The sequence below is a fragment of the Rhodnius prolixus genome, unplaced genomic scaffold (assembly GCF_049639745.1).
Source record: "Rhodnius prolixus isolate KJV_2025 unplaced genomic scaffold, Rpr scaffold_3, whole genome shotgun sequence".
Lineage (NCBI taxonomy): Eukaryota > Metazoa > Arthropoda > Insecta > Hemiptera > Reduviidae > Rhodnius > Rhodnius prolixus.
The window spans coordinates 22,433,348-22,505,436 of NW_027411603.1; the positions used below are offsets into that span (position 1 = coordinate 22,433,348).

Consider the following 72,089-nt stretch of genomic DNA (forward strand, 5'->3'; position numbering starts at 1 on the left):
AAAAAAAGGGCTGTTTTATTAAATGATCGTTCTTGAGGCTACAGTTACGCTGGTTTAACGTAAAATATAACCAAACAGGGGAAACACTCCTTAAATGTCTGTGAAAGAAAAATTATGAAGATTCTTCGGCCCAGTAAGAGTGAGGGATATTTGGAAGCCTAACCTAAATTATGAGCTTCGGGATTTATTCGAGGATCAATTGTGGGTTGTATAAAGCATAGTAGATTACAATGGTCGGGCACCTTTGAAGTGTAGAGGGTACTAGATCCTAAAGAAGATAGTTATTGGTAGCTGTGAGAGGACGACCACGTTCGCGGTGATTCCACAAGTTAGACAACGATTTAAGGATGCTTAAGTTGGAAATCGGCTTTTAGATTAGGTAACTTGGTGGAGGGAATTAGGTAAAAGTCCTGAAGATTGATTAAGGAGTCCAAAATCATTCAAAAACCGAAGAGCTAATAAAAAAAAAGGTGTAAAGGGAAGAAATTTGCTAAATTATTTAGCGCAGTTGACCGGAGATATCGAGTTCGAAACCAAGACTTAAAGTGGTTTAAACCAAAAGGCATATAAAGGCGTACGAAGCACAAAACCAGGCATATTAAGGCGTATGAAGTGCCTGGAAGACCTCTTCAGCTCACTCAGCCTGGAGACGCCAATGATCTCACGTGTTCATGCGCCTTGAAGTTCATTTGTAACTTCAATTTGAGCTGCTTGTACCAATAATTAATTATAAGGGAGAGTAAATATCCAAATTATAAGCATGGAAGCGCCGGTTATATGTTTAAAATAAAATCTTCTTTATAAGCATTTTCTTGAATGCTTATAAATAACTTCTTCTAATTCTTTTCCTATTCTCGCATAAATAGTGACTATTATATGTACTAAAGAAGATTATTATACAAATGTTGGATATTTCTTTCTCTGTCACCGGAACATCCTGGTGCCGGCCTGGAGAGAGATAGAATGAAAGAACCTGCGAGGGAGAAGAGACAGGAAGGCTTATAGGGTGCGAACAGACACCATCGCCACCCGTCCCAGGGCGTAAAGCTGCCATGGCTTCTGCTACCTTTATTCAACCTGTCCAGCCACAATGAAAAGGCTAGCTCACATTTATCATTTCCATCTCTTCTAATCGACTCGCCCTCCGGGACACCAATGCTGCTTAGATTGGACAATTCCTGACGGGGAAATTACCCGCAAAGCAGACTCCCCGGAGAATAATATATTCTTATAATAACGTCCGTCGATAAATTAACTTAACTATCTTTATGTCCCCGTACGCTTCATCTCATCCTTTAACTCATTTTCACAGCTAACTTGTTATTTTCCTAATAGCTTTTTTTATCATATTCATGAGTACTTGATTAAGTAGGATCAGAATATATTTATATTTTATTATAATTACTTTTTTTCTTATCGCGAAATTTTTTTGATATTTATTCCCTAAAATTTGTGAGTTGCCAAAGTGCTGTGAGTCAGCTGAAAACTGAGCTTACTGGGATGAACAAGATGCTGTATCAAAAGGTTGTGAGCGAAATGGCTTAAGAACGTTCGTATCATTAGAATTACCCGGTTCAAATTTGAGCTTCACTTGGTTACCGCTAGAATAATTGCACGAACTCTTGAAATTTTAACTTTTTGATTCTGGATATAGGAGTGTACGGGGATAATGGATGCAGTCTCGTGAAGTGAGTCAATTTTAGTGCGTCGAAGAGAGTCTGTCGCAAGTCTGAGAAATTTGTTCTGTACTGTCTGGAGTTTCTTGATGTTACCTACTAGAAGTCAGGTTCTTGACGGAGCAGGTGTATGAAGTAGTAATGTAGCGAAGGTTTAGATAAGGCGTGATAGAGACTGTCCTCCGAATGTAAAGGGAAAGAAATCATGGGCAGCTAAAACTCCATTTTTCCTCCTGATACTTCCTCAAGAACGGAATGAGCGAAACAAAATAATTCAATAGAAATTGCCCAAATATATCAAGAAGGAAAAACCAAGAGGGATAAGAAGAGAGATTTCACCCTCTCACGTGTTAAAGAAGAAGCTATTGGTACAAGAATGAGTCAAGAACACTAGAGGTAACGTGGGCTGGACTTTTTGGACCACTTCTCGAATTACTTCACACAGAGCTGAAGAAATGCTGGATCTAGCACATGACCCTTGCAGATTCTCAGAGGGAAATGGAGGAAATAACCAATACAACTCCTAACAGCATCATTTTCAAGATTTAGACACCTGGGGAATTACCAGGTACTGAAGAAGGATATACTCTCTCTGAAAAACCTCTCAAATCCTGGAATAAATTCGATATCTAGGGATGAACTTTTGTGCACATTAGTCGCCTAGCACCCAGTACGTCATAAAAGTTGCAGTTCTCTATTATAACCCGAGAAAAAAAAAAGACTATGAGGGATTCTAGCAGTAGAAGTCGTGCTTAAACGTTTTACTGCTTTCTAGAATGTGAGGGAATCCAGAAAATAAAGTCACTGATAAAAACTAGCCACAAGAATGAAAAAACGGGACAAATACAATAAATTCTGTATCTTTCTTTAACCTACGTACGTCACTCTTAGATTTGTTTGTTTTTAATGATTTAAGGCGCCTCAACTTCTGAAGTTATTGGCCCCCGGAGCTTTGTTCATTGCTCTGCTGGCCTCCGGTGTTCTCTCGTTGCAGACAACACTGTCCATCACCGGGCAGGGAGCTGTAAAAAGCTCATAGGAAGAGAAGATCTAAGGGTCAGCAGCTGGATTCGAACCTGGGATCTCCGCGTGGGAATCCAATACGCTAACCGCATAGCTAATCCCTTCCCTCCGTAATGTTCTCCTTGGATGATCGCTTTCAATATGGAAGATACTGTTTACATTTAATCCTTTTTATTAATTAAATAATGCAATGATATTGTTCTTGGATAAGACATTCTTAAAACTTTATTATTTCATGAAAACGATTTTAAATTTATAATTTTAGAAAAATATTGAAACTATTTGAACATTTAGTGAAAGATCATATATACAAATTTACTGGACTTTTTTGCCAAATATTGTTTTAAAAATAGAACCGTTTTTATAACATCTCCAGTCAAAGATCCAAATCTTTGTCAAGCTGAACTTGTAAATACGTTTCTAATTATCCCAGAATTCGTCATTGCAAAGCGATAAGTTACCAGTTTGATAAAGCAGCTCTACGATCACTTTAATTTAAAAATTTATGGACATTTGTTTGCTGTAAATAAATTAGGAGAGACTTGAATGCTTTTGTGCTACGTAGCCATAATCTTTTGTGTAAATTTCCTCTGTGGCGTTATTACCAGTCACCAAGTGTGGAAACTATTGGTTTATACGTATAAGTTTCACAGAAAATACATTCCTTACCATCAAATATTTTGTTCAAAAATGATTAATTTTTCCTCAACTAATGTTTAGTTCGTTTTGCTTTTAGTAATTTGGAAAACAATATCTCAAAATAGTCGTAAGAACAAAATGTAATTCTTCCTTAGAGTGTAAACTCAAGTTCCTTTAGTTTAGTTTCAAAACTCTTCAACGTCGAGCAGCTTTACTTGGTCACTTACTCTTGTAACCGCAAAACAATTGCAGGTGTTAGAATTTACTATTATTTTTAGACCTCCTGAGGAGGAAAACTGTTTAAATACTGGTGCATTTGTACACAAAGAACATGCAAATATGGAAAATCACAGGTATTTCTAATTTACCATTTCTTTTAAACCAAATTTACCACTTAACTGTGCTGATTTTTTGTTTTATTTTTGTACTTTTCTCCAAAAAATGGTTCCAACAGCTATAAAATTTGTACCAAACTAAATACGGTCTACAGAAAAGGTTACAATTCCGATTGTTGTGTTCGCATAAAAGTTACATGATAAAAACTACTCGTAATTTTCGGACATAAAGGAATGATGAAGGCATATGCGAACAATTCTAAAACTTATACGACTACCTTTCACAACCGTTTCCAAAATGAACATTTCTTGAACTCAAAATTTTCACAGTGAAATCGTCAGAACCCCTAAAATTGTATGTATAACAAAGTGGGACATTCTTCATTTATGACATTAAATCAAAATATTAAATTCCTATTTAAAACTTTATAGAAAGACGTAGTGCTATGGTTGTCCAGTTTTATCATTTCCAAACTTTTTACATCTTGACTTATTTTTCTTAAAGGTAGGCCTATCATTTTTATTTAAAATATTTTACTATAGAAATGATTTCAGGGAGGTTCTGTCAGTTACTTGAGTGAGGTAATTGGTTTACTACATTGCTCTCAGTGTATTGTTCTATAACATTTTATTCCGAAGATTTTGCTTGTAAAATTGATCTTTTTTGGACAAGTAGCTGTTCGTTAACTCTGTTATCTTTTTCTGTTAACAACTCTATTTTACTTTATTTTTTAAGTTAAGGCGCGTCATCGGAGCTTTTTTCAAAGCACTGCCGTCCACTTCATAAAAAGTGAAAATCTAAAGAGCGGAATTTGTATTCGATCTCGAAATAACCTTGTTAGTATCCAGAACGCTAAAAACTGAGCTAACGACTCCGCAATATTCTTTTCATTTTTTTATACAATTTGAAGTGAATAGGTAGTTCTTTCTAAAACCAATTAAAACCACCTTCATGACATATTTACATTAACATTCACCTACGAATCACCTGCATAATTACCTCCAAATAACATTTCACTTTATTTCGAATAAATCTCTTTAATTAGGTCGATGTTGATCACTGAAAAGTGAAAAGTGAAAAAATACCTGTAATAAATAATTTTCTGCAGTTGAAGATGCAGTTGACATTTCTAAAGAAAATGAATATTATGGTCTTTAGATGACTTATTGCAAAGATTCATTTTTCAAATCGAATTTGCAATTAGAATATAAAAAAATGTCGACTTCATGCTACGGATCTTTCAAAATAAAAACATGAACCACGTTATTCTATACAAACTAGGTGTTATAAAATATAGATTTTTTTGCTATTGTTTAAAAACTAATTAGGTAGTAAATAGGAAATTAAATTATAAGTAGAAGGAAATGGGCTAAGTTTTTGAGTTGCAAAAAACTTTACCGGATATTAAGAAATGAAGGCAGATTAGATAACTGAATAATTGAATTTCCTCTCCATTCTCTAAAATAAATATAACTTTTTGTTTTTTTAATTAAGAGAAAGAAACCTAGAGTTGTAGTAAAGTTAAATAGATTATTTAAGAGTAGAGTAGACTAGAGTAGGATGTTGTAAACACAGGATTTCCTTCAAATGTGTCACTCAAATTGTAGTTCTTTCCTGTTAGGATGATTGGTTGTAGCCAGATTGTAGAAACCTACGTGTTAATCTAGTAAATTAACAATGGTAATCAATATTAGTAAGTTACTAATAGTAACCACAGATTGGGGATGTACATTTTCTATAATTTAATTGAGAATGTTTAGATTAATTCAAAAAAAAAAAAAAATCTTTAGAATTTCATTTAGATTTGGTGAAAGTTTGTTTGTAGCATACTTTAGGAACAAGATTTGCTGCATTGATTACACAAATTTATGCGTGTTTCTATTAAAACCAAATCTGGTGCAAACATCGTGCAGCCAGCCTGTAATAATTATCGAGGTTTTAACTTATAAATCCTTTCAAACAAAATCAAAATATTTGCTGTTTGCTAACGCTATATAGTTTTAAAATCATATGTTACCTTAAAGTGAGGGATAGATAATAGAGATAAAAGTTATGCATTTATGTTTAGATGATCTCAAAACTAAGAATAATAAAACGGTACCTAGTTTCTATAAAATCTCAAGAAATTGAAGAATCTATTTGCTTCTACCGATTAAATATTTTCTTTAGTCTTTAATTTTTTTTTTTTGCGTTTATTTTTGCTACAATCAGCGCGTTAGCGCTATAAGTAACAGTGATAACAGAACTACGAATTACAGAGGTATACGAGTGGAGAAGTTACCCAGTGGTAACACTCCAAAATATTAGGCTCTTCACTTGAGAGGAGATCAAGAGGCCACTGTCTCTTAAGGCGTCTTGTCGGGTTATCAGGAAGAGTTCTAGAAGAAAGATTTTGAGCTAGTGGATTTATATGAGATTGCAGGCTGAAGTGGAGTTTTCTGTATCGTGTGACAAAAGAAATGTTAAGGTCAGTGTGTATAGTTCAGGTTGGAGACATAAAATGGAGCGTGTACAATAGTTCGAAATATGTTAGATTGAAGAGATTGAATCCTTTGGAGATTGGAGCGTTTGGTTGAACCCCACAGCTCTATTCCATACGCCCAGATGGGTTTCAAAATAGAAGTATAAATTAGTCTTTTGTTGTCCAGAGAGAGTTTTGATCTATAGTCTAAGAGTCTTTTAAGTAGTCGATAGCGTCTGTTCAGTTCTGTTCTTTTAAGTCTAGTGTGGGGGTTCCAAGAAAGTCTTCGGTCTAAGTACAGCCCAAGGTAGCGACGAAGAGTGAATGTGATGTTTTGAGACTTGGTTTCATTAAGCTTTATAGCCCATTTGTGGAACCACTGTTCTAATGAGGAGAGATGTGACTGCAGATTTCTGTGTGCTAGGACAGGATCATGGTTGGTGGACAGTAAGGCGGTGTCATCTGCGTATGTGGGAAGGACCTTGAGTTTAAGCTAAAAATTCATCATTCCTTTATAATATTCATTAAATACTAGCAATTTAAAGTACTAGCTGTTTTAGGTATTGGTTTTTGGTTGTGCTACTTTTTATGTTTCATATTTGTACATAAAAAAATTTGCGGTTTGTGATAAGTGATCGGAATTTTGATTACTCAAATTAATTATTTTTTCGTTTCATGTAATTAATGATTTTTAGACCCAGAATGCCGGCTCCCGCTACTCTTTCTAGTACTTCCCAAGAGATCTTGGGTAAGTGGTTTCATCCCCTGGGGAACTACAGTCACATCAAGAGCAATGAGATCTATTTTGGTGTTCGCAGTGCAGTCAAACCTTTTTAACCCTCAAACCACAAGATGAATTTTCCCGACACGAACACCAAGGTAGGGTCGGATCCGACCCGATACTATATTTTCTTGCTTACAGTGAAAAACTCAAATATAACTCAAAATAACACATTTATTTCTATATAAAATATATAAATTTTTTAATAAATTGTATAATTTTATGGCATTAGTCTATTTAGAATAGACTAATAAGTGAAGAAATGAACTTGAAAAAGGAACTTTGTCTCAATAAAAACAAAACAGTTTACAAAAAGGTTGAATGAAAATTAAAGTAAAATAGTGGTGTGGTAACAAAATTATCACATTGTTAAGGGAAAAAATCATTTGATTGTTCGCCATTATCAGTGGGAACAAGTAGGACATATTTTCCAATCGTAAGGAGTAATTCCTTTGGAAAACGCTCGTTTTTCAGTCGTTTTTCTTCTAGAGGAAGCGTCAAGGCAAACGCAAGATTCTTGAGAAACGTCGAACGTGCATCTCCAGAGTAACTTTCTTCATTTTTATTCCACTTGTGCAGGACAAAACGTATAACTTTAATACCAAGGTCGGGTCGGATCCGACCCAGAATCTGACTTACTGAAAGAAATACAAACCTAGAGAGCGGAGAGTGTACCGAATCGGCGGAAACAGTGTGGCCACTTCCTAAGGACTCACAGAAAGGGTATACCGAGTCTAATCGCTAAGAGTTAATTGTGGGGGGAACAATGGAAATTTGTTTTCGCCTCGGGTCGGATCCGACCCGCATCTTGTGGTTTGAGGGTTAATTAAAAAAACAAAACCCAAATTCATTATAAAAGATCATATTTTTATTGCAGCCAAGTCTGAAATTCCCTTATTGTCTCCTCTAAATAAAGACCCCATCTAAATAGTCCTATAGAAATTATTTTGAAAAGTAATAAGTTTTAACGGTTTAAATTTGGTTTTAGATTCATTTGGCACTTAATTTTTTAATAAGTAACACAAGTGAACTGTCCTAGAATCAGCAGAATACGTATTGTGCATTTTTTATTTTACCAAACTCAAAATACCTTTCCAAGATTACGTTGCTGTTCGCCAAGTGTAGAACCAGAAGTATGTTGCTTTCAATGCATTAAATATCTGCAATTTCATGCAATTGCATAGTAACTTTGTGCTTCATTATAAAATAGATTTAAGAAGTCCAATAAGCCGCTTTCACCTGCAGCAATCTGCGTGCCAGACTTGTTCTGTATTTGATCTTCTCCTTGCTACGAAATAATAGAGGAGAAGGTGGTAATATGGGACGGGGTTTGAATTTGGGGCACCCCTGTTTTTGTGAAAACCAGTAGTGCTATCTGTTAGTTTTTGGTGCCTTACTACTCTTTGGGGTAGGCTTTGTCTGTTGCAGAAGGCAGCGCGTCAATCAAGTAGCAGCTTTGTCCAAAAGAGGTGTTGATTTTGTCAAAGCTAAAAAAGTTTTCTTAAGATTGATTTTCCTCTGCTTTTGGTTAGTACCGAGGATAGTTAGAATAATTTCCCTTAGACACTAAAAATTGTAGAAAGCAGAGAGTTTTAAATGCCAGTATTATGGGTTTCAAATATGAATGTATATTGGAAAAAAATGAGGTTATATTGTACGCGGTGTATGGTGGTATTATGGGACAGCATTATCCCATATAACAACCTCGTTAATCGTCTGCCGAACAAGTGTGAGAAGTGGCACTGAGGACGAAACTAGTGTCTTATAAATATTTTTTTTCTACAGGGTCCTATAAAGGACCTAAAAAGATCATTTCAAAGATTTCTTGACATTTCTCTAAGAAAACTGATTACACCCTAATTTTTATCCTTAATGTACGATAATTGTGTAAAATATAGTTTTTGAGGCATATTTAAGGCTTATTTTTACAAATCATGGAGAAACGAGAACATTAACTATATTATTTAATTATTATGTGTGTCCCATATTACCACCACACTTTCTGAAAACCCAATATGGCACCACGATAGACTTTTCCAGTGTAACTCCAGACTCCTTGCTGTGATCCACTCAGGACTCCAAATTTACAAAGACAAATAATGTATGTCTATGATTTTACTTCAGAGTAGATTTTAAATTAAGTAATGTTCAAAATATACAAGGTAAAAAAAGACTGCCCCATAATACCACCTTCTCATCTATATTGCTGTTTACCAAGTAGAACCCGTAGAACCAGAAGTATGTTGCTTTCAACGCAATAACTATCTGCAATTTCATGCAATTGCATAGCAACTTTGTGCTTCATTATAAAATAGATTTAAGAAGTCCAATAAGCAGCTTTCACCTGCAGCAGCCTGCGTGTCAGACTTGTTCTGTATTTGATCTCCTTGTTACGAAATTATAATAATAATAAAATAAAGATTTTCCTCAGACCAGAAAAGGGTAAACAGTAAGTAATTTGTACAATAATTTGCGTTGCACCAAGTTATTATTAAATTTTATTTGTGTACTTTTTAAAGTTTCACTCGATCTACGCTTACATTTAACGGAAATATACAATTTGTAAAATGTAATTATGGCACTATAATACAATTCTATTAAGTAAAGATGGTAATCAAAAAACTCAACTTTGATTTGTAATATTTGATTTTTGTTTTGTTTAAATCAACTAAACCAAGAAATTTTATTTAATGATTAATTAAATGATTTCTGTTTCCAATTAAATTTTTTGCTTCTGCATTGTTCCCAAATAATTCTAAAAATTATGGTATTCACTGTTTTGAACTTATATTAATAATTTTTATTGACTTATAAACTATAATTACGAGTTTCGATAATAATATTTAAACGAAAACAACATAGATTATCGCGCTATATTCATCTAGATATACAATATATTGGTTCACACGTTTAATATAAATATTTACAAAGATTCTTCAGAGTTCTTGCTTGTTTTTCTTTCGTACAAAAATAGTTGTCCCGGTATCCATAGTATTAACAAAAAATAATAATAATAATAACGTAAAAAATAAAAAGTTGAGGAGAAAAATAAAACAACTATAAGATGGACGATTGCTTGGCGACATTTATGTACATGAGGGAAGTTTGTGGAGAAGCGCAGACATCGGCGATGTTCGCATCACTTAGAGCGCTGTGTTATAAGGCGGTCAGTCCGTAGTCGGAGTTCTTTATCGAAATGGGTGGCTGGTGCAGTGGACCACAGGCTGCATGCAGTGTGGCCGGTTGGAGCGGTGTTAGGTGATGTCCCAGGGCCGCCAAACTTGGCGGAGGTGGATATTCAGCAGCTGCTGAAGACAGACTATGCTGTTGGCCAGGTGTATTACTTCCAAGTTCATTTCCACCTAGTACACTTGCCGTATGACCATCTTCACTAATGTTTCCAGTTGTTGTACCTAAGATATCCTGGCTACGCCGCCTTTCACTGCCGCCTCCATTGCCGCCTCTAGCTCTGGACGATTTTTTCACTGGAGGCGCTTGTCCATTCTTTCTCCTAACGTTCTTTGTATTTGGTAATTTATTATCTTTTTTAAATTTCATTCTTCTATTTTGAAACCATATTTTTATTTGTCGTTCCGAAAGACATAGGGTATGGGCTATTTCTATTCTTCTTCGCCTCGTTAAATATTTATTAAAATGGAATTCTTTCTCCAACTCTAATATCTGGTGCCTTGTATAGGCTGTTCTTTGCCTCTTCGGCTCCATTCCCGGTTGGTATGTGCCATTTACTGCAACATAAATATTGAAAATTAAATTACCAACTATTCCAAACATGAAAAATTATAAATATTACATCAAGAGCATGAACCCGTATTTCTATTGAAATCTAAACAGATAAGCGTATAATATCCAGTATCCATCGAACACTTTCTTTTTGCTTCAATATACAGGGTGTCCCAAGCTATATAGATAACGATTTTTACTCGGAAACTAAGATAGCTAGAAAAAAACTAAAAAATACGTGTTCCCTTAGTTTTTTGTTAGAAATCCAAATTTAATTTGTAAATTTTTTTCGGTGCAACACGCCCATCAAATTTCCTATCGAGATATCTCTTTACATGCCTGATGGTGTTATATCGACACGCGGGGCGATTCAGTGGCCACCTCTCTCACCGGATTAGACACCTATGGGCTATTTCCTTTGGGGATACCTGAAAAACAGGGTGATTATTCATAACTTTTTTCTTTCTTTTCTTGTTTCTGCTTATCTAAAAGCATTTCTAAATCTAGGTGTATCAGAATCAAGCCGGGATTGCATCTGTAGATGAACTAAAGCAGAGAATAATAGATGCCTGTAACTCGGTTAAAGCCGAATCTATTTCTTTGGCAGTAAGGGACAATTGGCAGGAAAGAGCATGTCTATGCATCTCTAATGGAGGAGGCCATTTCGAGCATGATCTGTAATATTAATGAGGAGTAAAATTTATAATAAAATAGTACTTTTCTTCTTATTCAATCAAAAAACCGTTATAATATTATCATTTTGACATTTCTTACAAGAATCATGTTTTCATTCATAACTTGTAAAATATCGCTCACAGAAAAAAACCGTTCGAGTAAATTTTTCTTAAAAAAAAATAGAGGAATCTATTTCTGAAATAAAAACCGCACCTTCCCATTTGAAAAAATGAAGTTGGTGCCTGTATCTCGCTTCTGGAAGCACCGAAAAAAATTTAAAAATTAAATTTGGATTTCTAACAAAAAACTAAGGGAACACGTATTTTTTAGTTTTTTTCTAGCTATCTTAGTTTCCGAGAAAAAGTCGTTATCCATATAGCTTGGGACACCCTGTATATGTAGCTTTATTTAATAATATAAAGTAGGGTTTGTCCTATACTTTAAAGAAAATTTGGGAATTTTATCTTTTATAGAAAAAGAGAAAAAAATTGTCAAAGTTGGGTTTTTCAGCGTTACGCTTTTTCGTGTATTTTTTGACGATCACCCTTATACAGTTTTATCCCCTGTAAAGTGCAAGCGCAACATCTTGAAGCATTTTGAAACAATATGGATAACGACTTTATATCAACAGCTGAATAATAGGAGAGGTATTTAATAGTTTCAATTAAAAGAATAAATAACCTAAACTATAATTATGACTAATCTATGTGCAGCTAGTTTAATTTTTAATCAATGCATAGTTCCTTTAATTAATACTTGTGCAGCATGTACTGTGCCTAAAAAGGTGCCTCCTCCGGCTCGCAAGCCAGGTTAGCCAGGAGGTTATCAACTGCTCTCTGTATCTGAGGAGTAGTTTACACAAGTTGCAGAAAGTGCATTATTTGATAAATTAAGGAATAAGTTTGATCCTTTACATGAAAGATATTGATCACTTAAATATGTGGCAGGAGGTTTCCATTTTTTTTGGTAATTAAACGCAAAATCTCCCAAAATTATCAAATAATTATTAAACCTTCTTGTTTGTAACAGATGTAAAATTAATTTTTAGCCATTTTGTGTATACTTAAGAACATCTAAAGCTCTTAATATTTGATTTTTTTTAGAAAAGTCACTCGGAAAACGACTTATTTCCCGATATTAAGAAAAATACTGGCTTTACAGCCTTGGCAATATTTTTAGTAGAAAGGGGATGAAAAAATACATAAAAATGACCTATCGCGTGCTCTTCTTTCTCTTTGATAACGAGTTAAAAAATTGAAATATGATTAATAACAACCAGAATTTGAAAAGGCCTAGCACCTTTGATTTTGAAGATATCGAATTGCGGTTTCCGGTTTCTTTCATAACTTATTATACTCTTTAAAACAGTGTATATGAAAATTGGGGTCAACTGTGAAACCTCACTTTTGGTCGCGCATCAGCCGCGTATGCGGGCAGGAAACTAAAATCAAGTCACATATTCTGAAACTAGAGGTGACGGGCAACAAATTTTTCCTACTACTATTTTTTGCTCAGATCAACCGTTTAAGTATGAAATGCATTTAAGTCGTCTTAAAATGAACACCCTGAATAGAAAAAAAGAAGATTATGTTTTGTTTTGTGTTCCCTTTTTTTATAATGAAAATATTGTACACTATTTTAGTAATAAAGACTACTAAGATTACTTTAATTGTACGGATTTTTAGCACAGGTTTCATATTTATAATTAAGTAATGTTGGCGTCCCTTTTACATGTAACTGGTAGAAGCAAATTACTCAAATGATCTATCTTTCTTCGGCTAATTTTATGGAAAATTGAGAATTGTTAGGCCAAGTTTTACAAGAACTGCACCACTAACTGAAACACCTAATAAACAATTATTCATTAAACAAAGTAACGAAAAAATAGCCAATAAGTCTAGCTTTTGATTAATATTATTTTCATTTTTCGTTAAATAATTTAAGTTAATTATAAAAATACTTTTGAAGAAAACTTAATGAATAAATGTTTTTTTTAAGGTTAATTTAGAGACGTAAAGTCGAAATATCTGTAATTCAACACTGAGTACAGTATACTCTGGGCAACCAATTAGAGTTTTCTTAACTGTAGGCAGCAAAGTACTTGAACCAAAGTTTACATTGGCGACGTTTCAACGTAAACTCATAAAATAATTCCCAGTTGCAAAAATAAAAATAAAAAAATACGAGTTTGTTTGGATAAAACTGAGAGATGACAGCCGAAGGAAGTTTCTGTCTTTTGTCCCAAGGGACCGCTTTAATGTGTCACGTTCTCAAACTTGTTTGGTCTAGTTAACATCTCGACAAAACAAATCTTTACCTCTCTCTTAATTAAATTCAACTTCTTAGTTAACCTTTCACAAATAATTTTGAATACTTTAGTTTATTTATTCTCATTTTTTTTTGTACACAATTAAATCTTGCAGAGAACGAGAGATAGCGATTGATGTGTAAATCTTTTTTGAATGAAAAAGTTATTTAAGTTGTTGAATTAGTGAAGAGCATCTAGGTTTTTCACATTGAATATGTTCGTCTTGACAAAAGCCTAGAAGAAACTTGAGGATGGACAGTACTGCCCGGGAGTTTATCTCGATGTTGCTTAGGCTTTCTGGGACCGGGAATTGTTTCCACGTGGGCCTCATCCTCCAATCTTTCTTACTGGACTCTTTTTTTAGTGTCGTCTGTGGTAATTCCAACTCATCTTTTTTCTCAGTTTGTGCAGGAGTTCCCCAGGGAAGAGTCCTTGGGCCTTTAATCTACACCATATACACCGCTGATGTCCCCAGAAATCTTGGTACTTTTTTTTTTACTTATGACGATATTACGGCAATCCTCTCTCCTCCCGGTCCTTGCCTATCGCTCCCTCCAATCTCATATAGACTCTCTTGAGCCTTGACTAAAGAAATGGAGAATTAAAATTAATGAAAACAGATGTAACTACATTACATTCTCCCCAAGGCGAACCTTTCTTCCACCCAATTACTTAAACCTCACTCCTCTTTAGGATTGTGTGAAGTATCTAGGACTCTTCTTGGACAAACGCCTAACTGGCTTAGACGGAAAGAACTAAACAGACGATTCAAACTTCTCTCTAGACTTCTCGACAAACGATCCAAACTCTCACTATAGAATAAACAATTTATCTACACTATGATACTGCAACCTGTCTGGACTTACGGAATGGAACTTTGGGACTCAGCCAAAGCTTCCAATATCTATAGAATCCAATCCTTCCCGTCAAAAACTATTGCTCCTTACTATGTCTCTAACTCAACCTTGCACCGAGATTTCCTTGTCACTTATGTTTCAGAAGCTGTAAGATCCCGTTACATTAAATTCCACACATCAATCACCTCGCATCCCAATCCTCTAGTAGCTCAACTTATTGCATTGCTACGAAATTCTCCAAAAAGGTTAAAACACCGGCAGTCAAATGAACTTCTTATTGAAGTAAGTGCCAGTCGACAATAGTCCTTGGGAGTTTCACAAATGGGTGAATTCTTCTCTCATGCTATTCATGTACTTATCTATTACTATCATGTTGTATGTATCAGCTTCACTTACGTATTGCAGAAATTGACTGCAGTTATGAAAGTAAATAAAGTGAAAAATAAATAAATACTACAACGAAATTATGTATTGAATATATTATAGAATGTTTAGATATTTATGGTTTGTAGACTGGTCGCGAAAACTCAACTTTGTTTAAATGTCCTAACCTAGTGGTTAGCAAAGATTAATTTTCACAAATTAAAAGACTAAAGGATTAAGTTTAATACAATAGATGATTTCAAGTGATTTTAATTATCTACATCTTAGAATCCACTTTCAAGAGATTACCGTTGATTTTGACTTAAAAGCGGAAATTGCTCATTTAGTCGCATCTTCATTGGATGAATTCTCTTCTCATGCTATTGACGAATTTATACACATGCATCATGTTGTATTTGCTTCAATTGTTGATGAAATGTACTTTAGCTTTGAAAATAAATAAAGTTTAAAACAAAAAGTAGTTCGAAGTAGTTCAATTTTAATACTTTTCTAAAATATTAAACAAAGAATATTTATTTCAGATATTAATCATTAGAATTCAGAAAGCCCATTGATCATTTGGACGTTCAATAAGGTTTTACGATTTAAACAATGCCTACACTGCAGCAAATGAAACACTGCCTTATGCAAAATTGTTTGCCACGCTGTCCGCTAAAATAAAACTGCTTAAAGACTGAACTGGACGCTGTAGCAGGAAAATCTAATGATTACTTCCATAAATGCAGTTTTTGAATTGCAGCCCAACTAAACAAGACTAAAAAGAGTTACTATTTTTTACATACTTGATTCCTTTCGTAGACTAAATTAGTGATGTTTGAAATGAAAATAAATTAGAACAATAAGGTGACTCACCAGTTAAAATACCCCAACACAACAGAATGTGATGTACTATGGACAAAATTAAACCATAACTTCCTGTAAATCTTTGGTATCCAGAAAAATAAATATACTAAAAGATGTACCCATATTAATTACGAATAATTTATTAATAAGTTGGTATAAATTGACACCGAATATTGCCGTGGATTTAGACTGCATTAGGTGTTTGTTACATTGCGCAGCAACAATAGCAATGACGCAGTCAGTATTACTATAAATATATGTAATATTATAATTAGTAATTAGCATTAACTTGCATGGGCTTTCCATTATGTAAATAACCTCAGGCAGTACAAACTAACGAGAAATGGAAGCAGTCAAGGTAAAGCTACGTAACATGGTTCTATGATGAAAGTGGCATTGTCTAGCAGTGAGTTACCATGACAACCAGGTATGCAGTGGAGTCTGACAAGAGCCCTGCATTGTTAAAAGCATCTTCCCCTCTCAACCCTCCTAGCTTCCTTGAGCTGACAGGTTTAGCGTGGGGCCAAAGTTAGAAGGTAGGCCTAGTGTTGCTATGAGCATGTTGTATTTCGGGAGAACATGGTATGACAGCTTGCCTAGGTTGCGTTTCATGCCAACATTTTAACGACGAAGGTAATAGCATCGTTTGCCGAAGTAAAATGTATTGTTGTGTTTTGGTATGCAGAAAATGTTTAAACAGCATCTGAATATCACGTGGCCGACAAGTAATCTATTAATAACTCTAGCCACACCTCGCTTTTACGGCGTTACAAATACTTCATTACGCATTTAAGTTTTACAGCATTTTTCAAGTTAATAAGATTTCTTTCAAATCAAACTTCAAAAGCTCCTATCGGAAAGCACAGTATTTATCTAATATTAACATTATCTAGATCGTAAAAACTATAAATTACATTCAGAGTTTCACTTCAGAGTGAACATATAAGAATTTCGCTAGAAAACTTGATTTAATGGTCTGTAAACTGAAAAGTAAATGTAGTTTTAAAAATGTGGAATTCTTTATTTAGGTATTTATTCGTTTATTTTATTCGTGTATTTATCTTGCAAATATAATAAATAATTTACAATAAGCAAAAGAGATGAGGGTACAAATACAAATACTTGCGTATGTATGCATAAACATACATATATACACGCGCACATACATTAAGTAATGAGAATAAGTCCACAAAAAATAATTTATTAGAGATATCGCTACAAAACTTTAGTAGTCTTCAAAATATGCTCCTTGAGCATGAACACACTTCTGCAGGCGACGTTTCCACGCTTCGTACGCTCCCTGGAAGTCACCAACCGAAACATCCTTCAGAGCATGCGTGCAAGCCCTTTTGACATCATCCAGGGTCACGTGGTAGCGCCCTTTGAGGGCGGTTTTCACTTTGGGGAAGAGGAAAAAGTCTGCTGGGGCTGTAGGGAGGCTGTGGAATTGTTACGATGCCATTTTTTGTCAAGTGATCGGTAACCACGAAGCAGGTGTGAGATGGCGCATTGTCGTGGTGGAGCTTCCAATTGGCGGAAATTTCTGGTCTCACTCGGTTGACCCGTCGCTTCAATGTACATGTGCAGCCAGAGATATAAATGAAGTAAACGATGACCATCTAATGATGAAATCCGTTAGTTCGCCAGATTGGCCATTTTTCATAGCAACCATCCTAGGAGATCGGCGTTATGTGTTGAGATAGTCGCGAGGCCACCGCCGCTTTAGTCTGCGCTGTGGAAGGAAGTGTTGTAATGGACATGTTGTGGATCAGAGGATTGTAATGACTGTGTAGATTTGAGTGGAGTTTTATGTACCGAGATTGGGCTATTTCAGAGGCGAGAGGAATATTTAGATCAGAGTGTATTGTGTGATTGGAGACGTAGAAGGGAGCGTTAACTAATTTTTCTGAGAATTTTAGACTGTAAGGTTTGAAGTCGGTTGATGTTCGATTTTTTGGCACTTCCGTGGAGTTGGGGCAAGTAGGACATATATATAATTTTCTTTTGTTCTTCAGGGTCAGTTTTTCGAGTAGTCTTTTCAAAATTTTGTACCGCAGATTGAGATCAATTCGATTGAGTCTCGAGTGGAGGTAATTTATTTTTTTAAATTTACTTTTGCAAAACATATACACAAAAAATAGACTAAAATAAAAACTACGCTATTTAGAGAAACAATTGCAGCTGAAGCTCAATTACAGTTGGAATAGACACAAATTTCCCCATCAGTTGCTCACTGCAATTACTTCCACCATCAGAGAGAATTCTTCTCTTAAAAAATTATTCAACTAGAAAGTACAATGAAGTGAAATTAACTTGTTAAATCAAAATTACAAGGAGAGAACGCTGTCAGTTAGAATAGAAGACTAATCTCTCAGTTATGTAGTAACAACCTACTCGAGCCAATCTGACAGATCTCTGTTCCCATAGTAACGACTGAAAGATTGGCACCTTTTTGAGCAACTAGAAAAGTTTTATGATGGCAGTGATGGTTTTGCTAGGGCGGCTACAACACACAAGTGATATAACACATACGAGGGTCGTTTGAAAAGACCGTGCAAAAATAAAAACTACTTAATTTTTTGGGGTAAACCTTTTTTCTTTTTCAACATAGTCTCCTTTTAGGCTTATACACTTCGTCCAACGCTGCTCTAGTTTGTTGATCCCTTCCGAATAATAGGATTTGTCCAAGTCTGAAAAATAGCCATTCGTTTCTGCAATCACCTCCTCGTTTGAATAAAATCTTTTTCCCGCCAGCCATTTCTTCATATTGGGGAACAAATAGTAGTCCGAGGGAGCCAAGTCTGGTGAATAGGGGGGATGTGAAACGAGTTGGAACCCTATTTCCATTAATTTGGCGACCACAACTGCTGAGGTGTGAGCTGGTGCGTTGTCGTGATGGAAAAGGACTTTTTTTGTGGGCCAATCGTGGGCGTTTTTCTTGCAGCTCGGTTTTCAAACGGTCCAATAACGATGAATAATATGCACCTGTAATATTTTTACCCTTTTCCAGATAGTCGCTGAGGATTATTCCTTGCGAATCCCAAAAGACAGTCGCCATAATCTTTCCGGCCGAAGGAACGGTCTTCGCCTTTTTTTGGCGCAGATTCCCCCTTGGTAACCCATTGTTTAGATTGTTCTTTGGTCTCAGGAGTGTAGTGATGTATCCATGTTTCATCCACAGTGACGAAACGACGCTTAAAGTCCTGCGGATTCTTCTGGAACAGCTGCAAACCGTCCTTGCAACACTTCAAACGATTTTGTTTTTGGTAGATGTGATCTCCACAACTGCGGAATATGTACAAGACATCACGGGGGCATGATGGTTCCTTATGTCCTGTTGTTATTATGACTTCAAGATTGTAAAGAACGTTGTCAAGAAAATAGAAATGATAAATAATTTCTATCTAATATCATCTCTGGACTATTGAGAATATTCTTCTTCTTTTAATACAATGGAGTTTGGTCAAAAATGAACATTTTGTTTTAAGAACCTTGTTTTTGACATCAACGTTTCGACAAATTTGTTAAAGTAATTATCGAAGTTTTTTTAATCATTAAATAGGATCTAGGGAAATATATTTGCCACCAATAATTGTGGAAATCTATTGAAATCTCCAATTTGCCAATATTTTCGTTAGGATAACACATATTTTTTATTCTTTTGTAGGCATCTAGGTTTGTAACTTTTTCATTTTTTTTTTTAATTTAAAGCACGTCAACTTCCCAGGTTATTGGCGCCCAATTTTTTTTTCTCTGTCCACTACCGGCCTCAGGAGAGTGTTCTCTCGTTACAGACAACAAAGTCCATCACTGGACAGTGAGCTGCAAGAAGAGAAAAATCTAAGCGCCAGTAGTTGCATTCGAATCCAGCCTCTCTGCGTTGGAATCCATTTTACGATAATTACTGTGCTGAACCCCTGGCCCTGGTTTTAACTAAAGAGAAAAAAATTGCCAAAGTTGGGTGTTTTTCAACGTTATGCTTTTTCGTGCAGTTTTTGACGATCACTCCTTATACAACTATCCTACCAGACAGTTTTAATTAAAGGCAAGTTTATTGCAATTGTTTCATTACAAACATTAAATTAATATATTTCACATGAATTAAATTCAGCTGCACTGCACATAGTAAATAGTTCTACGTCATAGACAAATTATTGTTTATTTCTTTAAAATATTTTATGGAAACATTAAACTTCAAACAAAAAGAAGTAAATTCGCTAGATTTGAATAGAAATTTTAAAAAACTATTATTTTAGTAATGTTTTCGTTATTTTATAGACTTGAATTACATTCTCTACTGCTCTGTAAGGTCCATCCTATTATCACACAGTATACTCATTGAGAGATCTCTTGGGAGATACGCCACAGTCTTCCAGGCCGAGGTTCTTGCTATTAAAATATGTGCTGAGGAAAACCTGCTGGTGGAACCTAGAAATAGGGAGATTCGTATCTTTTCGGACAGCCAGGCTGCACTGAAGGCTCTTGCATCCTTCAGAATGACCTCTTCCCTGGTTTGGGAATGCAGGAAGGCCCTGGAACTACTGGCGCGGCACAACAAAGTTCTGTTGGAATGGGTGCCGGGTCATGTGGGTATTGAAGGAAATGAGAAAGCTGATCATCTGGCCAGGATCTAACACTCCTTTCATCGGATCACCAGGGGTTCGGTTCGTACGGGTCTCCGAGATTGGATCTGGAGGGAGCACGAAAAGAACTGGGTGATGTGTCCTGGGGTTAAACACAGCAAGACTATGATGCCTTGGCTGTGTAAGCAATGAACCGAAGAGACCCTGTGTTTGGACAGAAATCAGATTTCTCTGGGGGTTGATTTCTGTAGGTTCAAGAAGCATCTGCTCAAGGTGGGGCTTATCAGCTCGGAGCCGTTGTGCAGATTATGTCAGGAAGAAGAGGAAACGGCCTCTCACCTGTTGTTCGATGGCGTTGCAATCGAGCGTTTGCGTTATGAAAACTTTGGAACGCTGAGGCCGAAGGAGATAGTAGCGCAAAAAGAACTAGTAGGGAAAGTCCTCAACCTCTTTAGGAGGGGAGGGTTCGCTTACTAGATCTAAGAAGGGGCTGGCACAATAAGTCTTCTGTGGCTGCGGTGCTGAGTGGCGTAGGTTTCGTCCCATCTATTATCTATCTATCTATCACACAGCACACTCTTTACTACATATTTCCAAAATATTATCACTCGAAAAGTTTTGAGTCCTGAAGAGTTGATATCCTCGGTAAATAGATATTTTGAAAACCTTCCGGAAAGAAAAAGGAAGTGAACATTTTATTGTAGCCAGTACAAAAACTTCCGCTTCAATTTCCTTGTTCGCGGCAAACTTCTTCCTTCTCCGTGTAATGTTGCTACCGAAATTTGTGTAAATAAATTATGTTACATATTCAAATTTCTCCCCGTCTTGTGAATTCAAATTTAGAATAAAGCTAAAGGTAGTAAAAGTGTTTCAATGAATTGTTTTCATTGATAACATGGAGAAAGTAAATAATGATCTGTTTTAGAGAGAAACTGGCTGGTTAGCCCTGAATCATATTAATGAATTTGAGGTACCCGTCGTTAGCGAGTACGTAGAACATATTTTACACATATCAATGATCAAAATCAATTAATGCAACGCTGTTCTATTTATGCTGAATATCTATCATACTTAATGACATTTAGTAAACATACTATTTGTGAGTCACATCTCTTGGTGATGCTGTAAACTAAACACATTCCCCCACCACGATTTATGTTCAACTAGCTGCATCTACTGTCCTAATGTTTTATCTCCTCTACATTATATTTCCTGATGTAAATGCTCAAGGTCGCACCAGTCTACAGGGCTGTTGAACTCATTTTTAACCATATTTATTTCAACTTCATTCTTAAAATATACTAAATTGTCACCTTCCAAAGTAATGTTACCTAGATTTTTCGGACCTGTTTTTATTTTTTACCTCACCTTCTTTGTTAATCAGAAAATAAATCTAGTAATATCTAATCGTCTAGAAAACCAGTTTGCCGATTAGAATGGCGGTGCGTTTTGCTCAATAAACTACAATTAATTTTTTAGTTTTTGTGTCACCATTTGTGACTATATTACTGACTCTATCCAAAACAGCGACAAACGTGCCAAGGTCTAGCCAAGGGGAATTTACATTAAATTATCTATTAATCACATTATCTAGTATTATCCCACACTGGGGAAAACCTTCTGGACTTCTTGGTATACCACTCTTCACCACCCTGAGGTCATGTCCTGCTAGCCGTTGTCATGAATTCGTGAAGACCGTCACGTCTAGTTTGCTTGTATAGCAGATTTTCATTTATGACACCTTCTCTTTGCAAATTGGTCCTTAGATCGTTCTAAGGATCCTTTTCTTAAAACACTTTGGCCTCCTACTTAACTGGCTTTAGTTAGAGTCCATGTTTCAGTCTTGTTGTCTGACTCGAGGCTTTCCATTGAAGTAAGCACCATGGAAGTGGATTAGCCAGGGTATAGTTATCCGTACAAGGTGGGGCTTATTAGCTCGGAACCGTTGTGTAGATTGTGCCAGGAAGAGGAGGAAGCGGCCTCTCACTTGCTGTTCGATTGCGTTGCAATCGAGTGGTTGCGCTATGAAACCTTTGGCTCTTTGATAGTAGGGCAAAAAGAACTAGTAGGGAAAATCCTCAACATCTTTAGTAGGGAAGGTTTAGTCTGCTAGATCCAAAAGGGAAGGCACAATAAACCTCTTGTGGCTGCGGTGCCGTGGGGACAGGTCCCACCCCGATAATCTAAGCTAATCTAAGCGCAGTCGCAAAATTATGTTGCGTTTTAATTGCTAGTAACGTCTTGCTTAATGTAGGTTAAAGAATTCTCTGATAAGGGATGATGACATAACTCTGTCATTTTTTATGAATTTCAATTTCGCTTTGGAATAGCCCCAAATAGGTTTCAGCATCGTTACTGATGAGCAGAGCCTTGTTTTGAACGGAATCGGGGGTTTAATGTTTAGTCATGTCCATTATTTCTTATCCATATTTTAGAATACGATAGTCTGGCAATTAACCTACCAAATTAACTCTAGGTTGTGCGGTGGGCCTGCATTCAGTCTCTAACTGAAATGGGTGGTCCCAATAAGTTGTTGCCAAGGCAACAACGAATAGATGGACTAATTGTCCCGGGAAGGTATCTACTAGCAAAACTCTCAGTGTGCCGAACCCCATCACAGACGTGCACAAAGCTGTGATGAAATCTGTCTTCAAGCTGTAGCCCTGCAGAGAATTAGAGGTATTGGTGGTGTAACATCTGTTATCGAGCTTATTCAAGATCCTTAGCCAAATTTTAAGGCGAAGAATCCTGTAAGTCAGGACCAAGGGGGCAGGAAAGAGTTTCAGACGGTGTGCAGAGTTCAGGAGACACTTGAGTCTACTGAGAAAAAGTCATGGACCAGGTTCCTCAGTCCAGCTCGTAACGGAGCGACATTCTCCGCACTGGGCGTTGGAACGCCCACGGCGTAAAGCGTTGGCAAACCGGAGGATCTTACAATAGATTACTGTGGGCAGCGGTAATGGTGGGCCGTTCAATTCACTCTCATTTTACATATTCTATTTTACTCAGCAAACATTCTAATGAACTAACTAGGTGGGCTGTTCCTAACACTTCTCCATTGTCTCCCTCCAAGATAGCTTAGAGTACTTCCATGAGACTCAATCTAGTGTTGAAACCTCAACTAACATGAAATCCAGATATTTTGTTTTACCTGCCTTCCTGGGTTAAGACCGACAGTGACTCCTAATATCAAATTCATCAGAGTGCTTTAAACATAAATTGAAGTGTTGGAAGGTTTATTTTTGCAAAGGATTTTTACATTTATATTGTTGCGTTACATCTAGAGTCGTTGAACTTTTCTTTTATGTCTCCTCGGTATTATCATTAATCTAGTTTTAATAGCCGTTATTATTGGCAAATATTTTACTCCATCTGCAGTGCAGGGTTAGTGCTATGTTTTATTGATTATTGCCATTTTAAATGCGCTTCAATCAATATAACAAATAAATTGTGATTTCCATTGGAAAAAGGAAATTAATATTCTCTAAAAGGCATAGAAATTATTATAAAGTTGGGTATTCATATATCAGTAACCAATCACAGCCAAAGATACATCAATAGTTATCTTTTCAGATTAAATCTAAATTTAAATTCTTTAAGGTTAACATATAATGTAAAATAAAATAAAAAAAAATTATACTATTTATTCTCAACGTACCAACTCGAGTGGAGAAGTTATCCAGTGGTAATACTCCAAAACATTAGACTGTTAGTCACACTCTCATCACTAGAGAGGAGATCACGAGGCCACTGTCTCTTAAGGCGTCTTGTCCGGGTTATCAGGAAGAGTTCTTGAAGAAAGATTTTGAGCTAGAGAATTTATGAGACTGCAGGTTGAAGTGAAGTGAAGGAATGTTAAGGTCAGTGTGTATAGTCCAGGTTGGAGACATAAAATGGAGCGTTTACAATAGTTCGAAGTATTTTATATTGAAGAGATTGAATCCTTCGGAGATTTGTGCGTTTGGTTGAACGAATTAAATGTTAAATTCAATAAACAATTTTTAGAAGTATTTTTAAAACACTGAACTTAAAAAAACTACTACTTTAGAATGTTTTTCATAAAAAGCTAAGAACGATTTCAGGGTTAGAGATCCATTTTCAGTCATAACTGAAGCCATCAGATTAAAGTAATTATGAATATTTAATCGATTTAAAAAGTGATTCTAATTTAAAACAAAAACCTAAATATCAGCCACAGTCTGTTATCAGTTAGTCGCATACCATATTTTGTCAAAACAACCTATTAATGGTTTAGTTCCATTTTCTACGACTTATTTGTGTGAAGCCTAAGTTCTTATCTTGTTGCAATGAAGGAACGAAGTCCAGGACCAATCACTGGAGAGTATTTCATCTTTCTTATATATTATCTGATTGATATAAAGGAGATTTTCAATTTGATTTTGAGGACACATAATCATCAAAGCCATTAAGAACTTTAGTCTATTTTGTATAATTACGTTTGAAATAATTGCTAAATAAATAATGTTTTAGATTATTAAAAAAAAATAGAAGTATTTACTACCTACTGCTCACAATAAATAGGAATGAAGTTTCCTTAAGATTTATAAAGTGATCCATCGGTGACAGTTTAGGAATCCCTAGCTAGATCGATAGATCTTTATTCACAATATTTATAACCTAAACTAAAGTACATAGGATTATCAGCTTAAGCTATAACCTACCAGGAATCCTTGAGTCAATCTAACACGTAACTAAACTACACTTTGTGTTTATAGATTTTTTACTATTTTAAAAAGTAAAATGCATAGCTTACATAAAGAATTTCTTTATAAGAAAGACTTATTGCTTACCGAGAAACTAAACACAAAATGTTGTCCCTTATAAGAATGGGTGCCGTTGGATTGTAGTATATAGACAATGCTGGGCCCCTTTCGAAAGATAGAAAGAGTTGAAATAACCGTCCATTGTATTAAATATATTGTATAGGATCTCTTAGAAGAGAAAGGCTGCAGTGCTCGTCTGTACGTATTGAGGAGGACCGCTTCACTCCGCGGGTGGCTAATGAGAATAAGCCCAGAGACTACGTCACACAATGGCAGCACGCTGGAGTTCGTCCGCTACTAACAACGTTTCACGCGAGTTACTCGCTATAACCTACCATGTCACTGCTAGCTATTAGTCAACACAATTGCTTGTATTTACTTTAGCCATTGTTCTCGTAACAGGAAAAGAATTTTTTAGCGCTAAATTGTTGCCTTAAAATATTTTCTTTCAATTCTAAAAATTATTTTAGCGAATTGAAGGGGAGCGAAATGCGGCAAGTTTCTCTTGTTCTTTTAATATTTGGCAATAAAATAAACTATCAAACAACTTAATCTTTCTAGTTTCTCTTTTCAGTGGAAAAGAACACAATGGCGGAGCTGCTAATCAATATTGAGTAGCTCGAAAAAGTGCTTAATAATCAATCCGCAGTTGGGTCCGATAAGTTTAAAACAATAAAATCGCATATTTATCTGGCTACACAAAATCAAAGATATACAGGGTGATCCATTTAAAACGCACTAATCGCTAATAGCTTTTTAGAAAAGCGGAATTTAGAAAAAACCCATGAAGTAAACTATATGTTTTTTTTGGTCTAGTTTTCAAATTTTTCAGCCCCGACGCTATATCTTTATTTTTGGCGGAGTTACGGCTAAAAACCCAATTAGGGTTTCATAAGGATCACTGGTTTTGACAATGATTATGAAAACTACATAAAAAACTATGAAAAATGACGTTGACCCCGTTTCGATATTCCTAATATTTGTTGAGATATTTAAGTTCAAAGTTACTATTTTATCTATTCGAGATCGGTTTTCAATATTAATTTTCCACCAGAAATCCACGTTTTAGGAGGTCCTCTGGCTGCAAAAAATGTTACTTGGTGACGCAAAGTGAAAAAATAATAATAATTGTAGATTTTAAAACATGTAGTGTAATGTAATGGTTGTGGGTGAGTCAGGATAAACTTGTTTTATCATTAAATAAAAGCAATCATCACATCATTTTAATGCACCCAGTATGCAAGACTTCTTTACCTATGATTAAGGTAAGAATATCTTTTTGCTAGGAATGGGCTGGTGTTTTGTCTAGTAGTAAAGAGCGTGGCTTTGTAAGTGGGAGATCCTCAGTTCTAATCCCGCGGTAGCAATCATTCATAATACTCGTAGTTAGTACATCATAATATTTTTTTATGTAAAATGTAGTCATACGCGGGATTCGTCCTGGGGATCTTGCACTTACAAAGCCACGCTCTTTACCACTAGACCAACACCCGCCTTTCATTGGCAAGATATTCTTACAGCAATCATAGGTCAAGAAGTCTTGCATACTGGGTGCATTAAAATGATGTGATGGTTGCTTTTATTAGATGATAAAATAAATTTATCCTGACTCACCCATAACCATTACATTACTTCTATTATTATTATTTTTGTTCATTACGTCACAAATAACATTATTTGCAGTCAGAGGAGCTCCTAAAACGTGTATTTCTGGTGGAAAATTAATATTGAAAACCGTTCACGAATAGATAAAATTGTAACTTTGATCTTAAATATCTCGACAAATATTAGGGATATCGAAACAGGATCAACGTCATTTTTCATAGTTTTTTATGTAGTTTTCATAATCATTGTCAAAACCAGTGATCCTTATGAAACCCTAATTGGGTTTTTAGCCGTAACTCCGCCAAAAATAAAGATATAGCGTCGGGGCTGAAAAATTTGAAAACTAGACCAAAAAAAACATATATTTTACTTCATGGGTTTTTTCTAAATTCCGCTTTTCTAAAAAGCTATTAGCGATTAGTGCGTTTTAAATGGATCACCCTGTATACCGGAAGATGTCAGGTTTAGATACACAAAATTTCTGCAGAAGGAATCAACGATAATTGGCTCTACAATCAGGTGTTTTCTGTCGAGACAGACATCGTCGAGAAAACTCAATGTTTCTTTCTAACATTTGAACCACAGTCCATGTACCGCGAATCCCCCAAACTTTGAACTCATCGATAAACTTCACTTGAAGGAAACGCACTCACTTTTCAAAGATGGCCCTCTTTTCTGTCTGTTTTTCTTGATCAAGATCTTTCCCCAAGAACCTCATTGCAGAAACCAAGTTCAGAGGCGGCTTACTACCTAACTTATTCGGCCCATAAGCGCGCCCACATTATGTCTTTCTAAAGCATGGAATTACAGGTTTCATAAAAATCATGAACAAGAATAACTTCGGTTTAAACGGTTGCAGGAGTACCTCTAAAACTTAACTGTACTTTAGCCTAATATCCTGTAGGGCATTTTTGTGTCTGGTAACAAGTTAACTGAAGTCACAAGTCTCCAGTATGAAATAGAACTTGTTTAGAAGTTAAATAAAGAGATGAATAACTTTGAAATAAAATTTTATTTGAGACAATATTTTTAATTCGTTTAAGGGCATCCTGAGGAAGATTGGGTGATGGCTTAAAGTGCCCTTAAAGCAGTTACGCTGAAGGGATTGTATACCGGTTTACCGATTAGCCGGTTAACCAATAAATTTACAAAAAAACCTTATGGTAAATGAAAAATCCATACTATAAAGGTTCATGTAGAAAATATTATGTTTATAGATATTTAAAAAGGGCTAAATGGACAATGAAAAAATAATAATAATAATAAAAACAGGTAAGTGTAAGCAACAATTTACCTAAATTATTAATTTTATACTAAGGATTCAAGATTGGCGAAGAATCGGTCAAATAAAAAACAACTCGTCTTTTTGCCAAAGTTTCGACAAATATATTGTCCTCTTCAGGGCGTGGCTATGCGGGTTGGTTGAGTTACAGAAACTTTCTGTTGAGTTACAGAAGCAGTTACTTTAACTCAACCAACCCGCATAGCCACGCCCTGAAGAGGACAATATATTTGTCGAAACTTTGGCAAAAAGACGAGTTGTTTTTTATTTGACTGATTCCTCGCCTATCTTGAATCCTTAGTTAAATAATTTACGGTCACGAAGCCTACATATTCATATTAATTTTATGTGAGATATTTTTGGTTTAATTTTAATCTAAAATCTTTATTTAATCTTTCTTGGGTTTGAGAGCCGGTGTAAATTGTACAGAAAGCGCTAGTTAGCGTATGTGATTTGTGCTCTGCAGTTTTTTTGAGATTTGTAAAAGTTTTAAACCTTTACAATCAACGTTTTTCTAAAAGAGTAAGTAAATATCTCCTTTTTTATTATTTAAAAATAATAATATGTAAATATTTCACGTATTTTTTTTAAATTAATAGCAATTTTGATGAGAGGTAGAAGCTGCTATTGTACTCGTATTTTTCTGTATTATTTTATTTCTGTCTATAAAAGTTATTGTTATAGTTTGTTTAGAATAGTACTTTAATTTATATATATTTTTTTATATTCTGTATCTTTGAAATAAAAAGTATGAAATGGAAATCAAAATGATTTATATTTTTTATCACCTTAATTTTATTTTTCAGGGTAAAAATTTACGGGTAATTTACTGGTGAACCGGTATTTACCGGAAAATTTACAATCCCTATTACGGAAACGTAATCTGCAGCTTTCCAACACGAATGACCTTTGGAAGAACTATGTAAATATATTTTAAAGTCCGCAGTTTGAAAAATATTTATATCTTTCACATTTTCTCTCTATATCTCAAGATTCTCTAGAATTTATTAAGAGAAAATTGTGTGAGGAGTCACTCTATACTTTTTACTGTAGATTGTTGGCCAAATTTCAAATTTTACTAAATGCCTTTCTTCAATCAGAAAGTGGGTCTCCATTATGTTAAATGGAGACCGTAACCTGATCTGTACGGCAACGTACTTTTATTCTGTTCGTGGCAGTTTGCAGCCAACAGAATTTCTCTACTTATAAACCTCTAAAGCTCATCGTTAGTGTTATTGTTACTGAAAAGTAGAAAAGGCTCAGTTCATTCTCAATATTCTTGGACAATGGCGTCCAATGTATTGGAAAAGGAAGAGAGGTCGGCTGTATTTAAGATGGAGGGACGGGTTTATTTAAGTGTAGCACTTAGAAATTTAAAGAAGCAGATGTCAAGAGAAAAAAGGTTGTTTTTACAAAAAAATAAAGTTACAACATTGCGATGAAGAAACATGATGTACGCATAGAGAGTGGTTATTGTCATGGAGTCAAGGCTATCAGCAGATGGGTGTGTCCAGCGTGTTCACATGTCTGGTCCAGCTACAGCCATCACCAGATCACTACGTATGTAAATGTATGCATTCTCCCTCCTCACTGTCTACATTCTACAACTGATCTCTGCATAACAGAGATGTTTATTACAGCATCCTTTCCTAACCAGCTCCTTCAAAATGTGTTCCATCTCGTTCAGGAGATAAAGTTGTATGATTTTAGTAACAAATGGAATTAAATTGAATCTTAAATGAATTACTACACCCGACTTAGAAGAGATTCTAATTGAAAAAGAAGTAAAAGAGAATCAAACAAACAAAAAAATTGCATTATTATCATACTGGCTCTGATTTCAGCATCATTCTGCAATATCAATGCTTTCTGCGCATCGGAGCGTGTGGATTTTGGACGTATTCTACCTAAGGACGGGGAGTAGCCATTTTTTCCAACCTCCAGTTCCTCTTTCTCTTCGAGTTTCTCTTTAAGAGACAGCAAGGTTGTTGCTACCTGATTTTGGACCGATGTTGAAAGGTCGCTGGGTGTCAAGTAATTATCGAGCAGGTAGTTCTTCACAGGGACTGATCCCGTTCTAATTTCCGTCTTTGGATCTCTAGAGCTAGAAACTTAAGGCCAGCATATTCTATTCCAATATCCCCTTATTGATCAAGGTAAAAGGAACTATTCCTGGTGGTTCTCCGATTCTTGACCCCGACTAGGGCGATTGCCCATGATAATATGGCTTATGCTTCGCACGACAGATAAATGAAAACATCTTCACTTGGAGTCCGATGTAGGTAGGTTTAGATTCTGGTGGAGATTACGACTGGAGGAGAAAAACTGTATCTAAAACTCTTTCAAATTTCTAACATATGAAATGAGGGCTCTAGCCCAGAAGAGGCTGTCTTACTTGATTGGCTCCCTTCTGATAGGTTATCGTCAGGTCAAATTGTCCCTTCAAAACTCTTGTCCACTTGTCTCCCTTCCGCGGTCCTTTACCAGTTATTTCTTTGGTCTCTCCTAGTAAGAACAAAATTTCGGTTAATTCTTGCCATGCGCTCTCAATCAGTTAAGCATTGAATACTGTTTCGGTCTGCTTGGTCCCCTGGTCATTCCGGTATTCCGGGTAACGAACTTGCTGATGAAACTGCAAAGCAAGGAGCTGCGTGGATAACTCCTAAGCCCATTATCCCTGTATCCTATCGAGGTTGAAGAACAGAGGGGTGGCCGTGGATTTTGAAGGAACATCAGAAACGGTGGAGATCCCGAGCTGACTGCCGTCATGATAAGGAAATTCTTGGCCTGTCGAAAACGGCTATGGATGGCTTTAGCAGGATCCACCAGTTGGTTCAGGCGTTGAATGGACATGCGAATTTAGCGTACCATCTCTTCAAATGCGGCCTTATCCAATTTGCGCTGGCTGTGGTGAGTCCAATGAGACTGTGCGGTACTTCGTCGAGGTGTGTCCTGTTTATTCTGAAACTAGATTTCTCGTCTTTGGGAGGTTAAAGGTTTCCCTACCGGAGATTGTGGCATCTGGTAATCTAAACGAACTTTCTAGGTTTGTTCAGTGCACTGGGCGATTGAGTCGCCATGCTCCCTAGGGTCCTGTCACTATTTTATTAGGTTATTTTACTGCTATCCGGAAACCCTTAGACGGACTTATTGGTCTTGAAGTCTAATACAATCTACAATCTGCTTCTATAACACTCCCGGATCCGGGCTTAATTAGGAATCAGTTTCAGCTGTAGGGCTGTTGCAAGCCGTAACATAGTGTGTAAACTACTACAATATACGAGTAGTTTACATCTACAGTAATACAAATATGTTGCTAACGTGCCAGTTAATTAAGTAAATTCACCATTGAGAATTTTATCAAAATCACAAATTTACAGTTACTAGTAATTCGATTTAGTGATAAGAAGAAAGGTGCAACGTAACTGCAACGACGGTATGCTACAACAGGACCATATGATGGCGGTAACTTCCCATTGGATATGAGTCAGCAGAACGCGGCCGGAATGACTTAGCTTGTCCTCAGTTTCACCAACCAACCTCATACATCATTTCCACCAGCCGCTCATCCTTCGTAACACACTCCGCTCGCTTCCGCTTCATGCTTCTCTTTCATTTTATCAAAACCAACTCTCTTTCTATCTTAACATCATTCTCTCTTTAGTATTATTTTATTTTTTTTATTTTATTTTGCTTGCTTCATCTCGACTTCGTTTTCTTCTTCTTGTACACATCTTGTACATAAACACTTATTTGTCCGTCAGGTTAATTTATCTTCTTTCCAGATACCACCTAGTCAGCACGAGCCTATATTTCCTCTTGCAGTTCTGTCCGACTGCTTACGACATTTTCAACTAACTGTATGCACATATTGTTTCATTAAGTGACAACCCTTTTTTTCAAGACTTTTACTGACCACTGTAACCTATAATTTTTGGCTAAATTTTGAAACTAAAAACTAGTGCTGAACGAGACCGAGACGAGGCGAGACTTTATCAGTCTCGTTTGACAAGTGTCTTGTCTCGATCTCGGTCTCGGTCGCTCAAATCTCGTCTCGGTCTCGTCGAGATATCTCGTTTTTTTTATTTTATTATTAAAAAAGTATTAAAAATGAAAAAAAAAAATGAACCCAATATCTGAGGCAATCAAAATGAATAAAAAAATGGTTTGCTATTATTTTCTAATAATTATTTTAATTTATATATTGGTAATGAAAATGTGTGTAAAAGAAGACAACTACTTACACTTCAATGCATCATATGTTACTATTACTGTTATATATCTTTATATAATTTCAAAAAGATGTTAAAAACGCGCCAAATGAAAGACCTAAATAACCTACCTGCCTCCTATATCAAGTCGATTCGTGAAATAAAACAATAAATAAAAAAACAATCTTCCCGCATTCTAAAATATAAATCAAATAATATCAAAGTTTAAAGTATTAGATTAATGATAGTGAAATTTATGATATAAAAAATTATGTAATTCGAAGTCAAATAGATGTAGTACTATTGAACATATATAATAAAATCGTATCTTTTAATAATTAATTCAATACCCGTAATGATTATTTATTAATAAAGAACACAATTTTATAATTTTGTAGCTAAAAATAAATATTTGAAAAACCGAGGCGAGACCGAGATTTCTCAAATAAATCTCAACGAGATATATATAATCTCTCGGTCTCGGTACCGAGAGATTATATATTTAATTTCCTTTAGCAATTTCACGTGTGCTTTTAAATAAACAAGTTGTAGCTCAAATATACAATCTATGTCAGCCATATTGATAATATTAAGTAGATTATCTCACGTTGTGTGTGTATATGATGAAAGAATGCTGAGAGAACTAATATTCATATATATCTCTGCAGGGGCATGAAATTCTAAGATATGTATGCTGTGGTGAAACTTCACAGCCTTGTGTAAGCGGCAAAGAGATAAGTGGGAACTATTGTTTTAAAACTTGCCTAAAGCACTGTTAAAGAGAAAGTTCAGAGACCTTTTATCCTACATCGTTCACCATAGTGTTTATAGTTTAGGTTGTTCCTACATCCTGGGTCATCGACTACTTTACCACACTATAATCTTTGATTACAGTTACACGGTGTGTATGGGCTATATTGTGGGTCTTCCCTTCTATTAAACTAAATTTTTTTTTTTGGATATAAATAATAAATTTACAATTTCATGTTTAGATCAGAAATTACAAAAAGTTCGCCTGGTTATATCACGGTTCGCCTAGAACGACTTTAACTGAAAAGTTCACCAACATGAAAAATTTTTCTTTCTCCTTATTATTTGGGTCAAAACTAACCAAAATCCACTGAAAACCAAATCGGTTTACGTTGCGGATTTTTTTTTTTTTTTTAATTTTTCAGGTCAAAAACGGCTTTTTTCGCATTGTTAAGCCTAATAAATGGAAAAACAATACAGATTTTTGCAAAACCAATGCATGCATTTTGAAGCTGAGGGAATTTCCGACAGATTGATGTATTTTATAAATGATAAAAATGAAATTTCGACATTCAAAATCAATAAAAAAGACATTTTTGAGCAAAATAAGGCAAAAACAAGGGTTTCTCAAAGCTTACTTAACAAATAAATCATCGTTTTTTTGTGGAAGGGAATGGGACTTTTCAAAAATGAGAAAAATTCCTGCAAAATACAATATTTATACACTGGGAAAAGGGAAATTTTCCAATTCATATTCATTTAATGAAACTTTTTGGATTAAAAGAGCCCAAATAATTTTTTATCTCATTGCAGGGCTTAGTAAAAGATAGATGGATTTAAAAGAAGATGCTTCTGAGAGCTTTATTGAAATTTTATTAAATATAATACTTTAGATACAATTATTAAATGGCTTTAAGCATTCAAAATAACTATTAAGGATTCAATTAGCGAGGAATTGGTCCAGAACAAAAAAACAAAAACAACTCCGTCTTATGGCAACGTTTCGGCAAATTTATTGCCCTTCTTCAGGGTTGGTTGAGTTACAGAAAACTAAATTTTCTAACTAGTTTTCCAATAATTTCTTATTTCTAACTAAAATAACTAGTTTTCTGTAACTTAACAGCATAGCCACGCCCTGAAGAAGGGCAATATTCTTGCCGAAACGTTGCCAAAAGACGGAGTGTTCTTGTTTTTTGTTCTGGACCGATTTCTCGCTTAATTATACCTACATTTTTACGGTCACTAAATGCTAATGAAAATTCATAGTTCAAAATAACTACAAGCAAATAGTTGTGGCTCCTGGATAATCATAGATAAACCTACTCAAAAATTATTCGTAATGATATATGAAAAAAGAGAGAATAATTATAATACACAAAAATAGTACTTATAATGTTTATAAAAGGGTACTTATAAATTTTTGTATTAAAAAAGGCAGATTCCCCCCCAAAATTAACTATTATCATGCTTTTTAATTCATTCCACTATTTTGTAACATAATAATTACAAAATCTATAATAATCCTATCTCAAATAATTATAAATCGGAATAATCATATTTAATCATAAATAGCACAATTGCACATTCTCTCCTCGTTTGCTGACGATACTGCAATTTTATCTCCTCATTCCGATCCTCTTATCGCTACACGAACTCTTCAAACGCACATCAACCACTTATAGGAGTGGCTTTTCAAATGGCGAATCAAAACCAACGTTACGAAATCAAAGTTTATAGTATTTACTCCTAGACGGAAAATCCTACCTCCCATCATCTTGAATCAAACTCCTATACCAACTGTGGACAAAGTACGCTACCTTGGACTGTACCTAGACAAACGGATGACATGGAATCCCCATACTAGACTGAAAAGACAAGAAACTAACCAACGCTACAAAACTTCTCGCCAGACTACTTGACAAACGATCTAAACTCAACTTACAAAACAAAAGACTCGCGACCTATTTGGTCATACGGCATCGAAGTATGGGGATCGACTAAGCGTTCCAATTCTTTACGCATACAGACTTTACAATCAAATTTACTACGAAAACTTCTTAACGCTCCATTCTATATTACTAACCTCATCATTCATAATGACCACAACATCCCTTTCAAGGGAAGGGATTAGCTATGCGGTTAGCGTACTGGACTCCCACGCGGAGGTCCCGGGTTCGAATCCAGCTGCTGACCCTTAGATTTTCTCTTCCTAAGAGCTTCTTACAGCTCACTGTCCGGTGATGGACAGTGTTGTCTGTAACGAGAGAACACTGTCCGGAGGCCGGCAGTGCACTGAAAAAAGCTCCGGGCGCCAATAACCTCTGATGTTGACGCGCCTTAAATCATAAAAAAAAAAAAAAAAAAAAAACATCCCTTTCATTAACGACCTTACTAAAACTCTTTTCTTAAAATTTCATTCCTCTACAGCAGCTCATCCTAATCCTTTAATTGAACACTTATCTTCTTCCACATTACCAGGCAATCCTCCAAGGATATTGAAGAGAAGATGGCCCCGCGATCTACTCTCCTCATAACAGTATAGCGATCTGTTCACGATAATGGAGTGTCGCCACTGGGTGCCTTCTCCAATCTACATTCAAGACATTACACAACATCACATTTGTTTGCTGCAACAACCGTTGCAGTCGCAGATTTATAAAAAATATCAAATTCATTTAAAAGCAAATTCCTGGACCCAGGCGTCTCAAAACGGGTATTTCCTTTAAGAACTTTAAATTTAAAATTTATCACGATGGCAATACTTCCGTTACCTAGTCTGAGACAGTAAAAGATGTATTTTGGAGAAATAGGGCGTTTGTTTCCAATGTGTTTTCCAATGCACGTGCATCATTCACATTTGAATAATAAGAGATATTCCTAAATTACAGATTTTACATTATTTTTCTGGGCCTTTAAGAATAAAATTTAAGCCAATAACTTTTACACAAAACAAAATAAATGACAACGTAAGCTATTTTAGTGATAACTCTTACAAAATAAATGACAACGTAAGCTATTTTAGTGATAACTCTTACAAAATAAATGACAACGTAAGCTATTTTAGTGATAACTCTTACAAAATAAATGAAAATATTTTTTAAAAAAAACTTTTTAAAACTTTAGAACAGCATAAAAGAAGACTGCAGGAAAATAAGTTGAATAGTTTTTATCAAAATAACAAGAATGAGTGAGAAATAAGTAAGACTTAAATTATGATTAATGACTGTCTTGCAGTCAGCGCCAGAATTAATAGAAAACTGTAAGACAAGTATAAACCTTGTCTAACAGACAGACTAGCGTATTATCGAATTTTCATTACCCATTCAACAATCACGAGTTAAATTTTTTTATGTTTGTGGTATGAAAAGAAGCGTAGACGGTAAATTTTAGAACTATAGAAACAAAAATCTCTGAAATGAGAACAATATTTTTTCAGCGAGTAGTTTATTCGCGTGTTATATAAATAGTATTAATGCACATATAAATTATAAATCATGCGACAGAGTTTTTTTGAAAGTATTGCTCAGAATACTTTCTGAGAAAGTGCACTTTTGATGCAATACTTCTTATAGAAAGTTGGAATTCTGAACGTAGCAAGAGTAATTTTAAAACTGGAAGCCCAAAGTTTACAGTTTTTAAGAATCCAACTGAAAAAATTCCAAATAGCTGCTTAATCCATTTTCCTTTTATTGTTTAGACCAGCAGTCACAACCTGTGACTTACATTCTCTACCTGGGCCCGATATTGTCAAACTTATGTGTAAATCATAGTTCTATCAAGAAATATTGTAAAATATTATTGTTTCTTTATTTCTATCTTCCTATTAAGAGCTAGAATTCCGGTAGTTTCAAGTTTACCAAAATTAAGATTTCGCTGAAATAAAGTAGAAGTAAAGTAATTGCCTATTTTTTTCAGGCGGGCTTTACGTCCAAGTACCAATTAGGTGTCATGGACGGAGGCGACTAGCAAACATACTTTACTGTAAATTTCTTTTATTAACCATTAAATAAAATCCAAGGCCTAAGACCGGGAATCGAACCCAGTACCACAATGCATATTAGATTTCGCTGAATTGCACATAGATGCATACGAGGTGTGTTCAAAAAGTAACGGGAATTTTTAAATTTCGCGGGTTTGGAGAGTCTGATTGTAATTTTTTTTTTTTATTATGTTGGTACACATGCCCCTGAAGTACGATAAAATTTTCAGTAATATTCATTGTTTACTTCTTAAGTGGCAGCCGTTAAGGTTAGACGTGTTTTTCGAGCTTGGCGATTTTTGTTTGTTAAAAAAAATGGATCAAAGAATTTGTATTAAATTTTGCGTAAAAAATGAAATAAAGTGTGTGAAATGTTAATAAAGGCATATGGTGAGTCTGCTATGAGTAAAACAAGGATTTACGAGTGGTATAAGCGTTTCCAAGATGGCCGCGAAAACGTTGAAGATGACGAACGACCTGGACGTCAAGCACATCAACAACCGATGAAAACGTGAAAAAAGTGAAAGAAATGGTTATGAACGATCGCCGAATCACAATCAGAGAAGTCGCTGATGATGTTGCCATATCAATTGGCTCATGCCATGAAATTTTTTCGGATGTTTTGGGTATGAAACGTGTGGCAGTAAAATTTGTTCCAAAATTGTTGAATTTCGAACAAAAACAGCGGAGAATGGAAGTTGCTCAAGAGTCACTCAATGAAGTCGACAACGATGCGGATCTACTGAAACGTGTTATAACAGGTGACGAAACATGGGTTTACGGATATGATGTCGAAATTAAGGCTCAATCGTCCCAGTGGAGGCATTCTGGATCGCCAAGACCGAAAAAGGCTCGACAAGTGCGGTCGAATGTGAAGGTTATGCTCACTGTGTTCTTCGATTTTAATGGCATAGTGCATCATGAATTCTTGCCACAAGGTCAAACAATCAATAAGGAGTACTACCTACAAGTTCAACGCCGTTTGCGTGAAGCAATCCGAAAAAAACGCCCGGATTTGTGGCAAAACAATTCATGGATTTTGCACCACGATAATGCACCTGCTCACACTTCATTGCTTGTTCGTGAATTTTTGGCCAAAAACAAAACTTTAACAATGCCCCAGCCTCCATATTCGCCAGACATGGCTCCATGTGACTTTTTTCTATTTCCAAACATAAAGAGAACATTAAAAGGCCGTCGTTTTACAAGCATAGATGACATTAAAAGCGAATCGCTGAAAGAGCTGAAAGCTATCACAAAGATCGAGTTTCAGAAGTGTTTCGAGATTGGAAAAAGCGCTGGCACAAGTGTATTGTATGCGAAGGGGACTACTTTGAAGGCGACAATATTAATGTAGATGAATAAATAAATATTTTTTTCAAAAAACGAAAATTCCCGTTACTTTTTGAACACACCTCGTACACCAATTATTCTTGTCGATGCTACCAAAGCTATGTTTTTGATTGGAACTGGTTGCCCTGCAGTGGAATCACTCAGTTTGCTGGTTGAATTAAAGTACAAATTACAAATAATTTTCTAAAAATCTCATTTACAGTTTATTCCTAATTATAAAAAAGAAATGGCACCAACGATTTCATTTAAAACAAATACACTATGAGTACATCAGTTGGGTACAACGTGTGGCCCACTATATTATCTGGGCCCGATATTAACAAACAAGAGGTTAACATAGTTTGATGAACAGATACAGTAAATCATCATTTCTTTTTCTCTTAAAACAAGAATTATTTTTTATTTCGGGCTAGACCGATCGTCTCTCAAAAAATTTCAAGTTTTCGGGACGTATTGACGTCACCTGAAAACGAATAAACTGTTTTCTAGCCAGGGATGGGTGAGTTTAGCTCAGTATGTTTCAAAAACCAAATGCCAAGAAAGCTCCAACTTCGTAATTTATTTGTCTTTTTTTCGGAAGCGAATTTTTATCAACACATTTTCTCAAAAATGGATTCAAGATTTTTTCCAAAACCATTACTATCAATTGAAGCTTTTAATTGTGTACAACCTACTAGTATTGTATCTTTTTGATGGTGAAATTTTCTCTTCGTAAGTGAGAAACTAGACCATAATTCTCAGTACGAGTTGTAATTTTGTTAATATTGTTAATCTTTAGGTGTCAGGTATCCTGACTGTTTAGATATTGTTAAATTCTCCATAATTTGCTTAGTAAATCTAGCGACTACCAGCCGAGAAAGGGTCGAACATTCCCACCGAAGATTCACCTTAAGTTTGAAGTAGTGTACTGATTTTGGCCTAGGCCAGTGATGGCGCACCTATGACCCGCGGGTCAGACACTGACACGCGCAAGCTTTTTCACTGACCCACAATTACGAGGCCACCATTTGTTTGTTTATGCGGGTTGATTTAGATTTTCTAATTGTGTGGATAATTTATATTCTATATCTGTAATTTTTTCATCACGCATTGACACAAAAGCAATTTAAATGCTATCTATAGCCTTTAGTTTGATCATTGCTGTTCTAAAACGCAAATGACGACAAATGCTTTTGTAGTATTTGAAATAAAGCAAAAGTGTTTACAAAATATCAAATAAAATGTATAATTTTACTCATATTTTGTTTGTTAAAAAAAAATCGACAACCCAAAGCAAATAACCATATTTAGATTTTTCTTCAGATAAAACACACTTTTGTAAGGTTTTGTTCAGTTATGTTTGTAAAAAGAGACTTCCACAGCACTTGTTTCGTCCCGTTTTACCCGTTAAGCCAACTGAATTCTAAAGATGTTTAGTTTTAAAAATATTCAGTTTAAAATTTTTAAACTTAACTCTTGTGCAAATGGGCATTAGTGACCCAAGAGCTAGTACTAAAAAAAAAAAATGAACAAAATTCGACCCACGTCTCAAAAAGGTTCGCCATCCCTGGTCTAGACCAATCTGCCATTTTGCATAGTTCATCATGACTTGCTGAAGAAAGCAATACTAATACAGGAAAGATGATTTCTGTGTGGACTATTATATCAGCAACATTGCAAGGGAGGTCAATAGAATTAGCGTAAGTGGAGGGTAAAATAACTAATAGCACCACGCAAATTACCTTTTAACGGAAATCTGTTTTCCTAAAGAATGTGGTTTCGCATATATAAACAAACAAACCAAAAAAGAAGAAGGGGAGTTATTTCAGCGTGTGGAATGTTTTACAGCCCACGTCGACGCGGCGAGGAGGAGGCAGTAACGTTTGGATATGCTAAATAGTGAGCAATGTGTGTTAGGCCAGAGATAACAGGGATGATTTTGGTTGTACCGCCCCCGTCTCGGCAGTTGGGCGGATGTAATGGCTGCACTGAGATATATTTAGCTGGGGAAAGCTCCCACGTCATTCTACTGTCTATGGGGATCAACATAGTCATGGAGTGACGTAATCATGTTTAAAGATTACTGAAATTTTTAATAAAATTATTTTTTTCCCCTCAAAATCAACAACTAGAATAAAGAATATATTTTTAAAAAATTAAAAAATACAATATATTTATACAATCATTTAATTGATTGGATGACTTATTTTAAAGAGATTTGAATAAATTTTTGTTTATTCATCCTTACTTATCCATTTTTTGCACTGTTTTTTTAATTAAGGACAGATTAAGGACTCCTGCACTCTTTTTGTCCTGATATTAAATGCAGTTATTCGTCGCTTTCTACTTCTGTCAAAGTACGCAATCTTCGGTTTTAAAAGAACAAACGACTAACATGGAATTCGCACACCAGACAACTGGACAAACGATCTACTCTTACGTTACTAAACAAACTCCTCGGTTCATTAATCATTGAAAAAAATACAGTTGAAAATTTTAACAGAAATCATCGAGAACGAATTTTTTAGATATTAATGTAAAAATTTCAGTTTATTAGAGACGTTTTGAGGCTCTGGGTTAAGCATATTTATAAGAAATTTAATGCTATTTCGTTTCGAATAAGCTGATTTTTTAACTGTTCTTTAGAAGTAATCCACTAGGGGATGCAATCAGCCACTAGTTTTCCAAGTTGAAGACCCCCGATTCCTCTTCACGTTCCTCTCCTATTCCCGCCCCCTTGCTGGGTTGCGTGCAAATATTCCTGAGTAACTGTACTCCGGAATATTAAATATTATATCCGGTTAAAGGATAGAAAAGCTAAGACCTTTTTTATGGTGGAAAACGCGAATATCGTCGGAAAAGTTAAAAAATGCAAATATCTTGGACACTATCGACCACTCCTCCGCATACACCCTGTGTAGACCTATGGATTAGAGGTGTAAGGCTGGGGTACCTCTAAATATTCCAGCCTACACCGAATCCAGTCCTTACAATCTAAAATTCTGCGAAACATCACCAATGCTCCTTATTATCCCTATAATAAAATCCTGAAGAATAGCTTTCGCGTCCGATCTGACAAAAAGTAAAGTTCGCAATCAAAGATTCCACAACTCCTGTGGTTCAACAGCTTTCAAGCCTAATCTTACCCGATACTCTTCTCAGACATCTGAAGCGTCTGTGGCATCTGCACTAAATTCCAACGGCATGTTAACCACTTCGTATGTTCTTTAATTGTCATCCATGCCATTCTAGTATCGCTCTTTGAGTGAACATTAAACCTCAAAAACTATAAATCAACTATAAGTCAACGAACATCTAATCAACTATGAACATCTATTAAGAAAAAAGATCTGGGTGTTGACATAACATTACTTGCTCATGGTAAACACTCATAGTTTCAACTCTAACATTTTACAAACAGAAACACCGATGAAGATTACCTCATAAAAACTCTTACCGCCGATAACCAACGTCTATTCCTGGATTTTTTACTCATTTAACTGTTTAACTTTAGAAGTAATCCACTAGGGCAGGGGTCGGCAACCTATTTTAAGTCGAGAGCCATTTCTCCTTAAATAATTGTAATAAATTTTACCAAGAGCCGTAAGGTTGGTGTAAAAACCTCTGTAGATCATTTGTATTCACAAATTATTATTTTGCGATATTTAAATGTTTTGTATATTTATTTTCACATATTGCAAAGTAAATAAACAAATAAATAATAACTAAACGAATGAAAATGCGGCAATCTTACAATATATAATTACGTACTTTATTTTAATATAATTCTATTCAAATTTCTAACCTATCATATCTAAAATTGTTTTTGAAAAAATATCTTTACTTTGATAAATGAATTTTCATTTTTTTCAACAAAATCAAAATTTACAATTTATTTTGGACAGGCTGAAGAGCCACACAATTTGGATAAAAGAGCCGCATGCGGCTCGCGAGCCCCGGGTTGCCGACCCCTGCACTAAGGGATGCAATCAGCCACTAGTTTTCCAAGTTGAAGACCCCCGATTCCTCTTCACGTTCCTCTCCTATTCCCGCCCCCTTGCTGGGTTGCGTGCAAATATTCCTGAGTATTTGTACTCCTATACTTCCGGCAATAGACGGAAATCGGTAGATGGCATATAAAGCCATCATGAGTGCGATCAATCATGTCAATCATGAGTATGAATACTGAACTACGGGCGCAAGCATTAGTTTCAAGCCCAATTGCTATCGTTGAGAATGAATACTGAACTACGGGCGCAAGCATTAGTTCCAAGCTCAATTGCTATCGTTGAGAATGAATACTGAACTACGGGCGCAAACATTAGTTTCAAGCTCAATTGCTATCGTTGAGAATGAATACTGAACTACGGGCGCAAACATTAGTTCCAAGCTCAATTGCTATCGTTGAGAATGAATACTGAACTACGGGCGCAAACATTAGTTCCAAGCTCAATTGCTATCGTTGAGAATGAATACTGAACTACGGGCGCAAACATTAGTTCCAAGCTCAATTGCTATCGTTGAGAATGAATACTGAACTACGGGCGCAAACATTAGTTCCAAGCTCAATTGCTATCGTTGAGAATGAATACTGAACTACGGGCGCAAACATTAGTTCCAAGCTCAATTGCTATCGTTGAGAATGAATACTGAACTACGGGCGCAAACATTAGTTCCAAGCTCAATTGCTATCGTTGAGAATGAATACTGAACTACGGGCGCAAACATTAGTTTCAAGCCCAATTGCTATCGTTGAGAATGAATACTGAACTACGGGCGCAAACATTAGTTCCAAGCTCAATTGCTATCGTTGAGAATGAATACTGAACTACGGGCGCAAACATTAGTTCCAAGCTCAATTGCTATCGTTGAGAATGAATACTGAACTACGGGCGCAAACATTAGTTCCAAGCTCAATTGCTATCGTTGAGAATGAATACTGAACTACGGGCGCAAACATTAGTTCCAAGCTCAATTGCTATCGTTGAGAATGAATACTGAACTACGGGCGCAAACATTAGTTCCAAGCTCAATTGCTATCGTTGAGAATGAATACTGAACTACGGGCGCAAACATTAGTTCCAAGCACAATTGCTATCGTTGAGAATGAATACTGAACTACGGGCGCAAACATTAGTTTCAAGCCCAATTGCTATCGTTGAGAATGAATACTGAACTACGGGCGCAAACATTAGTTCCAAGCTCAATTGCTATCGTTGAGAATGAATACTGAACTACGGGCGCAAACATTAGTTCCAAGCTCAATTGCTATCGTTGAGAATGAATACTGAACTACGGGCGCAAACATTAGTTTCAAGCCCAATTGCTATCGTTGAGAATGAATACTGAACTACGGGCGCAAACATTAGTTCCAAGCTCAATTGCTATCGTTGAGAATGAATACTGAACTACGGGCGCAAGCATTAGTACCAAGCTCAATTGCTATCGTTGAGAATGAATACTGAACTACGGGCGCAAACATTAGTTTCAAGCCCAATTGCTATCGTTGAGAATGAATACTGAACTACGGGCGCAAACATTAGTTTCAAGCCCAATTGCTATCGTTGAGAATGAATACTGAACTACGGGCGCAAACATTAGTTCCAAGCTCAATTGCTATCGTTGAGAATGAATACTGAACTACGGGCGCAAACATTAGTTCCAAGCTCAATTGCTATCGTTGAGAATGAATACTGAACTACGGGCGCAAACATTAGTTCCAAGCTCAATTGCTATCGTTGAGAATGAATACTGAACTACGGGCGCAAACATTAGTTTCAAGCCCAATTGCTATCGTTGAGAATGAATACTGAACTACGGGCGCAAACATTAGTTCCAAGCTCAATTGCTATCGTTGAGAATGAATACTGAACTACGGGCGCAAACATTAGTTCCAAGCTCAATTGCTATCGTTGAGAATGAATACTGAACTACGGGCGCAAACATTAGTTTCAAGCCCAATTGCTATCGTTGAGAATGAATACTGAACTACGGGCGCAAACATTAGTTCCAAGCTCAATTGCTATCGTTGAGAATGAATACTGAACTACGGGCGCAAGCATTAGTACCAAGCTCAATTGCTATCGTTGAGAATGAATACTGAACTACGGGCGCAAACATTAGTTCCAAGCTCAATTGCTATCGTTGAGAATGAATACTGAACTACGGGCGCAAACATTAGTTCCAAGCTCAATTGCTATCGTTGAGAATGAATACTGAACTACGGGCGCAAACATTAGTTCCAAGCTCAATTGCTATCGTTGAGAATGAATACTGAACTACGGGCGCAAACATTAGTTCCAAGCTCAATTGCTATCGTTGAGAATGAATACTGAACTACGGGCGCAAACATTAGTTCCAAGCTCAATTGCTATCGTTGAGAATGAATACTGAACTACGGGCGCAAACATTAGTTCCAAGCTCAATTGCTATCGTTGAGAATGAATACTGAACTACGGGCGCAAACATTAGTTTCAAGCCCAATTGCTATCGTTGAGAATGAATACTGAACTACGGGCGCAAACATTAGTTCCAAGCTCAATTGCTATCGTTGAGAATGAATACTGAACTACGGGCGCAAGCATTAGTACCAAGCTCAATTGCTATCGTTGAGAATGAATACTGAACTACGGGCGCAAACATTAGTTCCAAGCTCAATTGCTATCGTTGAGAATGAATACTGAACTACGGGCGCAAACATTAGTTCCAAGCTCAATTGCTATCGTTGAGAATGAATACTGAACTACGGGCGCAAGCATTAGTTCCAAGCTCAATTGCTATCGTTGAGAATGAATACTGAACTACGGGCGCAAACATTAGTTCCAAGCTCAATTGCTATCGTTGAGAATGAATACTGAACTACGGGCGCAAACATTAGTTTCAAGCCCAATTGCTATCGTTGAGAATGAATACTGAACTACGGGCGCAAACATTAGTTCCAAGCTCAATTGCTATCGTTGAGAATGAATACTGAACTACGGGCGCAAGCATTAGTACCAAGCTCAATTGCTATCGTTGAGAATGAATACTGAACTACGGGCGCAAACATTAGTTCCAAGCTCAATTGCTATCGTTGAGAATGAATACTGAACTACGGGCGCAAACATTAGTTCCAAGCTCAATTGCTATCGTTGAGAATGAATACTGAACTACGGGCGCAAACATTAGTTCCAAGCTCAATTGCTATCGTTGAGAATGAATACTGAACTACGGGCGCAAACATTAGTTCCAAGCTCAATTGCTATCGTTGAGAATGAATACTGAACTACGGGCGCAAACATTAGTTCCAAGCTCAATTGCTATCGTTGAGAATGAATACTGAACTACGGGCGCAAACATTAGTACCAAGCTCAATTGCTATCGTTGAGAATGAATACTGAACTACGGGCGCAAACATTAGTTCCAAGCTCAATTGCTATCGTTGAGAATGAATACTGAACTACGGGCGCAAACATTAGTACCAAGCTCAATTGCTATCGTTGAGAATGAATACTGAACTACGGGCGCAAACATTAGTTCCAAGCTCAATTGCTATCGTTGAGAATGAATACTGAACTACGGGCGCAAACATTAGTTCCAAGCTCAATTGCTATCGTTGAGAATGAATACTGAACTACGGGCGCAAACATTAGTTCCAAGCTCAATTGCTATCGTTGAGAATGAATACTGAACTACGGGCGCAAACATTAGTTCCAAGCTCAATTGCTATCGTTGAGAATGAATACTGAACTACGGGCGCAAACATTAGTTCCAAGCTCAATTGCTATCGTTGAGAATGAATACTGAACTACGGGCGCAAACATTAGTTCCAAGCTCAATTGCTATCGTTGAGAATGAATACTGAACTACGGGCGCAAACATTAGTTCCAAGCTCAATTGCTATCGTTGAGAATGAATACTGAACTACGGGCGCAAACATTAGTTCCAAGCTCAATTGCTATCGTTGAGAATGAATACTGAACTACGGGCGCAAACATTAGTTCCAAGCTCAATTGCTATCGTTGAGAATGAATACTGAACTACGGGCGCAAACATTAGTTCCAAGCTCAATTGCTATCGTTGAGAATGAATACTGAACTACGGGCGCAAACATTAGTTCCAAGCTCAATTGCTATCGTTGAGAATGAATACTGAACTACGGGCGCAAACATTAGTTCCAAGCTCAATTGCTATCGTTGAGAATGAATACTGAACTACGGGCGCAAGCATTAGTACCAAGCTCAATTGCTCCCGATTGAGCAAGAATAATGTTTGGAGCCTAATACAATTTTGTTTTATTAAATAATAAAACAAACTTAACAATTTACTTTGACCAATCTCTGAGCATTGTTCAACTATATGTTAAACAGCGACTTATGTATTATGGCAATGGGTTCGATTCCCGGTCTAGGCCTTGGATTTTATTTAATGGTTAATCAAACGAATTTACAGTTAAATATGATCGCAAGCCGCCTCCGTCCATGACATCTAATTGTTAGTTGGACGTAAAGCCCGCCTGAAATAATGGGCAATTACTTTACTTAAACAACGACTTTAGAAAACATATATCGCGGAGAAAAAAATTTGGTTTAAAAACTAAAACTTCTCTTTATTTTCATCAAATTACGCAACAACTTTGGAATTGTTTCAGGCTTTAAAGAGAACTGAAGATGGACCCTGGTAGATTCGAAACGTCTTCATTTGCTGGATCTATGGAAACAGAGAAATTTTTTGGGTTCCTCCATTTACATTAGTGGCAGGTGAAATAAGTAGGACATAACAGTTAAATTTTATTAAACTAACTTGAATTGAACTATGAATTTAACAAAATGGAAGTGACGAGAATCAGGAAGCTTTATAAGTGTAAGTCAAATTGCTCTACACAAACCTGATGATTCAATCTCTGAAGATGAATGAAAATCTAAAAGAATCACTGTTCATTATTTTTGGTGACTGATTCGTAGTTTTAATTGGATGAAAAAATAATTGCCATTTCAGTCGAGTAAAATTTATTATGCCGAGCTTTCGACCTTGGGACTAGGTCATCTTCAGGGCTGTGGAACATATTTTGCAGTGTGTTAACAATAATTATATTACAATGAATATGTATAATGTAACGAACTTTAGAAAAAAATTCACCTAATTGACAATATACTATTTTACATCATTAGAGGGTTGGTCAGTTGGATATTAGCTCTGGTGGAGTAAAGATCGTACTCCTACTATAATTAATTTTTCTCTAAGTTCTAGTTAGTTTTGATTCATGAAAATTTACAAAGTTAAAGTTTACAAGTGTTACTTGCTTATTGGAAATTTTGTTTAAAAACTGTCGAATAGTTTTTATGTTATTAGTTTATGAATAAATCTCTATTTAGTTAAACTAGAAGCAGTGTGTGCAGTCACTACAAGTGGTGGGGATTTGTGTGTGTGTGTCGTGTATATCGACAAACATTGTGCTCGCTAATTGTATCTGTCCAGAGTTCACAAACTTATTATTTACCTTCAAACAATTTCTTATATCTGCAATATTTATATATTTCTTTTTCTGTTGAAAATTCATACAAAAATGGGAGATTCTGATAAGTTTGAAAAACTGTTTGAGCAGCTTGGATGCATAAACAACACTTTAATTTCCTTTCAACAGCAATTTAATGCATTAAAAGCGGAAAACCAAAGCTTATCGAACAATATTACTAGCTTAAAATCTGATATTAAGGCGGATATTAACACTTTGAGAAATGACCTTAAGATATTAAATGTAAAAAATGTTAAATTACATAAACAGCAGATATTATTTGATGAAAAAATCAGCCATTTAAATTCTAAAATGAGGGAATATGAACAGGTTTCTCATGCTAATAGAGTACGTCTGACAAATATACCCTGTTCTGACGAAGAAAATATTTTTTCTGTAATAAAAACTATTGGTGATTTCATTGAATGTAGTGTTACTGAGGCAGATTTTGACTTTCTTTACCGCTTAAAAGTAAATCGCTCTTTGCAATCTCCACCAATAATCATAAAATTTGTTAGAAAAGAGTTAAAAATTAAGTTTTTTAACTTATTCTGGGCTAAAAGAGAGTTGGTTAATACTAATTTATTCTCTGACAATAAAACAATCAGTCCGATGCGTATCTATATTTCTGAGGACCTGGGCCGTAAAACTTACAGATTGTTCCGCAGAGGAAAGGAGCTACAGAGAGAAGGTAAAATAAAGTCTATTTGGACTAGACAAGGAAGAATATTTATTAAGAAAGAAGAAGGATCTCAGCCTACACTTGTGAGGAATGAAGAAGTTCTGACGAAATATCGATGTGATAGTATTGTTGATCTTGGTGAATGTTCTTCGCTAGCAACTGGAGAGGATGAAACAGAAACCGATGAGTTGTTATTGTCACAAGAATCTAGGAAAGCATCAAAGAAACGCAAGATTAAAAAGATGCCGTCATTAGAGGGTTGGTGTGCTTCTGTCTTGTCTGTTCATGGACTGAGTGTGATCGGTCTGTAAGTAAAGTAAAGTAATCGCCTATTTTTTCAGGCGGGGCTTAACGTCCAACTACCAATTAGGTGTCGTGGCTGGAGGCGACTAGCAAACACACTTTACTGTAAATTTCTTTGATTAACCATTAAATAAAATCCAAGGCCTAAGAGCGTGAATCGAACCCAGTACCAACAATACATATTAGCTTAACAGGTCTCGCCTCTAACCGCTCGGCCTTCTTCGTGTGATCGGTTGTGTGATATATGTTTGGTTGTGAGGATTGGCAACACTGACTTCGGCGTAATAAAGTTTATCATGACTGAAACTGGCATTTATTTTTTTTCATCCTATTAAAAGAATCACAAAATCAGGCAAGCAATAACGAATGAATCACTAATATTAAACAGCATTGTGGTTCGAACCATGTGTTTTAAAAATGTACATGAAGTTGAACTTATAAAAGAAAACAAGTAAAAATCTTGACATTTGTTAAAACTACTTGTTAGGACCCTAATTTGGTATTGAATATAAATAGGTACACAAAAATTGAAGGTAATTTACTCAAGGTCGCTTAAAGAATATATCAAAGATGGCCACCTAGACGAGGCCAAACTTGTACACCTGTGTGGTCTCCTATTTTAGGTAGTGGCTGAGATACAAATGAGCATCATTGTAGGTAAGCCTTGTCTAAGGGGGCATACATTGCTGTCTTCTACAGAGAAATATTATCGGTGGAAGTTTAGTCTACGTTCAGCGCCACTCCTGTGCCTACTCTTCCACTTTTGAAGGTAACCGACCAGAATTAGTTGATTGAAGAGAAGCCCTCAACCTTCTTTGAATAGCCAGCTAATAGAGGTACTCCCCAATCATTCTGTATATACTTCATACAGTTACGAGTGGGATACCTCTTATAAAGGAATAATGTTTGTACACAAGCAGACAAAGCACCCTATGTGGCGGCTAGAGACAGCCAAGCGGCGTAAGACTGATGTCTACTCATCTATCTCCATGCCACTATAATCTACACAAACACCATTAGAAAGACTCCCCAACTTCACTACTACCTAAAGAGATTTTAAAGCTGTGTCGATTTGTATCACAGCAGAGACCTATAAGTTAACCATATTAACTTGTGAATAATCACTTTGTGTAAATCTTTAAAGTGTTTTGGGTCGCACCCCCTGTTGATCGCTTGCAAAACACAATCGCTTTACAAATAATCTCAGAAGTAGCTGACCAGTCGCGTACTCAAACGTCTTTTCTTTCGTTGCTCATTTTTGTTTTACTTAAAATTTAATTTTTTATCTTATTTATTGTAGAGGATCACTTTTCATTGATATCGGCTAACTGATTGTAAAATACTAGTAACTTTACCAGACAGGCGCCACGATAGCCGGGCGGTTAGAGGCGAGACCTGCAAAGCAAATATGCATTGTGGCAACCAGCAAACTGAGGGATTCCTCTGCAAGACAACCAGTTCCTACCAAAAACAAAGCTTTGGTAGCATCGACAAGAATAATTGGTGTATGCTTCTATGTGCAATTCAGCGAAATCTAATATGCATTGTGGGACTGGGTTCGATTCCCGGTCTTTAGGCCTTGGATTGTATTTATTGGTTAATAAAAGAAATTAAAAGTAAAGTATGTTTGCTAGTCGCTTCCGTCCACGACACCTAATTGGTAGTTGGACGTTAAGTCCCGCCTGAAAAAATAGGCGATTACTTTACTTTACTTACTAGTAACTCTCTATTCCTATTTTTCACTTCAACAATGGTCTGTTAACTCATCTATTCTTCATTTTATCCTCATACTTTGGAAACACAGTTCTAAAAAGACCAGATTGTAAAAATTGATGCCTCTTACGTTAAAATTAGGCCATACAAAACAAGTGGTAGATGAAATGATATTAGTGTGGTATATTTTTTAGAGACCAGACTCAAATTTAGAATTTAACCCAATAGTTTTGAAACTTAAGGAAAGTAAGCTAATTTCAGTCACGATTTTCCTAGGCAATCTTCAGTGTAGAATATATTTTTTACAGAACCAAATTACAATTTACCTACATTAATTTTATTTCAAAAAACCGTAAAGGTAAATAATTTATTATGATTTGTATTTATTTACAAAAAAAAAAATTGTAATCTCTTTCAGTAAAAATTATGTTCCACAGCCCTGAAGATGAGCTACTTCTTAGTCAGAAAGCTTGTCAAAAAAGTAACTAATATTACGGAAATTGATGATAATCTTTTTTCCCTTTGGATTAATGGATCAGTTACTGAAAAAAAACACAATTTGGTAACTTATTTACAACAAAAGGCATATAAAACTTGATCAATTAAATGAAGTTAAAACCTTACATTATTAAAAACATTTTGAGTTAAAAATTTCAAATAAACCTAGATCTGAAAATGCTTCTTAATTCAAGTACGAACAAGTAGGTACCCAACTGAATGCAGTTCTATCGGCTGCTGTCTCAGAATTTATAATAATGCTGAAGCTAAGCGAAAGAATTTTGGAGAATTATGCATAATTTTTGAAACCCAGACTATCTTAAAACTGTTCAAGCTTTTACCATCAAACGTTTTTTAATCTTGTATATTGGCTATGTGGCTATCAACATACTTATTCATACAAATTTTATTCATTGAAGAGGCTATATTCAGAAGCTCTGTTGGTGTAAATATTAGAAGAAATTCAAATTTCTGCTCCAATGAAAACCTACGTGAATCCACAAAACTAGTTCTGTACAAATATTTTCAGTAAGCATTTTGTAGAGACCTACTTATGAGGCCGTTTTGTAAAAGAGAAAGTAACGAATATCAGCGCTTTATACAAATCCTTCGAATGTCTTTCTTTGCATTGTGCCGTAAGAAAGCATTCCTTTTTTTAAAAAATAAAGACTATATCGCCAAATTTTGGACGAATGATGTAGTCCAATACTTGGTCTGCGAGGTCGCTAGATCTAACTCAGGCCAATCCTCATTTCGCATTCTATTTTTAGGGCATACATGAAGTCACAATTTTTTGCAGAAAAATCTTACTATTGTGATCAACCCCACTAACAGAAAGCTGCAGCATCTCTAAACATTCCTTATTGTGTCTTTAAGTAATTCTCCAGCGACTTTGTAATATACCTGGGTATAATTTTAAACCTAATTTGTAGAAATAAACCTTGTTAATAAAGTTTTGTTGAACGTTTTGTGTTTTAATAATGTAATTTCAGCTGTCCACCTTACTATGTGTCTTTATTTAAAAAGCATTTCAGATCAGTTTTCTTAGATATAGAAGTGCCCAGCCACGCTTTGCTGGGGCTCAAGCTGGTTGAATGGAACTATTCCGGACCATTACAAGAGTTGAGGCTATATCATTATGGGTTCGAATTGCTGCCAGAATCAAATCTAATTAGGAACGTTTTACCAGTTCCTCCTGACGCATCTAAGAAGATTTCTTCAACCCCGTTATTGTCAGTTTCCATTATTTGATCGTCAATGCGTTTTTGCTCAAGCGTTAGCCGAGGAATATTTGATTGCACACACGACAAAAGACCACCCATGTTGTGATTTGTTTCACTTCGCAATAATTCTACATCGAACGAAGCCGCAGCAGATCGATTTGGTGATGGCATTCCCAATTGATTGAGAACTTTGTTCTCGATTTCTAAGCACAAATCTTCAATCATTCACTACATTCTTTGTAGATTTTAGCCATGAAATTTATGTCATATTAAAATGTTCCTTGCGTATTCGACGGAAAATATCTTCAGCCATGTGCGATTTATACCATATTTCTCGCCATAACACTGTTGGAGATGAAGGGGAGCAGGCCGATCAATATGACTGCAAAACAATGCACGAATTTGATTTAGATGTGACGTGTTGCACCGCGTCATTAATGCATACATCCGAGTGTCGGTCGTTCTCCAATAAATCCAGAGCTTGACATGCACTGAGGAAAATAGAAAATGTAACCAAAGTAATCCCAAATAACTAAAATCCGAAAAAAAATCTTGTTTGGAACAATTTTGTGTAAAAGTATTTTATGAACTTTCAAGCAAACTTTCTAAACGAAGAGTTTAGAAATCAAATTTAATAACAATCTAGAACCATTAATTACCTTTCAAAAGATGGAAGTTACACCCACATTCAATCAAAATATTTATTTCTGCTACATTCATTTAATCTGGATCAGAAGAAATAATTGTTTTTATCTATGTTTTATTTTTCTTTTAAGATTATGTTAATTTATCTAGGATTTGGGTCAGTTCAAAAGTTAGGTTCAGAAAGAGAATTTCATTAAAGGCAAGTAGACTATTTCATCTTTTCAGCGAGTCTTGAATGTCTTTGCGGGTTGCATACCCTTATTCTGACATTCAACCTACGCGTTCATATGTCGCTAATACGCAGAGGTGCTAGCAAAATGTTTTACGACGGAAAAGAGTTTGGTTTAAGAAGTAAATGGTTTCACCTTCTTAAAGAGATATTATTTCTGAAATTACTCGTATGTTTACAAAGTAATTTAAGCAACATTATCTCTTTGGGATGTAAAATGAACATTACTTAATTGTAATACATTAATAATAAAGTATTTAAATTAACCATATGTCTTGCTAATATTCTCGGACGACTCCAAGAAAGAAATACCAAACTGAGGTACGCCGAACTATTGCTAGTCATGATATCTCAGAAAGCCAAGGAAAACTATGTGCTACCTTTATGTTGCTGAAATAATAAGAGAAGGATAATCAATTCCAGAGCTATAATCTTCTCCTACATCAGTTTTATTGGGTCCTACGGAAACTTTAAAGCAATTTGAGTTTACCTGGCAGGACACGCTAATGAGTAATAGTTATTATTGTGTGCTGCATATTTACTACAAACGTGTAATGAGATGGCAACCTGTCTGGACCGCAAGGGTTTCTATGGTACCCTAAAAGGGCCTAACAATTTTACGGCATTAAAAACAAAGTAAAGTAATTGCCTATTTTTTCAGGCGGGCTTTACGTTCTTTAGGTGTCGTGGACGGTGGCGACTACCAAACATACTTTACTGTAAATTTCTTTCATTAACCATTAAATAAAATACAAAGCCTAGACCGGGTTGTTCAAACCCAGTACCACAATACTGCTTTGTAGGTCTCGCCTCTAACCGCTCGGTTACCATGGCGCTTAATTTAAAGCAATATAAAAAGTCATAATGAGGTAGCGAACAAAGATGAACGTACAAATAGCAAGAAAACATCCGCCCAGAGACAGGCGATAAGTTGGCCTTACGCCTTACATTATTATCAGCTTAAAGGTATTGCAACTAGCTTTGAATGAAAGGCTATGGCCAGTTTCCCTAGGCTTATCGAAATATTACCAATACCATACCTAGACTTAGCTCCGTATACGAGTACATCGGTTCCCATTTTTTTCTGAGACGTCCGAGAACCTTAGAGAGAAGACGTAAGCTTAAAGTTTTCATAAACTATAATTTAATTCAAAAGTTGTTATTATTATTACTCGCATTATGTTCAGTACCCACGAGATCAGTAGACAGTTTTCGAACTATCATAGACTTCTTGATGGGCTTATGGAGTTTGAGTAAACATACGGTTCGCATGAGGCTGACAATAGAGAGCCTGAGCAGGTTTGGAATAAAGAAGAAGAAACAGAACTCACAGGTTGAGAACCTATATATCCAGTCAGTGTTAAGAGATTAGCTCTTGCTGGTGAGTTCTGCAGAATATGGAGAAGAGAATCTCGACCTTCAAGCATATCCAGGAGTTCCTCTACAAACTCTGAAGTCTTGAGAGGTGATGCGATCCTAGTATATTGTACCACAATAGATGCACAGGGCCGCATTGACTGGCCAAACGCTACATTATCTCAAGTTCAATTTCTATAGTGGAGGATTGTGTTCAGAATGCCGACAAACACATGAATTAATGTTTCCACAGTGATGTTGGAAGGTATATTTAAATTTTAGACCTGGAATCCCATAAATAATGTACTCAGTGCGCAAGTTCTTTTTTATTTATATAGTATATTAATGGAAAACGTCCATTTCATCAAATTATTTAGTCAGAATTTTAACGACAAAAACTCCTACCTCCAAGGTGGGCCAATAGGTTTGTAGAGGGGTTAATGTGTTTTTAAACTTTACCTAACCAGACTAAAATCATCAACACTCTAATCTACTTACAAGAACTAACACGACATTTTAAAAGGGACAATCACAGACAGCTGAGGGAACTTCAATATAACTTTTTGGTTTTGAGTTCCCAATCAAATAGGCTGTTGTTTCAAAATAGCGAGTGTCACGATGTGCTTAACAAGAGAATCTTGAATATTTGAATAATAATATATTTATATTACTTTAGGTATAGGATTAAGTTTAGTATGGTCGAATAATGAAATCTGACAAGATTAATAGAAAAGTTCATTAAATATCATTGAAAGTAGGAAATAGCTATAATTAAAACTGTCCGGTAGGAAAATTAGTGTCATTAAAATGTTATTGCTGATTATATTAATAAATTAAAAATATCATGAATCTGATTTGAATGTTAGCACAGGTAGTGTAATACAAAATGGTCAACCCTCTCGAAATGATTAATGAAACAATAACAGTAATTACCTTCAGTCAGTTTTATTCATAATTGTTTTTTTTATTCGAATACATAAACATTTAAGCTAAGAATGGCAAGGAAAGTATGTTAGCTATAAAAAGTTAGTTTTAAACGCCTTTTGCAATGTGATAAAATTACTAGATTAAACATGATTACAAATTAAGGAGCTAGCATTGATAACTAATTTATGTTAAGTGAAATTAGTTGATGAAAAGTAATTATCATTAAATAAGCTTTTATAGGAACTATTTTTGGAATAGTTTTCTACAAAGTTTACAACAGTCTTGTATGTTGTAAGTTATTTAAGTTTTAACAAATTTGATTGCCATACTAGAAGGAAACCCTTGAAATCAACAATCAAAACTAAAAATTCTGTAAAAAACATAGAATGAAATGAAAGACAACTTCAAAAAGAAATCAGAATTGTTTCAGTCAACAAGTAAATTGAAATTTTTAGTTAAAGAACTCCTAATACAACTTTTAAAAGGTAAAAAGTGGGAAACACAAGGTTTTTTAAAAAAACAATATTCTTCAGACGTTTCTCTTAAATCGAATACTGTCTGGGCACAATTAAATAACCTGGGATTTCATATTTCATATGCTAAAAAAACTATATAATTTCAATTTTGCTGCTTAATGATCGAATAATTAAAATGTTGATTTAAATTACATGAAAGGGAATGGATTGGCTAGGTGGTTAGCCCACTGGATTCCTTTGTGGAAATCACGGGTTACAAATCTGGCTGCTGGATTTTGGGATTTTTTGTTGTCTAGGAGCTTTTACAGCTCAGTGTCCAGGTGATAGACAATGATATAACAATGTTCAGAGGCTGACTGTGTATTGAAAAAAAGCTCTGGTCGCAAATGACTTCAGACATTAATGCGCCTTAACTACAAGATAAATGTATTAAGTACTTGAAAAAAATCTGTCTCTAAGTGGACTGATTGTGCTTTAAATTTTGTGTAGTATTAGTATTTAGGGTCATCAAACTAGAAGCTTCAGACATTACCGAAATGTATATTAAAAACCACAAAACTTTAAGCGAATTAATATTTCTGAATATATTTAATGAATTATCACCCAGTAAAAGACTCCATTGGCAAGTGCAGTGTGAAATAGAAGCTTTGAAAGTGGAAACCAAACTTTACAATTGTGAGAAAGCAACTTCTGAAAAATGGATGAAAATACGAAATCTGTCAGTGATAAGAAAAGCAAGAGTGATACAAAAATCTTATCCAACACTGCGGACCAAACTACATTTTGAATAAAAAAGTTTACTTCGACAGTTTACTTCGTTCTAAATTTACTTTGATAGTTTTTATTTTATTAGATAATTAAAAATTGTCCTTTTTGGGTACCACAGAGAAATTGAGGTATTTCTGAGCTGATTATCTGAAGAGTCAACAGCCCATAAGACAAATGTACTCAAAATCTACTCTTGCGGTAACCATCAACAATTTTACGACTTCAACAAAAAAAATCTATTCAACAAATCTCTCTACGAATGGACTCACTAAATGAGCGAAAGACGTTTTTAATGTTACAACTAATTTGTAAATAAGTTCACGTAATTTGTAAGCACTTAACAGTAACAGCAGACTGACCAAGAACGACACCCCTGGCTTTATTAAGATAAAGATAGAGAACTATTTACCTGCTCCAGCCACGTGTATCTTTCTCATCCACGGATAGATCACTCGATCTCCGGACTCGGAGCTTTCATCGATTGTAAGAGGTGAACTGTTGTCATCCATAAGAAGTAATTCATCCTCGTCCAACGTATCATGGTCCGAATCATCAGGTCCTTGTAGATGTTGTCCCTGGCCAGGTGAAGAAGATTTTGGACTGTCCTCATGTGTTTGAGGTGGGCATGGCGCTTGTAACAACGTCGGAGGCGGTGGCGGTTGGCCATCAGCTGTGGTTGATAGTCCGTGAACATCCTGGCTTGGTAATGGATAATACTGATAATTAGAACTATACTGATGATGGCCGAGATACTGATGCTGCTGTGAGGCGGCATGATGAGGTTGTGCTGAGGCATGATGGTGCTGTGTAGGCTGTTGTTGACCATATGCAGATGGACCATAATTGGGGGCGGCTCCATTTGGCGGTGCCGTTGCCGTTGGATGGTGTACATGATGATGATGGTGATGATGATGCCCGAAGAAATCCGACGTAATATAGTTGCTTTGAGAATATTCCTCTGTCGGCGGAAATTTTGGATCTACCAGGACGGCCTGGTGGTGGTACGAGGGGCTGTTCATCAGGAACGAGCTCATCGCGGCAGTTACATGTCCGGGCTAACTGAACACCGAACGGCCTCGCCTCTCAGCCACGCCTCCATAGCTCTCTCCTAGATCCCCACCACTCGGCTGGTAGGCCAATCAGAATGGCAGACGCCACACCACCATGATGGATCGAGCCTTCCCCCTCTATTGCTCGGAGACAGCCAAACTCCCACCACCTACCACATCACCAGGCGGCCGCAGTTGTTTAGCTCCCGCTCTAGATTAAGGCGATGATACCACCTCCATGGAACGATTGTTTTCCACTGTGCGGCTCACTTGTACACCTACTCACCACTCTATGTCTCCACACAGACACACACACTCACAAAACACTCCCAATTGAAACTCCCAACGCTACCCCCTTGGCCCCGCTCTATTTGGTATACACTCTTAAGTTCTATATCTGTGGTCGATACAAGTTAGCAAATCTCCAGTCGCACGAAAATTGTTAAAATAAACTTATACTTGGGACATTACCGATACTAAATTTAGACATTGCTTACAATGCCACAATTAAATAAATTCAAAATCATAATATAAGGGATTCTGTAATCTTAAGGTTCTCGAGAAAGCACTTATCGTTATCTGATTGTCCAAGTAATTAAAACACTTGAAAGTTCTGAATCAGTCCAATTGTTCCTTAGGCCCAGTTTTAGACTATCGTAGATGTTTCATTGTTGGCACACCCAACCAACTCAACTTCATCAGACCAATTATCTATTCTTCCTATTCTCTCAACTCGCGGCCTACTTTTCCTTCTACAATTTCAAACTCTTTTACACCTGTATTAACTAATCCAATAAAATTTGTGCTTAAAATATATTAGTTTTCTCCTTGCGCTAAATTGCATAGATAATGCAAGCTAGATGATATAAATTAGTTAGATAATGCAGTTGTATTCGAACAAATTCTTTCAACAATGGATCCTGAATTAGGGCAGATAATTTTTTAAAAAATATTGTTCTGTAAATAAATAATTTATAAAATTATTATTATAAATTATTACAGTCTAAATAAATATGTTAATTCTTCTCTCAGTATTCAATATTGAATGTTCAAATCTCTTGAAGGTTGATTTTGTACTTTATTAATTCAGGCTTTTTTAACGACCCTATTTAAAATGTTTTCATTTTAGTTATTTTTTTTTCTTTTTTTGGCATTGGCTTTCGCCATACAGCCAGCATCGTCTAGGTGCTTATCACTAGAATATCACTCACTCTCCATTCTTACTTATAAATACATTCGCTTCACTCATTCATCCCTCTACTATATACAACTATTTACATATACTACAACTAATGGATGGATCAGTACTCTATATTCCTGCCATCCTTATAGCTTAACCGAAATTAAAATCACGTAATCCTTCTCTAATCATTTTCTTGCACTTATTCTAATCGGCTGTAACTTTTAAATACATTCATATTTCATTGCTAGCCCTGCTATAGATTTAAGTTGGTGGAGAATATTATGTCTTCTTAGCGAAATGGTGCTTCTAAATACCTGTGTAAGTCGTCAAACATTCGTATCCTTTCTACCACATAACGTGGACATATCATTATTATATGTTTGAAATCCTCCTCCTCATTGCAATCTACGCAAAGAGGAGAGGACCTTTTGTTGATCCTGTGTAGATACGATCCGCACACAGCGTGGTTCGCTCTCAGCCTGCTTATTGTCGTAACAACCCATTTTATTAGTGACAGTTCCCTTAAACCATGGTTGTCTAGGTAACTGATCTGCCATAGTTTTATAGAATCTCCCTTTATTACCATTACTGTAATTTGTCTGCCTAAAGATTTATTTTTATCTACCTTCTAGTTATCGGTTAAGGAGTATATCTTTGACATGATTACATAGTGATGTACAAGTTAGGGGTCAAAGACTGCAGAAAGAGGTATATGTTAAGTTAAACAGGGTAAATGTTAAGTTTTACGACTTCGATTCTTTCAATTTAATAGCCAACGGTTTCAACTGAACAAGTTTTATCTGAATTTCCGCATCTATTTTTGTTCTAAATTGTTAGGAGCATTCCTGGTACTTATTCTAAGAAAGGGCAGACAATAAGAAGTACTTAATTAAGATACATCAACACTTTTAGTGACCTCATACTTTAAAATAGAACATAATGACATACAAGACGCGTTATGAATATATGCTGTACTCGTAAACATGATGCCCACGTCATTGTTATGTCGTTGTTGTTGTTGTTGATGATGATGATTACAATGACGAGATAAAGTTATAAAACCGTATAATCTAGTAATGATGTGTCTGGCTGACTAGTCCATGATCGATCTAGTCTTAACAGCTGTTTAAGATCAGCTGTTTATGATCAATTATTTTCCAGTTAAGGGACTCCGACATCATTAGTCTTCTCTGTAGATCGAGATCCTCCATTGCTGCGCACCTCCCCGACCATTGCACCCTTTAGCCTACTCATTTACCATCCCTTTATTACCACCACAATGTACCGTTATGGTTATAAAACAGGTTTGTTTTATCGCATTTATCTGTTACATTTTTTTGATATTTAAATGAGTTACTGTTATCTTTATTGACATGATATTTAAGTTTGATAGTTTTTGCCGCGGATCACATTATACTAATCATACTATTTAAGTGTTTGTTGATTTCTCTTGTCAACCCTTTTCTCTTTCTCTTGAGTTGAAATAAACTCAGTTTCTTAGATGTAAATCTTAAAAATTTAGTTTTATACGGGTACCAAACTTTACTGTACGGTTATGTGCTTCTCATGGGTGTTTTGGTTTAAAAAAAAATTTTAATAACTAACTATTTTAATAGAGTTAGAAAATTTACTGAAGTGAACTGGGGACCTGGTGATTTCGAACTGAAGTGAACAGTATTATTGTCAGGTTAAAGTTCAGTGTTGGTTCAGTCTGTGAATTATACATTTTCATCTATTTTTATCACTGTATTTCATTTATTTATATCACAGTCATTTAAAAATTTTGTTTACTTCATTGTATTATGAAGACTCGAAATATTTTTTGTGTGTGTCCTTTTTAAAGGTGCTCAACACCTGAGGTCCTTCGCACTTGACAATGTTGCTGAATGACACTATACTAGTTCATTCTATCCCCGGCGGGTGTCGAACGACCAAAACACAGGGGTCGCCTAAAGCCACATATATTGAAAATACATATTTCCCACGGCTTTAGCCGCTGAGAAGCCGCGCTACCGTCTGCAGCAGCGCTATTCAGCTGGAACGCCCGCAGTTATGGCCGTTAATGTTATTTATTGGAATTAGTAATAAATATTTCTCAATATATATTTAAATATTGTTTTTGTGATTAATAACTATGTTTAAATTATGTTTGATTTGTAGCAAGGAGAATACATAATGCATGTAAGTATTTACATTCCGAATCATAACTGTAGCAAAATTACAGTTATGAATTAGCCACCAAAATTAGTTTTTTGTTTGGGGTCACCGCAACATGAGGAACTGTATTGCGGGGTCACGGCATTAGAATGGTTGAGAACCACTGTTCTAACCTAAAACAAATCATTCTAATGAAAAACACTCTTATATATAAATACATGCATCTAAATAAATATAGTCACACACATTAAATCTAGCTAAAATACATTTTCTCGTTCACCCACTCTAAATTTACTTATACTAATCGCCATTTGTGATGGAGTACTTGATATTCCTCGCATCACATTAATCTAACCTAAGATAAAAACTTATTTATATACTTACATAATATAGTTTGGAGTGCCAAATCCGACACAGAACCACCCACCAGAATAGTGGTTCCTGTGGCTCCTGTAATGAGCGGAGAAGTCTCTCCCCAAAGACTGGAAATTTATCACCCTCTGCTCCGGGATATGCTCCAAGCATAGAAATATTTTGACGTGCCATTTGTATTTTTATATGTTCAGGCAATAAATAAATGAAAAATATTAAAATGACTCTGATAAGGACTTTTTTTTACCGCACTTGCTGTTTAAATTATTATTTAAATGCTTTATTTTAAAAGGTGGGAATATTAGAGTGATTATGCGCTACAATAGCCGAGCGGTTAGAGGCGAGGACCGCAATTGAAAGATTTATTGTGGTACTGGATTTCCGGTCTAGAACTTGGATTTTATTTAATTTTTAAACTAAGGATTAAAGATTGGCGAGGAATCGGTCCAAATAAAACAATTCCTCTTTTTGCCAACGTTTCGACAAATATATTGTCTTCTCCAGGGCCTGGATATAACAAATACAAAATTTTTATTTTTTTAATATCCAGGCCCTGAAGAAGACAATATATTTGTCGAAACGTTGGCAAAAAGACGAGTTGTTTTATTTGGACCGATTCCTCGGCCAATCATGAATCCTTAGTTTAATCATTTGCAGTCACGAAACCAATATATTCATATTTAATTTTTAATATGAGAATTTCGTTGTAAAATATGATTGCCAGTCGCCTTTGTCCGCGGCACTTAATTTGGTATTTGGACGTAAAGCCCGCCTGAAAAAATAAGCATTACTTTACTTTTTTTTTTTATTGGACAGTTTAAGATAAACTGAATTCCCTACTGCAGCCCAAAACAGCTGTAGGTGCAACTGAAAATACTTTTGGATAATTTTGATAGTAAAAAAGGTTTATTCACGCCGCTTCTTAGGCCATTGAAACGGCGCACATTACGTTCAAAATCTTCTCTTATACAACAAAACTTATTGAGAATATTATTGACATTATTAATATTATTAGAATATTTTTACGCGTTTAATATTAATAATTAATTATCAAATTTGTTACTTATCTTTATCAAATGATAATTTAACCCTGCGATCAGTACCGCCAACCGTGAATTGAGTTTTCTTGTCATTTATTTTTATTCCTTGCTTATGGTACCACTGCCTGTTTGCTCAACACAAAATTTCTTTATCTTCTTTATACTTTTTATTTTCATTTTTGTTTACTTTATTTATCTTCACAACTTCAGTATAACTATTTCTGCAATAAGTGGAGCTGATACATGATAATAGAATAAATACAATACATGAGGGGAGAATTCACCCATTGGTGAAACTCCCAAAGTGGTACAGTTCACTATTGTACACTAGCACTTACTACATTGAAAATATCGCGTGGCCAACTGCGCTTCAACCGCCTGGGAGGATTTCCTGGCAGAGTAAGTGAGATACTAGAGGATGGGCATGTAATGTAACAGGATCTTACAGCTTCTGAAACATAAGGAACAAGGAAATCTCGGTGTAAGGTAGAGTTAGAGACATACGAGGGTCGTTTGAAAAGTCCGTGCAAAGTCAGAAAGATAGCACCATTGGCGCGTATCGAGGTTATGTTTAGTTAGTAGCATCTCTTGGAAGAATACACACCAAGTTTCAGCCAGATCGGTCTATTTCTTTGGGTTTGGCATTCGTTTAAATCGAGGAAGTCGAGTGATTTTCAAAAAATGGACGAAAAAGAATTTCGTGTGTTGATTAAACACTACTTTATGAAAGGCAAAACGCCTCAGGAGACTAAAGAGAAGCTTGATAAACATTATGGTGACTCTGCACCTTCGATTAGAACAGTTTATAAGTGGTTTCAAAATTTTCGGAGTGGCCATATGGGCACAAGTGACGCTGAACGTTCTGGACGCCCTGTTGAGGTTACTACTCCAGAAATCATTGACAGAAGAGTGAAGGTGCGTGAGATTGCTAGTGCTGTGGGCATCTCGAATGAACGGGTACATAATATTTTGCATCAACATTTGGACATGACAAAGCTATCCGCAAGATGGGTGCCGCGATTGCTCACGCTTGACCAAAAACGAAATCGTGTGAAGTGTTGCAAGGACGGTTTGCAGCTGTTCCAGAAGAATCCGCAGGACTTTAAGCGTCGTTTCGTCACTGTGGATGAAACATGGATACATCACCACACTCCTGAGACCAAAGAACAATCTAAACAATGGGTTACCAAGGGGGAATCTGCGCCAAAAAAGGCGAAGACCGTTCCTTCGGCCGGAAAGATTATGGCGACTGTCTTTTGGGATTCGCAAGGAATAATCCTCATCGACTATCTGGAAAAGGGTAAAACTATTACAGGTGCATATTATTCATCGTTATTGGACCGTTTGAAAACCGAGCTGCAAGAAAAACTCCCACGATTGGCCCACAAAAAAGTCCTTTTCCATCACGACAACGCACCAGCTCACACCTCAGCAGTTGTGGTCGCAAAATTAATGGAAATAGGGTTCCAACTCGTTTCACATCCCCCCTATTCTCCAGACTTGGCTCCCTCGGACTACTATTTGTTCCCCAATATGAAGAAATGGCTGGCGGGAAAAAGATTTTATTCAAACGAGGAGGTGATTGCAGAAACGAATGACTATTTTTCAGACTTGGACAAATCCTATTATTACGAAGGGATCAACAAACTAGAGCAGCGTTGGACGAAATGTATAAACCTAAAAGGAGACTATGTTGAAAAATAAAAAAGGTTTACCCCAAAAAATTAAGTAGTTTTTATTTTTGCACGGACTTTTCAAACGACCCTCGTAGTAAGGAGTATTTGCGATTCGACGGAGTGTTTTTGATTGGAAGGATTGGATTCTATAGATATTGGAAGCTTTGGCTGAGCCTCAAAGTTCCATTCCGTTCTTCTTTATCCTAAGCTAATAATTTAAGAATCTCTTTTAGTTTCATCCAAGTTATAAAATCAATGTTGCAGTATTTTAAAATTATGTGAGTTGATGATAGGTATCGTACAAAATATAAGGTTGATACAGTTTCTTGGAAGCATGTTCGCTTTCTAAAGAACAATCGCTCACTAGATAATAATAGAAATCATAGTAAAAAAAACGAAACAATGGGGGCCAACCCACATGATCGTCTCCCACTGCCTCAGCAATCTAATAGTTCAAATACACGCACAATGTGTACACTTTAATCTTTGTAACTTGAACCAATTTAAATAACATTTCCTTTAATTTTTGGCACCTCAAGAGGGGGAGAAAAATTTAGGAAAACTTCTCCTTAAACGTATTTTTTTTTATCCATTTTCCGATACTCTGATGATCTTACTACTTCACCAGTTTGTATTTCGTAATCTTAATACCACCGTTCACCCATGTCAATCAACTAGAAATATTTGTTTAGAAAATTTTGAACAAATTACCTTCTCTCTTGAGTGCCTTTGTCGACATCGTTCAAGCCTGTGATCTGGTCTGGTATCCCTGGTTTACTATGGAAGAACAAACCAATTTTCACTTATACGTCTTTGGCACACTGTATGTTATTTCTTAAAGATTCTTCTACGTCAATGGGGGCTCTATTTATTCTTCTTTATACCGTGTAAAGGCTGTAATTCTTCAGTGCATTAATTCTTCGCGCTATACCCTTCATTTTAACTTTGATCAGACCTTTCATTACATCCTAAGAGCATAACCTACACTTTTGCAGGCGATATAACCATTCTCTCATCTCTTTCTGATCCTCACATCTTGCAGCTATACGATTTTCTACAACAGTGGCTTTTACCCTTATCACTAGAATATCACTCACTCTCCATTCTTACCTACAAATACATTCGCTTCACACATTCATCATTCTACTATATACTGCTATTTATATAAACTACTGCTAATGGATGGAGCAGCACTCTGTGCTCCTGCCATCCTTATAGCTTAACCAAAATTAAAATCACGTAATCCTTCTCTAAGCATTTTCTTCCATTCATTCTAATTCGGCTATAGCTTTTAAATACATTCATATTTCATTGCTAGCTCTGCTATCGACTTAAGCACATAAATGTTGGTGGAGAATATGTCTTCGTAGCGAAATGGTGCATCTAAATACCTGTATATATCGTCAAACATTCGTTTCTTTTCGACCACATAACGTGGACATATCATTATTACATGTTTGAAATCCTCCTCCTCATTGCAATCTACGCAAAGAGGAGAGGACCTTTTGTTGATCCTGTGTAGATACGATCCGCACACCGCGTGGTTCGCTCTCAGCCTGCTTATTGTCGTAACAACCCATTTATTAGTGACAGTTCCCTTAAACCATGGTTGTCTAGGTAACTGATCTGCCATAATTTTATAGAATCTACCTTTATCACCATTATTGTAATCTGTCTGCCATTTTTGTAGTGCTGCTTTTGCAATTATACAGTGGCTTAGAAAATCGTAAATTAAACTATTTGACTATCTTGAGTATGGATATATAAAACGCACAAAGGAAACCAATTTGTAATTACGGACTTGGGTCATGCATGCAGTACAATATGCTCCATATTATGACTCTAACACGGAGGGTGTCAAACTCATTTAAAACACGGGCCAATTGGTGCTAAAGGCAAGATTGACGCGTGCCACATCACGTTTAGAAATCTTGTTAAATTTATATTCTGAAGTGAAAATATGGTTAGGAAAATTATAAAACTATATTATTGCATTTATAAAAGTAAAATTATTCTTTTTACCCGAAACATGGCCAGCGATTTCCTCGAACAAGATCTGGATTCAAAGACTTGAGAACGTAAGAATATATTTTGGGAATCCCTACTCCTTTTTTTCTTTTAAAACCGAATCTTTCCGGAATTCCACTAAGAGTGGCAGACATATCGCTTCCAAATGTCGCCAGAACCAAGTCAGCGTGTTTATACAAGCTTGCAGGCCTTCAGGAAAGGCACTGGGCCACGTTTATATTCGTCTTCAGTAGCTAAAGGGTTATCGAGGGAAGGGTTTGAGTGTAAGGTATTGCAACGACTCCCCGAAGCGCTATTTTCATTTTATTTCGGTACAACGTGGGCCACAAAAAAAAATTTAACAAAACGATCTTAACATTCCATTTGTCAAAGACTAAATATACGCTTGCTACGAACTAATTTAATCATTCTAAACCACTTCAGCTCTCATTACTAACATTTCCTGACAACTACATGGACGTCAGAGGCATCATGGGCCTTTCGACTTTCTCTGCGATAAACAATTAATACGTTGGGAGAGTAACACTGGATTATGATCCTCTATTGCCAGCCTATTTCTCTGGAGAGGAGCATTTCTGTCCTGCAAAAGTAATTTAAAAATAAATCAAATTAAAAAAAGGAACTTCCCAGCATCTAAGAACCTTTTCAACGCAGAACCTTTTCAATGCAGAACCTTTTCAATGCAGAACCTTTTCAATGCAGAACCTTTTCAATGCCTTTGGGCAGTGTTCTTTCATAGTTCCAGTTGTAGTTATTAAAATTCTTTAATAGTAAGTGATATAATATAAAATTTTATAGATATTATCTGAGGGACGATTTATGATATTAACTTCTTGCTGTCGCGCAATTTCAAAGCCCAGTACAACTCCAAAATCAATAGCAAATAATGCGATATAAACAAGAGATAGGCATGGTTGTGAATTCCCTGAAATGGCATTCAGAGTGTAGTGGAGATTGGCGGGTCAGAGTCAGAGTGTGGAAATGTGATGTAGGCGTCGCAGGCAGTGAGGGGATAGGCTATGGCGTTGAGGTTGGAGTACAATCAATCACCGCCGTGTGACACTGCCGCCCCTGAGCTCGCCGCCTCCAGGAACAAGGGGGCAGGCCGGCCCACTGGAACCCCTAACACGAGAACCCACTGTCCACCTTGCCACTCACCCAGCACTCTCGCAGCAGTATTCTCGCCACCAACACTTTTTAATTATGATGAAATATGATGCGCATCTTTTTTTTTTTCCTTCCACCGCTTCTCGCACACGCTTGAAGGGATTAGCTTTAATGAACCCACAGCATCCCTCAGCACTCTCTTTTCGTCAACCTTTTGCTGTGAAGTATTTGTATTGGCCTGTGTCCATAGTCTTGTCTGCTGGATAGACGAGTAAGTTTTTTATGCAGTTCTCTTCTGTAACTTACTGTAAACTACTTTTTGAATATACCGACTCAATAACTTTACTTATTAGTATAACAGATATTTAACTCTTTGTGGTACACGATTTTAAAGAAAATAAAAGCCCTAGCTGCACAGAATTTCTTTTATTATAAAAAAATGGAAATAAACATTCATTTCCATTATTTTACATATGTAATCATCCCTCTCAAATAATCATTACTCTCAAAATACGAAAAAAAGAAAAGAAAAAATTAATACCATTTCAATAGTCCTTTTTTAGTGTGGGACACTGGTATTGTATAATACCACTATGCAACTAATGCTTTATATGATGTTCATTCAAACACTTTTTACCAAAACAAAGCGGAACTTTGCAGATAGTACAGCACTGTCCTTCAGCGCACTGTTCCTTGAAATGTTTAAGTTTCATGTTTTGACCCAATTTTTTATTAACAATATATGAATTAACAACAGCTGCATCTAAATAATAGAAAAGTATGCGGTGCCACCATTTTTTATTATCGGTCAAGTTTATAATAAATATAAAAATTATTTCACTTATTTACGCATTTACCATTGGTGCATAGCACTGCCAACTGAATGAAAAACTTTAAATAACATATTAAGCTGTATGTATGAATAACTTCAACTGTTAAAATATATCCCACCATGCAGCAAAAGCTAAGCAAAAGGTCGGACAGTTTTTAACCCATTTAGCCGCAAAGAGTTAATAGAATCATATTTGTATTTAAATCTGATTTAAATGGTCCAATAGTAGGAAGTAGATGCCATCCATATCTTCATTCAACTACTATTCCCGTTGGTAATCAAGCGTAGAATAGAACAGAACCCTACGGTATGCGGCATCGCAGCCACATGAAACATATTGGGCCTTCCCTTTTTCGGATCTAGTAGACAAAACATCCCCTACTAAAGAGGTTGAGGATTTTCCCTACTAGTTCCTTTTGCGCTATAATCTCCTTTGGCCTCAAACGGTTCCGAGCTAATAAGCCCCGCCTTGTACAGTTGCTTTCTGAACCTACCATGCCTCGTGAATAGGCCAGTATAATCAGAGTATCTGATTTATGCCCAAGCATAGAGTCTCTTTGGTTCTTTGTTTACAAATCCAGGGGATAATACTCTTGCCGTATTCTAGCCTAAAACACGACCTAAATTTACTACCTCCTTCAAGTCTTACTAAACTATCCAAAATCTTCAGAAATGATTTGATGTGAGAGGCCTACCTGGGATGAAACTTTACCTTACCATCACTTGCAATCTGCAGCTTCCAGACAACCATCTTGCTAATCAATTACAGGGGCATTCATCTCTAATAACCGCATGAATCACGCCGCTATTTATACCAAAATCGAGAACAACCACCAGCTTTGTGTACCTCATTTGCAAATAAGAAAAAATGTTGCTCCAATGGTTAATGTCCATCATCCATTCAGCGACTAAATAGGCTGAAAATGTAACTTGAACAGACTACATTCGAGTGCTAAATTTGTGAAATTCACTTGAAAACTTGGAAAAATCAGAAGAATCAAGAGAAGAATGTAAAAATTCCAAAACTACACTCACTTAATAGTTTGTGCTTTAGAATCGCTACCAAACTCCACGAGTTAGTGTCAATATTCCCAAGCTATCCACACAACGCTGCAACATCGCGCTCGGCTACAACAAAAATGCAATTTAGCTCAATATAGTGGCTGTGAGCTAAGTGTGGAAATTTTTCATTCATCACAAGCATTAATAAAACAATTTTATTTTTTCCTCTCTTTATAGCTCGACAGAACTTAGAAGACCTCCACCTTTATCCTATACCATTCCTCTCTATCGTGGGCATTCTTTCTTCAACTATCCAAACATATTATCTACAAATCTTCCTCGACTTGGTCAATCCACCAACTGGATAGTGCCCTTCATCATGGCCTCCATGTTCTGCCCGCGATTGGTTTCCATTTTCATTATGTAGACAGCCCAGTCCATCTCCACGGAGGGTCCTTGTTCTCTACCTTCTCATTTCCTTGATATCTCTCAAGTTCTCTGGATATTTCTAGAAACTGGGTCTTATATAAATTGACCTGAAGCACCATTCTTTCCGCTGCAGTGACTAGTTTACACTCTAGGACTCAGCATAAGCGGTTTTACGACGGGGGAGACACCTTACTTCCATTTCCAAGAAGAGATTGAACAATGAAGAAGTATAGAAGGTCTCTGCCATGGTCCACAGATTCCAAAAAGTCTCTTAATTTGGTGATTTGAAACAACACCCCTGCTATTTGATTGTTATATCTCAAACAAATTTTGAAAATCCCAAACATCTTAATTGTAAAGAATAATAAAAAAATAATTATTTAAATTAAGAAAACTAAGTGAATTAAACGGCGTAATTTTTACATTTATTTAGACATCACGTTTCCATCATTTACATCTAGTTATCTTCTCTTTAACAAATTTCTGTCATTAAGAAACCTCCCTTCTTAGTAACTAGGAAATAATAATTGAGTTGTACAGTTAGAACACCAGAGGAGGAGGAGCAAGAAAGTGGAAGGAAGTAATGTCTCGGAGAAAAGGAAGTAAGAATAATGGACCCGTTAATGGTGGTTCCGTCGTGATGGTTGTGGAAAAGCCCAAGTTCAAAACTCAATCTAGTTGTTCACAAAATTCTTTCACTAACTACATCTATTGGGAAATAGTAGAAAAGGATGATAATCAGAGGGGACCTCGAGGAAGGTGAACTAAAGAGCTAACTGAGAGTAGATATTTCATTGGACTGGAAAATTGGATAAGGAAAGCAATGTGTTGTAAGGTCTCTGGGGGTTAATTACATTGTCTTTTCCTTTTCATTGAACACCAACGAAGGAAAAACTTCTACTAAAGTATTGAGTGATCACGATTTTCTTTGCCTAAGAAGGTTTTCCTTGCGTCTGATAGACACTACTCTAAGATATATCAAAATACCTGTCTAAAGAGTTCTTAAATCATTAATATACTTATTTTCACACCAGCGTTTTCTGCCAAAGAGGTTGCCGTCAACTCCCTTAACGGTTCTCTGTCCAACCTTTCTCAGCTGCTCAGACCACTGTCAGCTTTCTCCTCTTCTATTCCAACTTGTGATGGCGGCCTCTTCCTTCAAAATGGGGTATCCATCGCTTCACTCGCTCTATCATCTCACAGAATGGATTCGCCACTGATGACCGTACTGCCATAGCTTTTGTTTATTTTTTGTCCTGTAGTCTTTTTTTTTAAGGCTTCTTTTCCAGTAAGCATTTTAAGAATTTTATAGGAGGCCGAGAGTAAGCTCCTTAGCCAAGATACCTTCGACTGACGAGTAATTAATATATTCTTTTCTTTTTTTCTTGTCATCAAGTTGTTGAAAATATGTTGTAACCAAGATTCTTTTTGACTCTTTCTAAAATTGCTTTTTTTAAACCCAAATCTTCTCACTAACAATTGTGGTCGCTACTTTATTACAGCCGGTCATTTTTATACTATTATTCTCAAATCGAATTTTGGAGGCATTTTCTCGCATCTCTTTTCTTTTTCAATCCTCAAAAATACAGGGTGCCTTCCAAAAGTAATGCAATAATTTTTTTAAAAAGTAATTAAAACTGTCCGGTAGGACAGTTGTATAAGGGTTGACCATCAAAAACTGCACGAAAAAGCGTAACGTTGAAAAACACCCAACTTTGACAATTTTTTTCTTTTTTTCTATAAAAGATAAAATTCCCAAATTTTCTTTAAATCTTACTCCAAACCCTCCTTTATAACTGTAATTTTTTTGCAACCACCCAGATCTAATAGGTTTCGAGAAAAAAGTTGCCGAAAATGAGCAAAAACGGCTTTTTCAAAAAATGTTCTTGTTCTTGTTGTTGTTGTTGTTCTTGTTGTTACCTTTTTTGTAAACAACGTAGCGCCTAAACGCGTGAACCGATTTTCATGAATGAGGTGTCATTCGATTCAGTATTTTATGTAGATGTGCCTTTTGGGGGTCCCGACGCTGTACATCGAATGGGAGAGGAGTTAGCCCCCTTTATGTAAGGCCCCCTCCAAAATTATTATTACTAATTACTCTGTAAATCTTGGCCCGATTTTGATAAAATTTGGTAGGATGATAGAGTAAGGGCTCCCCTACGTAACATTAATGCGGCGATCAGCTCTTACACTTGTTAAGGGGAAGTATAGCAATCGTTTCAAATTATCGACACGTGAACCGACTTTTATGAATGAAGTATCATTCGAATCGAAATTTTATACAGATTTGCACTTGTGTAGCCCAACTTACAGATATTGATGATGGCCACCTGTAATGAGCCCTAATGGAGCGCACACAACATTGTAGATATCTCTCCATCTCTCGACACCTTATCAGGTTATAATGATAGAATTGCTTATTCCAAATTTTAAAAAAATCTGTAAAGCAGATATGTAACTTTGTAAAATAGACAAAAAGGAAAATCTATCCAAAAGGTACAAAAATCTCCTTAACAAAAACTTACAGTTTAAAATGTTAAGTATAAGGGTTGATTAAACGCCAAAAGGTACACAAATCAGCGAGTACCCAACATTTCATTAATACTTCATTAATATTTAAGTAATTTTACTGCATTAATTTCCATTAATAA

At 36.0% G+C, this 72,089-nt stretch overlaps 1 protein-coding gene across 1 annotated transcript; it reads right to left on the bottom strand.

The window, feature by feature from the left end:
* Positions 1 to 9,385: 9,385 nt before the first annotated feature.
* Dfd (homeotic protein deformed) lies at positions 9,386 to 57,848 on the bottom strand. The gene is made up of 2 exons (XM_074124416.1): positions 56,973 to 57,848; positions 9,386 to 10,662 (listed from the first exon to the last, which is right to left on the bottom strand). The coding sequence occupies exons 1-2, from the start codon at positions 57,595 to 57,597 to the stop codon at positions 10,073 to 10,075; spliced, it is 1,215 nt and encodes a 404-aa protein (XP_073980517.1). The 5' UTR covers positions 57,598 to 57,848; the 3' UTR covers positions 9,386 to 10,072.
* Positions 57,849 to 72,089: the final 14,241 nt, after the last annotated feature.

Bases quoted from the DNA above. Each gene is read 5' to 3' on its own strand.
- Dfd (XM_074124416.1), bottom strand. From the start codon at position 57,597: ATGAGCTCGTTCCTGATGAACAGCCCCTCGTACCACCACCAGGCCGTC. The intron at 10,663-56,972 runs GTAAATAGTTCT...TTTATGTTGCAG, and splicing joins GATACACGTGGCTGGAGCAG to TAAATGGCACATACCAACCG.